General features: G+C 40.5%; 1 protein-coding gene and 1 pseudogene across 2 annotated transcripts in view; one reads left to right on the top strand and one right to left on the bottom strand.

Moving 5' to 3' along the window:
- Positions 1 to 553: 553 nt before the first annotated feature.
- LOC122437797 lies at positions 554 to 7,897 on the bottom strand (annotated as a pseudogene).
- A 48,949-nt stretch (positions 7,898 to 56,846) lies between these two features.
- The window catches only part of ELAPOR2 (endosome-lysosome associated apoptosis and autophagy regulator family member 2), a 209,982-nt gene continuing 194,739 nt past the window's right edge, over positions 56,847 to 72,089 (top strand). Inside the window, exon 1 of one of the 2 annotated variants that reach the window (XM_043462884.1) lies at positions 56,847 to 57,145. In XM_043462884.1, the coding sequence (XP_043318819.1) occupies positions 56,957 to 57,145 (189 nt within the window). In that variant the 5' untranslated portion in view covers positions 56,847 to 56,956. The remainder of the gene's footprint in view (positions 57,146 to 72,089) is intronic. The other variant, XM_043462885.1, reaches the window with a different exon arrangement.

A 72,089-nucleotide genomic window follows, 5' to 3' on the forward strand; every position in this document is an offset into this window, starting at 1 on the left:
CTGAGAACAGTCACTTTCTTCAGAGCTCATAGTATGATAGAAAAAACAGTAGTAAATGTTAAAAATCTCCCTTTTTAAAAACTTAAAAATTAAAAAAAAACTTAAAAATTAAGAGCTTTTTAAGAAAAAGATTTTAGTATGAAATATTTTATACGGGATTTCCCTGGTGTCTCAGATGGGAAAGAATCTGCCTGCAATGCAGGAGACCTAGGTTCGAGCCCTGGGTTGGGAAGATTCCTTGGAGAAGTGAATGGCTACCCACTCTAGTATTCTTTCCTGAAGAATTCCATAAACTCTTGTCCAAAAAACTTTCACCACCCTCTAGCTGATGTAGAAAATATTTTTTTTTTTCATGTTCAATGAAATTGTTCTTCCCTGACTATAGGGCTTCAGAATCCAGCCTCTCCCAGCCTGAGAGACAATGCCTACTAACTGCACAGATCTGGTATACTCACACACTATATAAGGCTCCTGTGTTGTCTCACACAATGAGAGGGCAGGAGCAAAGGGAGTGGATACTCTCGGGGGATTTGCTTTTTGTCTGGAATCCAACCTACTCGGCAACACTCTTAGTTCCAGTCTCTGGGAGAGGTTCTGTGGGCATGAAATGGTGGAGGACCTCACGGTCCCAGCCCGCTGTGGTAAGAAGGGAGTGATTCAGTGAGGACCAAGTAGCATTGCTCACAAAGTTTCTGTGGGCTTGGCTTCTAAACCTCCGGAGGGTCTAAGTCCAGTACAGCAAGTGAGTAGTTTGTCACTGACAGAGGCCAGGAGGGGAGCACTGTGTGGAGAGAACACTGGCCCAGTGACACACGAGGACTGCACCCCCGAGCTGAGGGCACAGCTTGCACTCTTGGTGTCCGCGGTGGGACAGTCCCATTCTCATCCCCAAAGACAAAGACTTTAGTCTGCTGAGGACGCAACGCCAGGGATGCAAGAAGGTAGCCAGAGGCACTGTGTCCCATCTGTGAGGCTGGCTTGGGACAGCAGATATCCTCCAGTAAGACTGTATTGTCCTCACCACATGAAAGAAACACAGGATCCTTGTGGAGAAAGGCAGCGACACAGGTGGCCTGCCCAGAATGAGCTCGGTGGGAATTTTGAACCATCTGCTGAGCAAGGTCTCAAACCTTGATCCAGAAGTCTTTGCTACCAGCTCACAGTTTGTGTGCCAGAGCTCAGGACGCTGACTGTAGACACAATGTCATCGTGCTTATACTTGCAGAGCTTGTTGTCAGCGAGCGCCTCATTCTCATCCAGCTCCCACAATTCAACAGCACCTGGATCAGAAGCCACTAGGATACCTCTGTCTCCTATCCAAGTGAGGTTAGCCACTCTGGCCTCTGTCTGGACTCCAGTGAAGCAGAAACCTTCGTTGGGGGTGGCACAAAGTGGCCTTGAAAAGCCTGAGGGGGCCAGTCCAGCAGTGGCCACTCAGGTTAGAAGCCTGGAGCAGGAACATCCCATCAAACAGGTACAGCACAGCCTCCAATACCTGCTCCATAGGCAGGCACGTTAGGGGGAAGGTTCCACTTTTGGCCACAGGGTATGGCCACTAGGAAGGACAGGGTTTCCTTCTGCACCTCTACAATTCTAACTCCAGCCTAGACACAAACTGGATGCCCCCCTGAGATTCAACTCAGCAAGCCCCCATGTGGTTCCTCTCTGGACCTCTGCTCTTTTAAACAGCCTCTATATCTCCTGAAGAAAAAAATATTGAATGTTAATGGTTTAACTATGTAGCAGCCCTTTAAAATCCTCTCCCCAAAGAAGGACATTGAGCAGTCATTTTAATTCTTTCTAAGCATTATCCACAAATCTTAGCGCTCTTAAGCTATTACTTCTAGATCAAAGACCTTTGGTATTTCCTCTTTGTTTACAGGGTGTACTCCAAACTTTTAAATTCAAAGTATGACGCCTTGTGGGGCTTCCCTGGTGGCTTAGATGGTAAAGAATCTGCCTGTGATGTGAGTGACCCAGGCTCAATCCCTGAGTCGAGAAGATCCCCTGGAGAAGGGAATAGCTATCCACTCCAGTATTCTTGCCTGGAAAATTCCTTAGAGGAGCCTGATGGGCTACTGTCCATGGGTTCACAAAGAATTGTGACTGAGCGACTAACACTTTCACTTTTCATGAAAACTTGTGGTCCCAGAAGACTTTCCTAGCCCCACCACTCATTACTTTATGACACTCCAGCTTTGACTTTAATGATGAATGGTTTTGACAACTGTATTTTAACCAAACCATTCTCATGCTTTGTGTTGTCTCCTTGCCTTTCCAACTGCTGTTCCTTTCACCTGGCTCTTTATCTGGTTCTTAACCACGTGTGACATTGCTCTTTCCCTCCTCTTATTGCCAGGGATATTTGGCAGTATTGAGACTTTCTGGTTGGCCCAACTCGAGGATGCCACTGGTGTCTAGTGGATAGAGGCTAGGGATGCTGCTAAACATTCTACAATGCAGACACCATGACAAAGAATGATCTCTTCCAAAACATCCCTAGTGCCAAGGTTGAGAATCTCAAGCTAGAGAGTCCTGTACTTTGCTCTTTGTTCAAATTCTAACTGTTCTTTATAGCTTCTTTAAATGATTACCTCCCCCATGAAAGCTGGTCTTGGTCTTTTCATCTGCATAATCACTCTTTTGACCCAGGCAAAGTACTTTTTTCTATTTAGTATTTTATTTTTTATTTATTTAAGGCAATTTTTAAAAGAGCAGTTTTAGATCCACAGCAAAATTGAGAGGAAGGTGTGGGGATTTCCCATGCTTTCTGCTCCCATATGTGCATAATTTCTACCATGTCAACATCCCTCACCAGAGTGAGACATTTGTTACAATTGCTAAACCTCCATTGGCACATCGTAACCATCCAAAGCCCATAGTTTACACTAGGGTTCACTATTGATGTTGTATGTTACATGAGTTTGGAAAATGCCTAATGACATGTATCCACCATTATATTATCATACAAAGTATTTTCACTGCCCTAAAAATCTCTCTGCTCCATCTCTCAGAGTCCCCATTCCCTGGCACCCACTGATCTTTTTACTGCCTCCAGGATCTTGTGTTTTCCAGAATGTCATATAGTTGGAGTCATCTACTACAAGTAAGCAGACTTTTCAAATTGGTTCATTTTGCCTATTAATATGCATCTAAATTTCCTCTACTGTACAACTGAATGTTCAAACTACTGTACAATTGTACTCATTTCACGTGCTAGCAAGGTTATTCTCAACATCCCTCAAGCTAGGCTTCAGCAGCACGTGAGCTGAGAACTTCCGCATGTACAAACTGGGTTTCAAAGTGTCAGAGGAACAGAGATCAAATTGCCAGCATTCACTGGATCATGGAGAAAGCAAGGGAGTTCCAGAAAAGCTTTTATTTCTGCTTCATTGACTCTGCTGAAGTCTTTGACTGTGTGGATCACAACAAACTGTGGAAAATTCTTCAAGAGATGGGAGCACCAAACCACCTTACCTGTCTCCTGAGAGACCTGTATGTGGGTCAAGAAGCAACAGAACTGGACATGGAACAATTCACTGGTTTAAAATTGGGAAAGAAGTGCTATAAGGCTGTTTATTGTTACCCTATTTATTTAACTTACATGCAGAGTATGTCATGTGAAATGCTAGACTGGATGGAATCAGCTAATCACAGGCTGGAATCAAGATTGCAGAGAGAAATATCAACAACCTCAGATATGCAGAAGATACCACTCTAATGACAGAAAGTGAAGAGGAACTAAAGAGCCTCTTGATGAGAGTGAGAGAGGAGAGTGAAAAAAAAAAAAAAAAAACCAGCTTGGAATTCAGCATTAAAAAAACTATGGTCATGGCATCTGGTCCCATCACTTCATGGCAAAAAGAAGGGTAAAAAGTGGAAGCAGTGACAGACTTTGCTTTGTGGGGCTCCAAAATCACTGCAGATGGTGACTGCAGCCACAAAATTAAAAGACACTTGCTCCTTGGAAGGAAAGCCGTGACAAACCTAGACAGCTTATTAAAAAGCAGAGACATCACTTTGCTGACAAAGGTTCATATAGTTAAAGCTATGATTTTTCCCGTAGTCATGTATGGATATGAGAGTTGAACCATAAAGAAGGCTGAGCATTGAAGAATTGATGTCTTTGAATTGTAGTGCTGGAGAAGACTCTTGAGAGTCCCTTGGACTGCAAGGAGATCCAACCAGTCCATCCTAAAGGAAATCAGTCCTGACTATTCATTGGAAGTACTGATGCTGAAGCTGAAATTCTAAGACCTGATGCAAAGAGCGGATTGTTGTAAAAAACCTTGATGCTGGGAAATATTGAAGGCAAAAAGAGAAGGGAGAGAAGAGGATAAGATGGTTAGATGGCATCACTGACTCAATGGACATGAATTTGAGCAAACTCTGGGAGATAGTGGAGGACAGAGGAACATGGCATGCTGCAGTCCGTGGGGTCACAAAGAGTTGCATGTGACTTAGCGACTGAACAAGAACAGCAGATTTCCTCTATTTTTTTTATGACTTAGTAGCTCATTTCTTTTTTGCACTGAATAACATTCCACTGTGTAGATATACCACAGTTTATTTATCCATTCATCTACTACAGGACATCTTGGTTTCTTCCAATATTTTGCAATTCTGGATAAACCTGCTGTAAATATCCATGTGCTACATTTTGTGTGCACATAAGTTTTCAACTGCTTTGGGTAAATAACGAAGGATGCAATTACTGGGTCATTTGGTTGAAAGTGAAACTGTTAGTTACTCAGTTGTGTCCGACTCTTTGTGATCCCATGAACTGTAGCCTACCAGGCTCCTCTGTCCATGGGATTTTACAGGCAAGAGTACTGGAGTGGGTTGCCATTTCCTTCTCCAGGGTATCTTCCTGACCCAGGAATAGAACCCAGGTCTCCTGCATTGCAGGCAGACGCTTTACCATCTGAGCCACCAGGGAAGTCCATTTGATTAGAGTATGTTTAATTTTTGCCATCTCCTTTTTATACCCACTTTCATTCTCTCCATCCTCTAAAGCTCAGCTTATGGTCTTTAGGAAGACTTTCAGATCATTTCTGTTCACAGAATTTATTCCTGCCTTTAAAACTATTTTGAAGAGGTAGTATGGTCTAGGGCAGTGGTTCTGAAACTAAAGCAGGCATCAAAATCCTGGTGAGGAGAGCTTGTTAAAATGTGGACTTTTTGTCCGTTTCTCAGAGTTTCTGATTCTGTCGGTCGGGTGGGACCCAAGAATTTCTAAGAAGTTCCCGGGTGGTGCTGATGTGCTAATCTGAGGACCACACTTTCAGAACCATTGCTATAGACTATCCTGGGAGCCAGACAGGTCTGATTTTGTATCCCAGTTCTACTTCCATGCTATGTGACAATGAACTGGTTATCTTACTAGTTATTTTACTTCTCTAAACCTCAGTTTCCTCACCTGTACAAAGAAAATAATAATACTAACTACCTCACAGATTATTAGGATTTAACAAAATGACATATATATGTTAAATATAGGGTATTTTTGGTATTATTTTGTTGCTTGGTAAATACTAAAATATACCAGCTATTATTTTGTTGTTGGAAAATAAAAGATTAGAAAGTACAGATTTGTTGACATTCATAGGCTAAACCCAAGAGAATAGCCAACACTTCCAAAACTGGCATGGAAGCAAACTATGTGGAGTAGTGGAGCAATTGTTTATGACACAATGGCTATACCGACCCTTTTCCGTGTACATAGTACTTCATCCTTAGCAAGAGGAATGAAGTTTGTTGATTTGTTACCATTTGATACAGGGTATCCCTATTGGGCAGAGTTTTATTCTAAGCTTCAAAGGATTAGCTCTCCCTAATGTTCAGGTAACCATATGTGCTTTTAGCATAGAAAAGAATCCAGTCTTCTGTGGTCAAAATGGCAGTCTTGGTTGTATTCGATGTACATAGTGTAAGTCACAGCAGAGATAGCAAGAGCGCAGTGGGAATGATAAACAGGATCTTGGCATGGACCACCCTGACAGGTATTTTCACCCATATTTCTTGTCTGAACTTGGCTGAGTGGCTTTGCTTTAAAGTCTATCTCTAGGTTGAAGGGGCAGTGGCTATAGAGAAAAAGTTATAGAGAAAGCTCTTTTCATGGCTGTGGGAAAGGTGCAAGAGAACAAGCAGGAATATGCAAGGCTTATTGAGACCTAGGCTTGAAACTAGCACTCTGTCACTTCTGCCCCCTTCTTTAGGCCAAAGCAAGTTACATGAGGTACGGAAAGGTAGTTGGCTCTACAATGTCACTGATGGCATCAATTTATGCTCCAAATTAACAAAACAGATGAAGGCTCTACATGAAAGAAACTATCACATTGTCAGTATAAAATCAAGGTCTGAACAAACTGAAAAGCATAGTATATTCTTAGATAAGAAGATGTAATTGTAAAGAGCTAATTATTCCCAAATCAATTTATAAATATCATACAATTCCAATTAGAATACCAACTTGGATTTGTTTTGTGGAACTGGACAAAATAACATGAAAGTTCAGTTGCAAGAAAAAAAGCTTAAAAATGTCAAGAAATATATCTAAAAGAATAGTAAGGGGGACTGCCTAGATATTAGAACATAGCATAAAGCCATTACAACCCAAGTAATATGAAACTGGCAGAGGAGTAGACAAATTGTTCATTCAGACATACAGGAAACATCAAAATTTAACACATGAAGAGCATATTTTAATTCATGGAGAAACAATTTATTTAACAATTGGTGCTGGTACAACTTGTTGTTCATCTATAAGAAAATAAAATTGGATTCCTATGTTTCACATATATGAAAGTAAATTTCAGTTCAAAGACTTAATTATAAAAATTAAAATGTTAAGAATTTTAGAAAAAAATCTAAGAGACAAGGCATACAGTCTATGGGGAAAGAAAGACCTTAATGGTGATGATAATAAAATAATAATAAGCCTAGCATCTATTTATTTAAAACTTTTACAATAAGTTTTTTCTAGCATCAATTTAAAAATTGATATATCTGAGCACAAAATACTAAAATTTTTATGCAAAATAAAGTATAAGCAATGCTTGTAGACAGTCATTAAGTTTGGAACAAATATTTGCAAAGCAGATGATGGATTTAGCAAGGGTTAATAACTATAATACACAGAGAGCTCTTACAATTTGACAAAGAAGACAAACAACTCAACAGAAAAACAAACATGGGATATGATTATGCAATTCACAAGAGCAAATCCAAACAACCAATAAATATATTACAAGATGCTCTAATGTGCTAGTAGTCATAAAAATGTAAGCTAAATTAACATTAACGTACCACTTTATACCTCTCAGACTAGAAAATGCTGACGGGAAAAAAAAGAAAAGATATAAAAAGCAATAATAGCTATTGAAAGCAGTGATGCAGAAGCCAAGGGTATACTCATCATGCTAGTAGAAGTGAATTTTCAGAGTCCAGCTGTTTGGTACTCAATATCACATTTTTCTTTCCACTTATATAACCCTCTTTATAGTTATATAAAGTCTTCTTTAAAGTCTATGGTCTCTCAGTGATGTTCATTCCTTTCCATCTGGTCTCCTTGTGTTTCCCCTGTGTCAAATGATGTAAAAACTTAAATACAAGTTATTGGTTTTCAACACAAACATATGCAGTAATTAAACTTTAGCAGGAAAAATTGCAAAAGAAATTTCCATTTGGAAAGGGACAGTAAAAATATCTGGCTGTCATTGGTGCACAGCATGCATTCAGACTCTGGTGGGTGGGAGCGGCAAGGACTCTGTGGTGTCATGAAAGTTCCGTCAATCTAGTGGACAATGTTTCTGTTTTCTGGGAAATTCCTCTGTCCTCCCATTCATACCTCTGGTTCTTCCTGAGGTGGGAGTAGGGGGTCCTCCTTGTCTATCATATTTTATGAAGAGGAGTGAAGTCAGCTGCCTAGTTTTAACATCTCACTTTTAGTTGCTATGTGTTTGGGGCCCTGACGTTGGCCTTAGGGACTGATTCATGGAAGTATCAATTTGATATGGGGATAGAGCTCGGGAAGGGGTATAACATGGATAGGGAGTAGGGAGAGAATCCAGAAGAGCAGGTCTCCTTTATCTGCTGGCTCCTTTTTCTGTCTCATCTCTCAGAAGACATAACCTCCTCCATACTCTTGAATTGTGTTTCTCTGGCCCCTCCACTGGGAGAACCCAGAGTTCATGCAGCTCTTCTGAGGGAGCTTGTGGGAAGAGTCAGAGTCTCAAGGAGCACCTCCAGGACTTCAGTGGCTCCATTACGGTGGGCACAGCCGCAGCCTTGTCAGTGCCTGACCTTTACTTCCTGGGAGGCTGAGTCAGACGCTGGTGTCTGGAGATATCACCAACAGTGTGGATGAGTCTGGATGCAAATGAATCACTCTCCCATGTTGGGGAGGCTCAGGGGGCTGGAGCAAATCATTACCATCAACTGTCACTCATTGAGAGGGGCAGGTCCCACACTATTCCCACCCATCTCATGCATATGCAAATTCTCTAAAGTGGCCAAAAAAGTGTCTGTGATTGCAGGGCACATAAACCTTAACATCTGCACCCAGACTTTTATTGTTTGTGCAGAACAGACAAAATCACTGCAGACCGTGGCTGCAGCCGTGAAATTAAAAGATGCTTGCTCCTTGGAAGGAACGCTATGACCAACCTGGACAGCATATTAAAAAGCGGATGTTACTTTGTCAACAAAGGTCCTTATAGTCAAATCTATGAATTTTCCAGTAGTCATGTACAGATGTGAGATTTGGACCATAAAGAAGGCTAAGAACTGAATAATTGATGCTTTCAAATTGTGCTGGAGAAGATTCATGAGAGTCCCTTGGACTGCAAGAAGATCAAACTAGTCAACCCTAAAGGAAATCAGTCCTGAATAGTCATTGGAAAGACTGATGCTGAAGCTGAAGCTCCAGTACTTTGGTCACCTGATGCGAAGAGCCGACTCACTGGAAAAGACCCTAATGCTGGGAAAGACTGAAGTCAAAAGGAGAAGGGGGAGCAGAGGATGAGATGGTTAGATAGCATACTGATTCAATGGACATGAATCTGAGCAAACTCTGGGAGATAGTGAAAGACAGGGGAGCTTGGCATGCTGCAGTCCATGGGTCGCAAAGAGTCAGACACGACTTAGCAACTGAACAACAAGGGTCATACATTTTATCTCTCTTAGTTTTCGTTTTGTTAGTTTCACTGAAGAGTTGGTGAGACAGATAACAGAAGGGAAACCAGCTACTCTGCAGTTCAGGCAGAAGAAGGAAGAGTGAGGAGCACACTTTTTTTATTAGGGTTTGCTATGCCAGGAATTGCACTAGATTAGGCGCATATGTTAACTTGCTGGTTCTCAAGCTTGGGTGCGTATCAGTCACCTGGAAACTTTGGATAAAATGCAGATATTTAGATCTTATCCTATGGCAGTGATCCTCTGTAATCTGTACTAACATTCTGGGTAGTTCCAATATGCACCTAACTTTAAGTTCTTCCTGCATTAACTCATTAAATCTGAGTTAGACACCATTTCTCTCTTTAAAGAAGCCCAAGCTAGGTCTAAAGAGGTTAAATAATTGGTTTGAATTGGCTAGAAAGAGGATGAACTTAAAAAGTAATTTTTTTTCGTTAATCGGTGGGACGTTCAGAAGTTTGGAGGTCTTAGTTAATGCAAGTATGACATTGTCCTTGCTCACAGTTTGATGAAGACTGATGCTTAGAAAAAAGTATTGCACATTAAACCAGAAAACCAGAAAACATTCTCAGTGTTGGTTTGCCACCTTACATTATTAGCCCATTTTTTCATTAAACATTTCAAATATTATTTGCACATAGTTAAAAAAACAGTGGAGAAAAAGTTTCTGCCTCAATTTTGGGTGCCTCTAATGCATCCTAAGGACTGGCATGGGGAGTGCTTATGCAATTTTTAAGGTTTGGAATTCATCCTGGGTCATCTCCCTCATCACTCAATCCCAGCTTCCTTAGTTTCCTACTGCATATAGAATAAAATGTAAACTGCTTTAAATAAGCTAGAAGATTCTTCTTGATCTGGCTTTGCCTGCTTCTTCAATTATTTCTTCCATCTTCTTTAGCCCTGTTTCACCTCACTGGCTTTGTTCTGTCTGATGGTCTTGCATCAGAAGGTTTTTCTGCCTGAAAGACTCCCCTGATCTATTCTGGCTTTCAGGTGTTACCTCAGCCTATCTTATGCAGTTTGTCGTTGGTCAGTTTTATTTCTTCATAGTGTTGGTCACGATCTAAAAGTACCTTATTTATTTATTTACTTGCTTACTGTTTTTCTCCTCCATTCACAAATAAGCTTCTTAAGAATGAGGACTTTGTCTTGTTCCTCTTTGTTTCCGTAATATCTTAAAAAAAAAAATCCCAGTGCCTGGTCCATAGCAGGGCATAATACATATTTTAGTGAATGAATGACCCTACATTTCGTACAGAGGAACAGACACAGACACAGTCACACACATGCACACACTGTAAGAAAGTTACACCAATGGGATCATGCTATCATTTAAAAAGATTATATGTCTCAGAGATTTTCCCAGGAAAACACACACAAATTTACCTAGTTCCTTTTTATGGCTGAAAGACCTCCAGATATAAAATTTCATTAAAAATAAAAAAGTAAATGGCAGAATGTACTACTATTTTGTGGATGTACTGTGATTCATTTATTTAGACCTCCATCAATAGGTATTTTTGTCCATTCCAGGAGTTTGCCATTTCAAAAATTCAACAATGAATATAATTATACTAGTATCTTGATGTACTTTTGTTTATTGCTCACTTTTAAAATTTTAATACTTCAGATTCATACATACTTAACTGGTATTTTATCAGAATCACATGTGACATTGCTGTTGGGAGGGAAATATTAAAACAGTTAATACCTAAATATTTTCAAAGATTGATAGGATGATTAGGGAGAAAAGTTCTTTTTACTTTAGCTCCAGACTTATTGTAAGTGATATTATTATGTGTGAGATGCCAATTTTAAAATGAATTTCTTGGAAATGAAAGAAGTATTTTCCCTATTACTCTGACCTTTGAAATAAAATCAAGAATTGGTTAATTTCTCAAGTGTAAAATTCAGCAGGGCCCATGCCTGCTGACCCAAGAGGAATTTCAAAAGACTGGCTAATGCATTATTGATTGTACTTTTTCTAATTAGTTCTAGGAAGTGGGCAGTCCTTGGGGTGGAGTGAAGGGTGCAAGACCTGGGGTGGATGAGTCAGTGTGTCCCCTTTTCTGCTCCATCTGTTTTGTTAATCAGGTGCTACCAAGTCACGAGGAGCACAGAGAGCCTTGGTAGGGAAAGTGAAAGTGTTAGTCACTCAGTTGTGTCCGACTCTTTGTGACCCCATGGACTGTGGCCTGCCAGGCTCCTCTGTTCATGGGATTCTCCAGGCAAGAGTACTGTAGTGGGTTGCCATTTCCTCCTGCAGAGGATCTTCCTGACCCATGGAGATGGAACCCACACCGCCTGTGTCTCCTGCATTGCAGATAGATTCTTAACCCGCTGAGCCATTGCGGGATGGGGGGTAGGAAAAGAGTTTTTAAAATGGCTGTGGCCTGCAAGTAAGTGAGGAGAGGAGCTCCTCCTGCTGAGCTTTGTGGGTGCAAATAAGATGCATTTTTATAGGCTGAATGTTCATATCAGATTAGCCATCAGAACCAATGCCTGCCTCACTTGTGGCTGCTTCCTTGACTTGCAGTTCATCTTTCAACAAGAGGAGAGGATAAGGTGAAGGACAGGTTGTCCAGGGTCATTTATTAATACCTGATACACATAGCTTAGGTCAGTGTTTCCCAAAGGGTTGCCTTTGTACCTCTGGACACATTCCAATTTATCAGTGTTTATTTTAAAAGCATTCATGGAAGCCTAAACAGTGCCTCCCACCTGTTGCTCCCAAACCCAATCTATTACCTTGGCATGTCACCGCTCTCTGGGAAGCCACAAATTACCACAGTAAGAAGCAATAACCAGTTCCTTAAGAGCTGAAAGGACCTGCTTTTCCTTGTTGGCAATTCTAGGCCTGGTTACACACTTAACCCCAAGAATAAAGAAGGCAAATAGGTCACCTGTGTGTACCCTTTGCATTTAAATGCATGGTGAATGCTTACATTTTATGTGTGGCCAGATGAGTATTTTGAGCCTTATCAGTCTGGTTAAGCAATTCCTGCTTCCTTGGGGAGAACGTAGAGGTTGGCAGAAGGTGGTCAGAGTGGCAGATGTGTTTTAAGTTTTAAAAGGAATTTTTTCCAAGTAGAAATGCTAGAACTCAGTTTAAGGAACAGAAGTCTGAAGATAGGGAATATTTTGAGCTCACCGTGGTCTATGTTTCTCCCTCTTTTATCTTTCTGTATTGCTTTTAGTTACTGTTAGTCACTCATTTGTGTCCAACTCTTTGCAACCCCTTGGACTGTAGCCTCTGTCCATGGAATTCTCCAGGCAAGAATACTGGAGAGGATAGCCATTCCCTGCTCCAGGGGATCTTCCTGCCTCAGGAATCAAGCCCAAGTCTCTCACTTTGTGGGTAGATTCTTTATCATCTGAGCCACCAGGGAAGCCCCATTGCTTTTTTGTAATTATATAAATTATATATAAAATATGTACATATGTTTATAATATAAATATATGCAATATATGATATAAATATGCAAATAGATGGGAGAAAAGTGGAAACAGTGACAGATTTTATTTTCTTGGACTCCAAAATCACTGTGGGTAGTGACTGCAGCCACAAAATCAAGACTCTTGCTCCTTGGAAGAAAAGCCATGACAAACCTAGACAGCTTATTAAAAAGCAGAGACATCACTTTGCCAACCAAGGTCTGTATTGTCAAAGCTATGGTTTTTCCGCTAGTCATGTATGGATGTGACAGTTGGACCATAAAGAAGGCTGAGCACTGAAGGATTGATGCTTTTGAATTGTGGTGCTGGAGAAGACTCTTGGAGAGTCCCTTGGATAGCAAGGGCATCAAACCAGTCAATCCTAAAGGAAATCAACCCTGAATATTCATTGGAAGGATTGATGCTGAAGCTGAAGCTCCAATACTTGGGCCACCTGATGTGAAGAGCCTGTTCACTGGAAAAAATCCTGATTCTGGGAAAGATTGAGGGCAGGGGGAGAAGGCGGTGACAGAGGATGAGATGTTTGAATGGCATCATCGAGTGAATGGACATGAATTTAGGCAAACTCCGGGCGACAGTGAGGGTCAGGGGACCTTGCTTTCTGTAGATCATGGGGGTCACAAAGAGTAGGACATGACTTAGCAACTGAACAATAACAGCAGTGTATATATATATATATTATTCTTTAACTAGATTTTGGGAAGTCCACATATAGATCTAAGTGACATCCTCCATAATGTCAGGAATATTCTGATCTATCTTGGGGTGTTTTTACTCATTAAATGATAATGAAGTGTTTTCAAAATAGGAAGAATGAATATAATTTTTTCTAAAGAACTTACTATTAATATTAATGATTTGTAGGTCACTTATTGGGCCTCCCAGGTGGCGCTAGTGGTAAAGAACCTGCCTGCCAATGCAGGAGCCGTAAGAGACATGGGTTTGATCCCTGGGTTAGGAAGATTCCCAGGAGGAGGGCATGGCAACGCACTCCAGTATTCTTGTCCGGAGAATCCCATAAACAGAGGTGGCTGGCGAGCTACAGTCCATAAGGTCGCAGGGAATCAGACACAACTGAGATAACTTAGCATGCAAGTAGACATAGAACTAATAGTCAGATAGGAAGTCAGAGGCTATAAGTCAACCCTGCTCATCACTGAATGCAGAACAGAAACTCTGAGCTTAACTGTGTTAAGACTTCTAAAGAATATTAGCCTAAGCAGATAGAAAATTTACTAAACATGGTGTTACAGGTTGAATTGTGTCCCCCCTCCCAAATTCATTTACTGAAGTCCTAAATCTCCAGTACTGCAGAATGTGACTTTACATGGCAATAGGGTGATTGTAGATGTAACTACTTAAAATAAGATGTCATATTGGAGTGGAGTGGGCCCCTAATCCTATATGACCAGTGTCTTCACAAAAGGGAAAATTTCAAGGCAGACACAGGCACAGAGAGAACACAATGAAAACAAGTATTGGAGTCAAGCATCTGTGGATCAAAGATCACCAACGATTTCCTGAAACCACCAGAGACTAGGAGAAAGGCTTGGAACAGGTTCTGGAGCACAGCCCTCACAGGAACCAAACCTACCAATACCTTGATCTTGGATTTACAACTTCCAGAATTGTGATACAATAAACTTCATTTAAGCCAGCCAGTTTGTAGTACTTTGTTATGACAGCCCTAGTAAACTAATACACATAGGTAAAATTTTCTCTGTTTTTCTTAAACAGGTCTGGGACTAGGGCAAAGAAAACAAAGCGCTTGCCTCAGGCCCAACATTTAAGGGGCATTAAAAATACCCTTCAGTAATGAATATAGATAATATCCTCATTTAATATTTAAGGAATGGAAATTAATGCAAAAAAAATCGGTGCCAAACAAAATATAAAAAGTTTAAATAAGGATAGGATAAGTGGTAGCTTTGTGCTGAGCATATTGGAGCCTGGAGCAAAAGGAATAAAAAATTAGTAATATTGATCTTGTCTTTATTTTGTTCATTGTGGATATTTTCTTTGCATTTGATGTTCTAAAATACTGCATAAAATACTACGTATCTTGATCTGAGATTTTTGGCACCCCTTCAATTTTACATCTCACTTTGCCTCAGCTTAGTCCTTGCTTGCCTCAAAACCATCCTCTGAGGATAGATTCCTAATTTCAACACAGAGTAGGCTGAAACCTGTGTGATTCCCACATTCATCATTTTGGTTTTGGTCAGAGAAATGAAGAAAGAGTGCTTGCCAGATATTTCTGCTTCTTTCATGTCATCTCAGACACAAAGATTAACACAAAACTCAATTTCTCAACTTCAAAGTGATTCCCTTGCTGTCATCCTTTCTTCAGTTCCAGTATTATTCTTACATTAATTGTGGGTCCAAACTTCAGTGCTATTATTAATTCTCCTATCTCCCTTGTCACCCATATCCAGTTGTTAAGTCAGGCTAGTTCATTACCTATCTCCTAAGTAGAAATGACTTTATTATGCCTTTGTAAAATAAACATTAAAGAGTTCATTGAGATGTAAGATTTCATATATTTTAGCAAGTATGGAGAAAGGAGTAAAAGATTATCAGTCATCTCACCATTCAGAGATACCTTTTCTCAATATTGTAATGTACATTCTTACAGACACATATATATGCTTACAGACATATATATATGTTTTCCATATATTTTAAAATCCCACGTATTTTAAAAAATTAGATTATACTATATATATTTTTGGGTTGTCTTCTTAACTTGTTAATTGCCTAGTGAATTGTGTACATCTTTTCATGTTAATAAAGCTATGTCTACAAAACAATTTTAATGGTTTCATAGCATCCAAATAAATGGATATATCTTCATGCATTTAACTGATATCCTCTTATAAAATATTAACCTTATACCTACTCTTTACTACTACATACAACACCACAATGAATATCTCTAGTGTTGTTAGTTGCTAAGCCATGTTCAGCTCTTCTGCGACCTCATGGACTATAGCCCACCAGGCTCCATTCTGTCCATGGAATTTTCCAGGCAAGAATATTGGAGTGTGCTGCCTTTTCCTTCTCCACGGGATCTTCCCTATCCAGGGAATGAACCTGTGTCTCCTGAATTGGCAGACAGATTCTTTATGACTGAGCCACCTAGGAAGCCCAAATATGTACACATGTACACATATCTGATGATTTATTTTTTAAAATAATTTTTAAAAATCAATTTATATTATTTTTGACTGTGCTGGGTCTTTGTTGCATTGTGTGGGCTTTCTCTGGTTGTGGCGAGCAGGGGCTACTCCTTCTTGTGGTGAGAAGGCTTCTCATTGCAGGGACTTCTCTTGTTGCGGTGCACAGGCTCTAGGGTGCATAGGCTTCAGTAGTTGTGGTACACGGGTTTATTTGCTCTGCAGCACGTGGAATCTTCCCAGACCAGGGGTCAAGTCCATGTCCCCTGCCTTGGCAGGTGGATTCTTATCCACTATGCCACCAGGGAAGTCCCTACCTGATTATTTATTTAGGCTAAATTATTAGAAGTAAAGTTATTGGGACAAAAATGTACAGATTTTATTATTTTTTCTTATTGCTAAATTAACAAAATTTTGCTTTTACAGTGGTTTATCAAATTGCCACTTCATGGCAAATAGATGGGGAAACAGTGGAAACAGTGGCTGACTTTATTTTTTGGGGGCTCCAAAATCACTGCAGATGGTGATTGCAGCCATGAAATTAAAAGACGCTTACTCCTTGGAAGGAAAGTTATGACCAACCTAGACAGCATATTAAAAAACAGAGACATTACTTTGTCAAGAAAGGTCCATCTAGTCAAGGCTATGGTTTTTCCAGTGTCATGTATGGATTTGACAGTTGTACTATTAAGAAAGCTGAGCGCAGAAGAGTTGATGCTATTGAACTATGGTGTTGGAGAAGACTCTTGAGAGTCCCTTGGACTGCAAGGAGATCCAAGCAGTCCATCCTAAAAGAGATCAGTCCTGAATATTCATTGGAAGATGTTGAAGCTGAAACTCCAATACTTTGGCCACCTGATGCGAAGAGCTGGCTCATTTGAAAAGACCCTGATGCTGGGAAAGATTGAGGGCAGGGGGAGAAGGGGACGATAGGGGATGAGATGGTTGGATGGCATCACCAACTCAATGAACATGAGTTTGGGTGAACTCCAGGAGTTGGTGATGGACAGGGAGGCCTGGCGTGCTGCATGCAGTTCATGGGGTCTCAAAGAGTTGGACACAACTGAGCAACTGAACTGAACTGAACTGAACTATTGAATTGCCTCTTTCTTCTAGATTTCATTCAATGTTTTGAATATACCCCTTATTTTGTGAATTACCTATTCATGTACTTTAAATATTCTCCATTTTGGATTACTCATCTCTTTCAAAGCAGTCTTTTAATCACTTTTATTTAGGGTATTATCTGGATATTAAATCCTAGTAATGTTATATACAAATTGCTAGTATTTTTCCAGGTTATCGGTTGTTTTTTTTAACCTATGCTGTGTTTTATACTACCAGAAATGTTAAGTTTTATATAATCAAAAATGTCAATATTTTCCTTTATTTCTTACTTTGGAGTCGTGCTTAGAAAATCTTTCTTCATCTCAAGACTATAAAAGAGGTTACCTAAATTTTCTTCTAGTACAGTCATAGTTTCATTTTTACAAGTACATTTTTGACCCATTTAAAATTCATGTAAATGTTCTGATGATTCTTCTTGTCTCTTTCTTTTTAATCCTCTTGCTGCTGACCAATTTGGGCCCTGTATAATTATAGCTGTCTTCTATTTACTGTTCTCATCTTTTCAAAATATGTTTATTATTTATATGATCACTTGGAAAAAAAATTCTAAAGACTGTCCACTCTTAGGGGAAAAACAAAAAGCAAAAAATGCTTTCAGAGCTACTGGGCTTTCCTGGTGGCTCAGCAGTAAAAAATCTGCCTGCATTGCAGGAGTTGCAGGTTCTATCACTGGGTCATCAAGATCCCCTGGAGGAGGACATGGCAACCCACTCCAGTACTCTTGCCTGGAGAATCCCATGGACAGAAGAGCCTGGCAGGTTACAGTCCACAGGGTCACAAAGAGTTAGACCTGCCTGAAGAGACTGAGCGTACCTGAAACCAATTCTATTTTTCTAATCTTGTTGCTCAATCTTATCCCCTATGTGTGAACTTTCTACCCAAGATAGGCTGAAATAATTGTTGTCCCCCAAAGGCATCTTCTTTACTCTGTGCTTCTGTATGTGCTGTTCCCTCCTCTTGAAATGTCCTGCCCACACCCAAACCATTCTTTAAGGCAGGGGTGCCCAACTGGTATCTAATGCCTGATGATCTGAGGTGGAGCTGATGTAATAACAATAGAAATAAAGTGCACAATAAATGTAATGTGCTTGAATCACCCTGAAACTATCCTCCCATCCTGATCCATGGAAAAATCGTCTTCTACGAAACCAGTCCCTCATGCCAAACTGTTTGGGGACCAGTGCTTTAAGGCACCTCCAGGGGGTTGTTTCTGGGCCCACTGTTAACAGAACCCTTGCCTGTCTGTAAAACTCCTACATCATTCATATGTTTGGGTCCTAGTTGTATGCTGGCTTGCTTTGTTATTTAACTTTCTACTTGTGTGTTTAAAGTCATAGATTTAAGGATTTCAGAGCTGGGAAAGCCTCAAAATGTGTCATCTAATGTCTTATCTGATGTCGAAACCCTTCTACAATATTCTTGCTAAATAGTCACTAAGCTTCTATGTGATTACCCCCAATAATGGAGAACTCACTATATCCCATGACTGACCATGCTGTTCCCAGGAACATCCTAAGGATCGCCTTCTCCCACAGAGTCCAAAAGTCTGTTCTATACATCTGTGTCTCTTTTTCTGTTTTGCATATAGGGTTATCGTTACCATCTTTTAAAATTCCATATATATGTGTTAGTATACTGTATTGGTGTTTATCTTTCTGGCTTACTTCACTCTGTATAATGGGCTCCAGTTTCATCCATCTCATTAGAACTGATTCAAATGAATTCTTTTTAATGGCTGAGTAATATTCCATGGTGTATATGTACCACAGCTTCCTTATCCATTTCTGCTGATGGGCATCTAGGTTGCTTCCATGTCCTGGCTATTGTAAATGGTGCTGTGATGAACATTGGGGTGCATGTGTCTCTTTCAGATCTGGTTTCCTCAGTGTGTATGCCCAGGAGTGGGATTGCTGGGTCATATGGCAGTTCTATTTCCAGTTTTTTAAGGAATCTCCACACTGTTCTCCATAGTGGCTGTACTAGTTTGCATTCCCACCAACAGTGTAAGAGGGTTCCCTTTTCTCCACACCCTCTCCAGCATTTATTGCTTGTAGACTTTTGGATAGCAGCCATCCTGACTGGCGTGTAATGGTACCTCATTGTGGTTTTGATTTGCATTTCTCTGATAATGAGTGATGTTGAGCATCTTTTCATGTGTTTGTTAGCCATCTGTATGTCTTCTTTGGAGAAATGTCTGTTTAGTTCTTTGGCCCATTTTTTGATTGGGTCATTTATTTTTCTGGAATTGAGCTTCAGGAGTTGCTTGTATATTTTTGAGATGAATCCTTTGTCTGTTTCTTCATTTGCTATTATTTTCTCCCATTCTGAAGGCTATCTTTCCACCTTGCTTATAGTTTCCTTTGTTGTGCAAAAGCTTTTAAGTTTAATTAGGTGGACAGAGATTTATTATAAGGATTTGGCTCACATGGTTATGGAGGCTAGCAAGTTAAAAAGCCTGCGATGTGGGCTGGCACATGCAAGACCAGGAGAGCCAGTCATGCAGATAAAGTCCAAACTCAATCTGCTGGAGGATTCTCTCTTCCTTGGGAGGGCAGTGTTTTTATTCTATTCAGGTCTTCAGGTTACTGGATAAGATAAGAAGCAGAAGATATTAAGAAGAAGTGGCAAGCATACATAGAAGAACTATACAAAAAAGATATTCATGACCCAGATAACCACCATGGTGCCATCGCTCACCTATAGCCAGACATCTTGGAGTGTGAAGTCAAGAGGGCCTTAGGAAGCATCACTAAGAACAAAGCTAGTGGAGGTGATAAGGATATTTCAAATCCTAAAAGATGATGCTGTTGAGAGGGTAACAGGCAGGAAGGCCAGGGGTCTCCAAACGGAGGAAATAGGCTGCAAGCGCCAGACATTTTTAATCTCTCTTAAGCGGCAGAAGGAAACAAACTAGTGATATTTTTTTTCTTCTCTATATAGATTTGAAAGGCGGTTTCTCTTAAAATGCTGTGTTGCCATGACACCTGGTTTCACCTGAAGCTAACTATTCGCAAACCGTGAGTTAACCAATACATCTTTTTTCTTATGGAAATGTTTGTCTTAAGATGTGTTAATTTACCCCAGACTCTGTAAGTTCCCGCCAAATGGCCCAACCTACTTACTCAGATATTGTTCCCCTAATCTATGTAAACGAAACTGTTTGTTTGGTAATCTGCCCTTCTACAAGATTCAAGTCAATCCTTTATGGTCGGGGATGAATTAGCTGGTGCCATTCTAAATTTTAAGACATTCCTTTCTTTTCATTAACAGACTGCGAGTGACTATATAACATACAGCTGAAGACTAGAAGGGGGTTCTCTTTCTGCCCCCTTCTGATGCCTATGTCAGAAGCTTTCTCTATCTCCTTTATACTTTAATAAAACTTTATTACACAAAAGCTCTGAGCGATCTAGCCTTGTCTCTGGCCCCGGATTGAATTCGTCTCCTCCGGAGGCCAAGAATCCCAGTGTCTTATCGTTCAGCAACAACCTTTCACTGTTAGTTAAAGTGCTGCACTCAATATGCCAACAAATTTGGAAAACTCAGCAGTGGCCACAGGACTGGAAAGGTCAGTTTTCATTCCAATCCCAAAGAAAGGCAATGCCAAAGAATGTTCAAACTACCACACAATTGCACGCATCTCACATGCTAGCAAAGTAATGCTCAAAATTCTCCAAGCCAGGCTTCAACAGTACATGAACTGAGAACTTCCAGATGTTCAGAAAAGGCAGAGGAACCAGAGTTCAAATTGCCAACATCCACTAGATCACAGAAAAAGCAAGTGAATTCCAGAAAAACATCTAAACTTCTGCTTCATTAACTACACTAAATCTTTTATATGCAGAGTACATCATGCGAAATGCTGGGCTGGATGAAGCACAAGCTGGAATCCAGATTGCTGGGAGAAATATCAATATCCTCAGATGTGCAGATGACATCACCCTTATGGCAGAAAGTGAAGAGAAACTAAAGAGCCTCTTGATGAAGGTGAAAGAGGAGAGTGAAAAAGCTGGGTTAAAACTCAACATTCAAAAAACTAAGATTGTGACATCTGGTCCCATCACTTCATGGCAAATAAATGGGGAAACAATGGAAACAGTGACAGATTTTATTTCCTTGGGCTGCAAAATCACCACAAAAGCTGACTGCAGCCATGAAATTAAAAGGTGCTCGCTCCTTGGAAGAAAAGCTATGACCAACCTAGACAGCATATTAAAAAGCAGAGACATTACTTTGCCAACAAAGGTCCATATACTCAAAGCTATAGTTTTTCCAGTAGTCATGTATGGATATGAGAGTTGGATCATAAAGAAGGCTGAGTGTCAAAGAATTGATGCTTTTGAACTGTGGTGTTGGAGAAGACTCTTGGGAGTCCCTTGGACTGCAAGAAGATCAAATCAGTCAATCCTAAAGGAAATTAGTCCTGAATATTCATTGGAAGGACTTATGCTGAAGCTAAAGCTCTAATACTTTGGCCACTGTAAGGCATGGTTCCGGCGAGGCAGAAAAGGAAAGACGACCTCAACAGAAGTAGGTTACCTTTATTCAGGCAAGGAGGGGCGACAGTCAGCCTAATGACCAGGCTGAGCGCCGAAAGGGATCAGGGAGGCTTCATACTTATAGGGAGGTTTGTGGAAGCGATAAGGGAAGCGTCAATCAAGTGGGATATTTTGAGTATTCTTTTGTGGAGATGACACTTGTAGTTGGGCAGGGGGTGATAAGTCTTCTGGGTGGGTGTAGGGGGTGGTAGGTTTCCGGACAGGGGGTGATAAGTCCCAGATAGATGCAGCTGGCCTGGAGCATCAGGATGGAACTAAAGTTATGCTTTGTTTTCTCCGAAGTTAGATGATTCAGCAAGGGGCCTTTGAGACTGTTGTTCTCTTTTCTAGGCCCAAAAGACTCCTTCAGCCACCTGATGCGAAGAGCTGATTCATTAGAAAAGACCCTGATTCTGGGAAAGATGGAAGGCAGGAGGAGAAGGGGACGACAGAGAATGCGATGATTTGATGTCAGCACTGACCCAATGGACATGAGTTTGAGCAAGCTCTGGGAGATGATGAAGGACGGGGAAGCCTGGAGTGCTGCAGTCCATGGGGTCGCAAAGAGTCGGACACAATTGAATGACTGAATAACAGCAATGATACTATGGAGGGCCATCTACTTTACTCAGAGTTCACTGATTTAAATGTGAATCACATTCAAAGATACTCTTCAAGGTGATACATAAAATTAACCATCACAGATATTAATGCAAAACAACCTCCCTTATCTCAATATTTAACCTTAAGTGATTATAGTTACATTTGACTATACTTAGATTTTCTTCAGGGTCCCAAATGCATATTCTTTTATTTCATAGATTTAATTTTTCTCTAGATCTGCATATGTCTAACTTTTTTTTTAAAATTTTCTATTTCTACACATCTCTAATAAGCTCTCAGGAGATGCCAATGCTGCTGATCTGAAGACCACACTTCAAGGACCCAGGGGCACTATTTTATGCTTTTGCCTTTGGAGGGAAGTAGTGTCTAGCAGAGACAAAGAAATATTTTCCTGTTTTCTGAGTTTCAAAAACTTAGGTCTTTGGGGCGAAAGGGAAGGACTTGGGGGAAAAATGTAAAGATTGGAGAGAAGTCATGACATAATTGGCTGGATTGCAAAGAAAATCAGTGTCCCTAAGAAGACCTCTTCTTCCAACCCTCCCTCAAGCCCCACCGCTGGGAGAAGCAGAACCCCAAGAGAAATGTGGGAAATCTGTAGGAAGTTATAAGAATCATTTGTGCAAGAGAAGTGGGGATTTCAAAAGGGAATTAATCAGCCAGTGTAATGCATGTTTGTTAAGTTTTTTAACTTTACTAAATGATTTGTTCTGTGCTTACTCTGTTCCAGACAGGAGCCAGCCAAGTGCATTGTGTATTTTATTATTTCTTCATCACAACAACCCCATGAGCCTTGGGGTAGCTACTTCTATTACCCACATTTTCAGCAGAGGTTCAGTGAAGTAAAGAGTTTCCTGCTTATCCCATCATTAGTAAGTAAAGGACCCAGGATTTCTGGTGCACTTTTTGTAGGGATTAAGTGAATTGGTATTTATAATGTACTTATGACTGTACCTGGTCCATAATAAATGTTATATATGAAAGTTGCTCAGTCATGTCTGACTCTTTGCAACTCCATGGACTGTAGTCAGCCAGGCTTCTCTGTCCATGGGGGTTCTCCAGGCAAGAATACTTTAGAAAGACGGTAATGATGACCCTATATGCAAGACAGCAAAAGAGACACAGATGTAAAGAATAGACTTTTGGACTCTGTCGGAGAAGATGAGGGTGGGATGATTTGAGAGAATAGCATTGAAACATGTATATTATCTTATGTGAAATAGTCCAGGTTCGATGCATGAGACAGGGTGCTCAGGGCTGGTGCACTGGGATGACCCTGAGGGATGGGATGGGGAGGGAGGTGGGAGGGGGGTTCAAGATGGGGAACACATGTACACCCATGGCTGATTCATGTCAGTGTATGGCAAAAATCACTACCATATTATAAAGTAATTGGCCTCCAATTAAAATAAATAAATAAATTAAAAAAAAAAAAAGAAAACTGGAGTAGGTTGCCATGCCCTCCTCCAGGGGATCTTCCCAAACCAGGTCTCCCACATTGCAGGCAGATTCTTTACTATCTGAGCCACTAGGGAAGCCCAAATGTTATATAAATGTTAGCAATTATTGTTATGATTCCTTGATTTTAGATTTTTGAAGATCATATTCCAACACTTTCTCTTTTACTGATAGCAGTAGAGTTTTCACCTCTTTCTACCCCTACTTCCCACAAACCCATGTTCACTTCTTCTCTAGCAGAATCAATAGACTCTGATAGAAAAAGCTTCTATATGCAACATAATTTGTAAGAAATAAGAAGACAGGGGAAGCAACTTTTCAGAATATGGAGAGAATTGGTAGGTGGAAAGGGGACTGTAGGAATTACTGGAGAGAAGGGAGAGAGCAGGGAAAGCTGAGCCCTGTGCTTGGCTTCCTTCCTCCAGAGGCCCCAGATAGCAAAGAGGCCTCCCCCCTCCAAGTACAGCCATCCCTTGATACCCCCTGGGGATTGGTTCCAAGACCCCATGGATACCCAAATCTGCTTAGGCCCCTTGTATAAAATGGCATTGTATTTGCGTGTAACCTACACTTATCCTAGCATATATACTTTAAATCATCTCTAGATAACTTATAATGCCTAATACAATGTAAATGCAAAGTAAAAAGTTTCTGGTGCAGCAAATTCAAGTTTTGCTTTTTGGAACTTTCTGGAATGTGTTTTCCCAATTATTTTCAACCCATGTCAGGTTGAATCTGTGCTTGTGAACTCTCAGATATGGAGGGCTGACTATAGAAGAAAGGAATGAAGTGGTTGGAGGCTCAGTGGTTAATCCTATATCCTTTAGTCCCTGGTTCTCTACAATTGGCACTGTTCTGTCGAACCACTGAATAAAGAATTGCTGAAACTGTCCTTAGGGTCTAGTGGTTGCATGCAACTGGCCCTTGAACAATATGGGTTTGAACTTCGTGGGTCCTCTTATATGTAGATTTTTTTCAAGAGTAAATGCTATGGTTCTATTCCATCTGAGGTTGGTTGAATCCTCATATGTGGAACTGGGGATATGTACGAACTGTGGATAATGGAGTTATATAAGTTTTACCTGGATAATGCAGTGCGTCTAAACCTTTGTTTTTCAGGGGACAACTGTGTTTTGCTGGAGCATAGGTAAAAGAAGAGGGAACTGGAACATAGGAGGTGATAGGCCCTTTGTATAGTTGCAGACTATTAAGCAAGAAGAGCAGGCACCTACAGTCAACTCCAGGCCACACCAATGAGGAGAGCTTTTCACTCTATATCCCCCACCTGGATAACTGAACTTGGTATACCTAATAAACATATATCAACAGATTTGCATGAGTTAATGAATTCTACTTTTTGCATAAGCTACTTTGTTAGGCTTCTGTCATTTGTAGCCACAAAAAGTCCTAATTGGTTATGCTTTGAGAAGTTAATTTTTTTCTGTTAAATACAAGGGAACCTGAAGAATACAATGGCCTGAAGAACTGAAGAAGTAGTAGTTTTCATTTCCGAGTTTAGTAGGCAAAGTCTCAGGTGGTATTCTGGATGGACTAATTAAAATGAGACGATGAATCAGAATTTTGACACAGGAGTCATGGAGGGTACTGGTATTTACACATATCTAAAGCTCTAAGTGAAGAGAAACTGAAAAGCCTCTTGGTGAAAGTGAAAGAGGAGAGTGAAAAAGTTGGCTTAAAGCTCAACATTCAGAAAACTAAGATCATGGCATCTGGTCCCATCACTTCATGGGAAATAGATGGGGAAACAGTGGAAGCAGTGTCAAACTTTATTTTTTGGGGCTCCAAAATCACTGCAGATTGTGATTGCAGCCATGAAATTAAAAGACGCTTACTCCTTGGAAGGAAAGTTATGACCAACCTGGATAGCATGTTAAAAAGCAGAGACATTACTTTGCCAACAAAGGTCCGTCTAATCAAGGCTATGGTTTTTCCAGTGGTGATGTATGGATGTGAGAGTTGGACTGTGAAGAAAGCTGAGCACCGAAAAATTGATGCTTTTGAACTATGGTATTGGAGGAGACTCTTGAGAGTCCCTTGGACTGCAAGGAGATCCAACCAGTCCATCCTGAAGGAGATAAGTCCTGGGTGTTCATTACAAGGACTGATGCTGGAGCTGAAACTCCAATACTTTGGCCACTTGATGCGAAGAGTTGACCCATTGGAAAAGACCCTGATGCTGGGAGGGATTGGGGGCAGGAGGAAAAGGGGATGACAGAGGATGAGATGGCTGGATGGCATCACTGACTCGATGGACATGAGTTTGGGTGAACTCCAGGAGTTGGTGATGGACAGGGAGGCCTGGCGTGCTGCGATTCATGGGGTTGCAGAGAGTTGGACACGACTGAGCGACTGAACTGAACTGAACTGAAGTGAGAGGCTTTCCCAGGGGCTCAGTGGTAAAGAATCCACCTGCAATGCAGGTGCCACAGGAGACATGGGTTTGATCTCTGGGTCGGGAAGATCCCTGGAAGGAGGACATGGCAACCCACTCTAGTATTCTTGCCTGGAGAATCCCCGTGGACAGAGGAGCCTTGCAGGTTACAGTCCATGGGGTCGCAGAGTTGGACACAACTGAAGCGACTTAGCTCGCATGCAATGCTCTAAATGTGAAGGTTGAATTGGAACTGAAGGTCAAAGCTTCTTGTCTTTACCCTCATGGAAATCTGCCTCTAAAGACAGAGAGAATGTGCTGATCCTATTGGCTTTGCACATTCTAGTTGTATGGCAATTTAAAAAACTGTGTAATATTAAGTGGGCATTTGGTTTTTGATGCTTCAGTTTCCTGAACTGACATGAGTCTACCCTTGGGAGATGGCAATGTACCAGTTACTTAGAAAATGGCAATGTACCATTTTCATTTCACTTTACATTTAACCTATTTTAGTCTACTCTGTAATGTTGGAGCTAGGTCTTTGTAAACTATATTTCCCAGAAACCTTTGCCTGCCAGTTTCCTTGAATAGCAGGTTTTTCAAAGAAATTGGATATTAGGAGGAGGAGAGAAAAGCTTTTTTATCCTATTGGCTTGTTATTCCCATTAGTAAGGCACCTACATGAGCATTTTGTTCCAGGCTCCATCTTCTTTAGGTATTTTGCTCCTTTGTCTGCTCAGAGGTACCTGGAGCAGCCAGGTCTCCCTCCTCTGAGCTTCCAGGCTCTGATAATCTAAACTCCCCTTTGTGTTTCCCTGGCATAAGGGGTGATAGCTACACTTATTATTATTGGCTGTGCCATACGTCATGCAAGATCTTAGTTCCCTGACCAAGGTGCCCCCTGCACTGTGGTGGTGGAATCTTAACCACTGGGCTACCGGGGAGTTCCCTGGGTACTTTTCTCTGGCCCACCCCAGTGTCTCTATTTTGCCCTTTCAGCCCACCAACACCTGTATAACCAATTCCTTATATTTAATTCCCTCTTGAAATACTTACATTGGTGTCTGTTTTCCTGACTAGATTCCAATGTGTAGTAACAGAAATGGTCCCAGGAAACATATCCTAAAAGATGGATTTCTGGATTTGGTTCAGTTATGTTCTTGGCCTTGAATTACTGCTTAATGCCTTAGTAATAAAAAATGAGTTGTTAATAGTCCATGACATGCACTAGTGTCATGATTAATTAAATAATCTCTTGTGGTTGATGGTGATGAAGTATTTGCTGAAGCAAATGTCTTGGAGACCAAGTGGCTGTCATATGTATCTTTTTTTGTTTGTAGTGAAAACTGTAAAATCTAAAAGGCAGGGTAACTCCTTGATTGAACTGATGAGCTTTCTGAGAGAAAATGACCAATTCAGACCTTTTAGCTCTCAGCTGAAGACACTCCTGGAGATTCAGAGAGTTTCTATAGCAGCCCAAAAAGAATCTTTTACTTACTGTAGCCCCTGGATGGACTTTGCTGAAGAGCAGGCCACAGTTTAGTTGTGTAGACTGCAGAATTACAATACAAGTTGGATTTATACACTGTCAGTCTCTTACTTGAAAGTTAAAACCTTAATTGGGAAGGAGTGGGACTTGGAATGGAGTAACTGTGCAAATTCAGACAAAGTTGAGAGTTTGGAATCCCTGGGTTTTTTGAGCCTCCTTTGCCTCCTGCTGTCACTGAGGAAACTGGCTTTCCCTTACAACAAGGTCCTGTAATAACCTCATGCCTAGCCTTGTCAAGACCCACAAGTACCATCTGTCCTGACCTCTACAACTTGAGTCAGAACATGTACAGGTCATGGGTACGAGGAGCTCAGGTGTGGCGGCTCGCTACTTGACAATCAATACTGGTGAGAGAGGCAAGTGTTGGTAGTAAGGAAAATTCCTTTTAAGCAGAATGCCGGCAATCCGGAGAGATGGTGGACTCCTGTGTTCCCCAAAAACCATCTCTGAAGATTCTGTTCAGCCATGAAAGCTTCGAAAGGAACATTGTATCAGTTATTCATTGAGATAGAGCTTTATTGGTGGATCAGTGGCAAAGAACTTGCCTGCCAGTTCAGGGGACATGGGTTTGATCCCTGGCTCGGGAAGATTCCCTGGAGAAGGAAATGGAAACCCACTCCAGTATTCTTGCCTGGGAAGTCTCATGGACAGAGGAGCTTGGCAGGCTGCAGTCCATGGGGTTGAGAAAGAGTCAGACTTGACTTAGTGACTAAACAACAACAATCACTGGGACAGGGTGTCAGAGTCACTGGCATCCCCCACCGCGTGCATGCCTGTGTGCAGGCTTGTTGACTTCTTGTGATTCTTCTTTCAATGCTGTTTTGTTCACACAGTTTATTCACCAGATTACTGAAGAGGAAGCTAGAGAAGAGATACGGTTAGCTGTTAACTACTTATTCTTCACTTCTACGTCTTTGATCTATGGAAAGAACAAACAAGTTAGGCGAAGTAGTATGTGATCAAAAGATGTGAAAGGTGTGCAGGGGATGGAGATGAGCAGAGCATTGGGGTGCCTGGTTTAAGGTTCGTGATGAGACAATGGGGCCTCCTGCAGAGCTCTTTCCTGTAAAGGGCTCTTACCTGCCAAAAAGTGCTTACATAGCTATGTTCAAAATTTGCTATTATATGTTGGCAGAAACTTGGTGAATTTATGTGGGAATGGATTTTCTAGTTGTTAGATTAAGATAGATGGATTATAACATTGGATTAGGCTAAATTTTTTTATTGATATGCGTTCACAGAGAGTTTGGATTTAATATACTGGTTCAAGCGGCCGAAAGTGGCTGTAGCAATTTGCTTGATTAATTGAATTAAAGTTGGGCTCACTGGTTGTCTACATTCATTGAAGTTGAGATGCCAGGATTTCCAGGTGTAATGTTGAGGAAGGAATTCAAAAAGTTAGGGAGGTGGGAATTTGGAGTGGACTAATCATACGCAGTCTCACACTGCCCCACTCCCTCCACTATAAGTTGGAGAAGGCCCAGCAATCATTCCCTTCACTGAGACACTGAGAAATACATTAGTGAGAGGAGCTCCAGCATCCATAAAAATAACTGTGTGACTGTGATGGTGGTTCTCTGCAGCCTAGGGATGAGGGAGTCTGATTGCTTTGACACACTTTATGTAGGAAAACACTGAGGGCCCTCTAAATTTAAGTTTGTTGGGAGTAGATGTAGAGCAAGGAACCACATCTATTACTTTTGCTCTGAGACTCCTTTATAAAACTTCATTTAGGCCAAAATTCATCAGATTGTTTTGGCGTGTCCTTCAAGACTCAAGGCCACTTTGATTTTACACATTTATGTTCATGCATACTTGTTTTCTCCCTCACATTTGACTCATGGGTAGAAAATTGTGAGACGTCCCATAACATGCAAAAACTAAAATTGCAATCCATTATAGTAACTTTGCTGCGTGCATGTTTTTGAGCTTTTGAGCTACAAAGGCAGAGTTGCACGGTTGCAACAGAAACCTTCTGACCTGCAAAGCCTAAAACGTTTATTTTCTGGCCCTTTATGGAAAAAGTTTGTCTACCCCTGCTCCAAAAATGAAAACATTGCAGATAAAGCTTAAGTTGTTTGTGATCACCCCTTTTTGTTAGTACAAATTCAATAATATTGTGTTTTCATGTCTGTAGATTTAAAGAATTTATGGTCTCTATGTCACTAGTAAATTTCTCAGAAGACAGGGCAGAATGACTGTCTCCTAAAGAGGGTGGGCTACTTTTCACAGGCATATTTTAAGGGTATAATTACTCAGAAAACTTTTATAGATCACTGATACAATGCAAAGTTGCCTCCTGATGATTAAGAGGTGACTTTACTTTTTTAATTGTTAACATTTCACAACATTAAAAAAAACTTTCCTCATTAATTTTTAAGGCCTACTAATTAATCAAATTTAAAAGTGATACACATTTATTGTGTAAAATTGGAAGAATATTAAAAAGTAGAAAGAAAAATAGACAACTCTCTAGACTGACCGCCTACAGACAACCATTGTTAATTTGGTTTCTTTCTTAGCATTAATTTTAATTGAAAAATGCTCAATGAATAGAAAAAAATTGATACATTATTATTTTCTCACTGTTTCTAGCTTAACTTCAAATGTATTTATAGAATATTTAGTCAGTAAATAATTAATTGTCACCTGCCTCTTTTTTCATTGTGAAATGTAAGATTGCATGTATTTTCCAAAAGTCAAGAAACATATTCATATCTAAGACAGGCCATTATTTCCTAAATTACTGAGGTCACCCTAGAAATGAAGTTGTTTTGAGATGATTGATTTTTTTCATTATCCCACCAGCATGAATATGTACTGCTGTGATCCTTTTTCACCATTCACACTAAAAAAATCTCTCAGGAAAAGGGAAACGTAAAAAGCCCCTAGGATCCTTCTCCATTGCAGTATCTCTAGCTCTCGTCTAGCCTCTTGTTTCCTGTGTAAAAACCCATGGTAGCTGCTCAGTCAGACGTGTTCTCTGAAAAGACGCCATGTGGGATGTTTCCTGATGGAGAAACGAGTGACAGTGTCTGTGTCTGGAGATGTAGTTCACACACCTCTTCTCAAGTGATTAAACAAACACACTGGCTGAATAATGATTTGATTCTTGCATTAGCCTTGCTTTTCTTGCCCAAGATTATGTTTACATTTTAAAAGAAATCTTCAGTGAACACTAGATTGGTTCCCTAGTATAGCTGCTGAAACAAATTACCTCAAATCTAGTGGCATAAAAGGCATCTATTATCTTACAGTTCTGGAGGTCAGGAGTCTGAAACAGTTCTCACCAGACTAAACTCAAGATGTTGGCAGGACTGTGTTCTTTTCCAGAGGCCCTGGGGGAGAACTGATTTCTCGCATTTTCTAGTATCTAGGGATCTCTTGCATCCCTTTGGATCTTTAAAGCCAGCAAGGCCTGTCCAGTCTTTCTCACAGTGCGCCTCTCTGACACTGACACTCCTGTGTCTCCCATGTTTAAGGTCCCTCATGATTACCTTGGGGCCACCCTGGTTAATTCAGGATAGTCTCCCAGGTCAGGGTCCTTGACTTAATCGCAGTCACAGAGTCCCATTTGGCATGGAAGGCCAAGTGTTCACAGGTTCTAGGGCTTAGGACATGGACATCTTTCCAGTGGAGTACATAATCCTACCAACCACAAATACTTTAACTCAGAAGAATGGATAATGTCTGAAGTGGGGCAGGGTCATTGGGAAATACTGTTTTCCTTTTGCTGTTTCTCAGTCATACTAGTTTACTGCTTCAGCTGTTGTAGTGTAAAATACAGGAGTGTGTAGTGTAAAATTTCAGGAGTAAAATTGCTATTCTTGCAAGCTCTTTTTCAGGGCTGGCCCAAGGCAAAATGGTGATGCGATTTGTCTGACCTGTCAATTTTTTTTCCTTCCAGCTCTATTTCTCCTTTCCCAGAACTCTGCTCTCTTCTTACTCTCAGCCCTGGGTTAATCCTGATAAAATATTTTTTAACAGGAGCTAAACAAATGATCCTTCCAAGGATATTTTCACAGTATCAAAAGTTTGGAAAATCCAAAGACTGAAGGACAAAAAGTGGAGCAATAGGTTCCCAAATGATTCATAATAGGCTGATAGTAAATTATGTTGAAATGTTTATTCATTATATGCTTTGCTAGCCACTGGGGAGATTCAAAGATAAGTAAAGCTCTGTTGCCATACTCAAGGAGTTGGTAGTCTGGTCAATTTAAAATCCATATTCTTGCAGCAGAGGACTTTCAAACCACCCATGTAGGTTCTAGTCCTTTGTAATACGTTATTAATAAGCATTAGGATTTGAAAACTAGAATTTTTAAAATGATACTGCTATAGACCTATATTTACCAGTGGTTGCAACTTTTCTCATCCAGTTGGCTCTTGAACAACACAGGGGTTAGGGGAACCAACCCTTCACATTGTCAACAATCTGCTTATAGTTTGCCCTCTGTATCCACAAGTTCTGCATCTGCAGATTCAACCAACCTTGGATTCGTGTAGTACTACAGTATTCACTGCTGAAAAAAATCTACATGTAAGTGGACCTATGCATTTCAAACCTGTGTGTTTAAGGGCCAACTGAACAGTGTGCCAATAAAATGAAGGCTTCTCATGTCTAGTGATGGTGAAATGGGGGAGAAAGAGATATAAACTTTAAATTTGCCAGTTTACAATATCTTCTGGTTTAAGTATTTTCTTCTGGCTGACTCAGATTTTTAGGTTTAAAATCTATTTCCCCTCTTCCTCTACCTTTCCAAAATGGTATCTGTGTGTATTTAGGGATGAGGCTCTGTGACTACACAATCATAGTAGAGTACAGGGGTGTCTGCTGTGGAGTGACTCTTCTGGTTTTCTTCCTAGATTAGTATGCATTGAAATGTTCTTGAGCCTGGACACTCTGCTGGTTAGAACCGGACATGGAACAATGGACTGGTTCAAGATTGGGAAAGGAGTATGTCAAGGCTGTATATTGTCACCCTGCTTATGTAACTTACATACAGAGTACATCATGCAAAATGGCAGGCTGGGTGAAGCAAGCTGGAATCCAGATTGCCAGGAGAAATATCAATAACCTCAGATATGCAGATGACACCACTCTTTTGGCGGAAAGCTAAGAGGAACTAAAGAGCTTCTTGATGAAGGTGAAAGAGGAGAGTGAAAAAACTGGCTTAAAACTCAACATTTAAAAAACTAAGATCATGGCATCCAGTCCCATCACTTCATGGCAAATAGATGAGGAAACAATGGAAACAGTGACAGACTCGATTTTCTTGAGCTCCAAAATCACTGCAGGTGGTGACTGCAGCCATGAAATTTTTTTAAAAGACACTTGCTCCTTGGAAGAAAAGCTATAACCAACCTAGATAGCATATTAAAAAGCAGAGACATTATTACTTTGCTGACAAAGATCTGTATAGTCAGAACTATGGTTTTTCTAGTAGTCATCTATCAATCTCTGGGTTGTGAAGATCCCCTGGAGAAGGGAAAAGCTATTCACTCCTGTATTCTGGCCTGAAGAAGTCCATGGACTGTATAGTCCATGGGGTTGAAAAGAGTCGGACATGACTGAGTCACTTTCACTTTCACTTTCATGTATGGACCATAAAGAAGGCTGAGTGTTTAAGAATTGATGCTTTTGAACTGTGGTGTTGGAGAAGACTCTTGAGAGTCCCTTGGACTTCAAGGAGATCAAACCAGTCAATCCTAAAGGAAATCAGTCCTGAATATTCATTGAAAGGACTGATGCTGAAGCTGAAGCCCCAATACTTTGGCCACCTGATATGAAGAGCTGACTCATTTGAAAAGACTCTGGTGCTGGGAAAGTTTGAAGGCAGGAGGAACAGGGGATGACAGAGGACGAGGTGGTTGGATGGCATCACTGACTCAATGGACATGAGTTTGAGCAAACTCCAGGAGATGGGGAAGGACAGGGAAGCCTGGCTTGCTGTAGTCCATGGGGTCACAAAGAGTTGGACACACATGAGCAACTGAATGAAAAAAACCCACAAACAATAGACCCTTGTCCTAGACATGTATTTCTGGAGTCACAATCTCCATACATTGTGGCCTCACAATCCAAACTTCTGCTGGTCCCACAGCTCTCAGAATCTTATGCTTCTTAGTGCAGTGCTCTGTGCCCCTTGCATCCTTTGAGTGGGCTATAGGAGGACATGAGTGCTGCTTCAGGCTCATCTCTCCATCACTGCGTCACTGCTTCCCACCATGCCAGATGAGGCTGTATGTGGCACTCCATCTAGGGGCATAAAGTCTTTAAGCTATGCTTATGTGGTGTAGATAAGGTTACCAGGAGACACGTTGAGATAGAGATTCACTGCATGCAGAAGTTTATTGAGAAGTTTCCCGGGAAACTATTCTTGGAGGAGGGGAATGACAGCAGTGTGACTGTTGTTGTTCAGTCACTGAGTCGTATCTGACTCTTTGTGACCCCATGGACTGTAGCATGCCAGGTTTCCCTGTCCTTCACCATGGCCTGGAGTTTGCTCAAACTCATGTCCATTGAGTCAGTGATACCATCCAACTATCTCATCCTCTGTCGTTCCCTTCTCCTCCTGCCTGCAATCTTTCCCAGCATCAGGATCAGTAACATCAGGAACGTTATGATGGAATGTAGTAAAGACACAGCTCATCCTATGGAGAATCTCTGAAGCTGAAATGAACGGTAGAGTGGTCTTGAATTTAATAAGGCATGTGTAACTCTGTATTGACCAGTCCCTGGATGAGAGTTACTCTCTTGCTCCCCAGAGGGGATTCCCTTGGGCAGTGGGACTGTCTTGAGTTGAGAACAGTTCTCTGAGAAATATTTAGCTATGAACTGTCAGCATCAATACTCCCACCAGCCAGGGAAATGAGTGTCTTAGTCTTGAAGAAGGGAAGAACGGGGTGCCATACCAGAGCATCTGTTACCCTGGGTAAGCCTGCTTTAGCCTCGCCTGATTCCTAATGGATGTTCTTGGAATTCCCCCACTCTGTCTAGGCATTCCACTCTGAGAGGGCAGGGGGGCAGCACAGTCATTTGTTGTTATTGCTCTAATTCCTCATTGTTCGTATTTCTCACACTCTCCCTGGACTGTGAGAGTGGAGAGGTTTCTCCATCCTGCTTCTCTTTGGAGTGGACTTATCCTCCTACCTCATGTCATCATGAATCGTAAGGTGTCTGAGATTTTACCCTGGCTAGCAAGTTAGCCTGTCACGGTTTCATGGTTGCTGGCAGAACTCAGGAGACTCCTGGGTCAGAGACGAGGGGCTGAATTACTCATGGCACAGGAGGCAGCATGAGCTTCATGTGAGTGCCCATTCCCCAGTTCCCCTAGGTCCTGGGCAGTAAGGATGATGGCCCTAGATGGGTGCTGTACACACACAAGGTTGATGTCACAGCCGAGGAACTCAAGCTTAGGAAAGCCCAAACCCACCCAAACCCGCTCAAACTTTGAACTAAAGGGAGGCATTATTTTTGTTTTACTGGACAGCAAAAAAAAAAAACAAGCTTGTATTCCAAAAGGGCATACTATCTCTATCTTTCAAGACTACTCCCTCCGCAGCCATCCTAGAAGAGATAGTCTAGAGTAAAAGGCTATCATGGCCTCTGCTTACATGATGTGAAGAAACACAAAAGATAAACGGGGAACTGTCTCTCAACATACACATCTTCAACCAAAAGCATCAAGTTTCCCAGCTCAGCCTTAAAGGTAGAAGCGGTATTCTTTAGAAGGGGTAATATGGAAGAAACTATGCTCAGAGTCTTATAGGCTTGACTATTATCATAAAAGTTTGGGAACTACCAAAAACCAGGGATTAATATGAATAAAACAATTTGGTTTAATATCTGCCAAATATTTCCCAGATTATCTATTGATTTTACAGTTGTATATCTTTCCTATTTAACATTTAGGAAGAGCACAACTACATAAAGCTGATAACCTACAGATACAGTCTTGACTAGGACAATCAGTCTAAAGACTGCATTTCCCCAAATTGTCCAAATTTCTTTTAGGAAAGTTTACAGCTTTGTTTGGTGTTTTATTTTGACATGCACACTGTTGGGTAATAAGGTGGTTCATGCTATTAGTCAAGGTAATTAACACTAGCTGCTATAACGAACACCTTCCAAGTTTCAGTGACATAATACAAAAAAGCTTTATTTCTTAATCATGTCACAGCCCAAAGCAGGTCAGATGGCTCTCCCAGGGGTTCTCTCCTCCAGTGTTGAGTCAGGGATCCAGGCCCATTTTAGCTGGTGGCTGTAATTCTAGTAGGTGCTCCCAAGTCCTTCAGTGGGTACCCTTCATTTGGCCAGCTAATTAGCAAAGAGGGTTGAGGGCCACATGGGATGTTATAGGGGCCAGGATGTTACATGGGTGGTTATATGACCACCCATATTTCACTGGCCAAAATTACATGACCTGACCTAGATGCAAAGAGTGGGGAAATGTGACCTTCCTATAGTCTCTGTCATATTTTCTAATAAGAAATGGTCAGTCAGCAATATTTATTGTTGTTTAAGTACCATGAAAGTGGAAAGAAGGTCAAAAGTCCCATGCTTGGATATAGAGAATGGATTAAGGCAAGAAGTCTTTTTGACTTATTCTGTTTAAGCAAATCATTCAATAATAGGTTGAGTTCGAAGTTTTATTGTGAGTTAGTTGTTAGAAATAGGGGCACATTTAACCTCTAGAAATAATATACAAATTATGGTGTATATATCAGATAACATGGATTCTGGGCTCATTTTAGATGCCCCAGTTGCTGGTAGTGATTGCAAACAGTCCTCCATGTTCAGTAACTGAAGAGGGTGGGCCTAAGCAGTCAGAGGAACTTGCATATGTTAGGTTAGTTTTTTTCAGAAGCATAAACATAAGATACTGCATGTGAAGCAGTCAGTGGCGTCTTAAAGGAGGATAAGGCTGGGACTTGGAATCTGGGTCGAGAAAGCTAGATAAAAGAATAGGAAACAAGTGACAGGACATGATGATTGTCATCAAATTGGCAAGGGCTGTTATATAAAATAAGGGGGAAAAGAAACAAGCATAATGATAGATTATGTAATGACATTAATAGCTAAAGAAAACACAAGTTAGAATTACCATGACCTTCTTTTTGTCGCAACAGACATAAATTTATTTTCCAAAGACTTGGTGACCTTGTAATTATGGAATGAAACCAAATTAAGCAGCTGCTTGCATCCCGAGGAACAATTTTGCTCATTCTCCACCCCAACCCCACCTTGCCTCTATTTGTACTTAGAAGTGATTCAGGTGCTCAGGTAGCACAATGATGGTAGTAGGGAATTGACATTGGTTGAATGTCTACTATGTGTTGGTCCATTAAAAAAAAAATAAGTTTATTGTTTTAATTCTCATGAGGATGCTCTGAGGCAGGCATGATTACCCCTGTTTTAACAGAAGACAAAACTGAAGCACAGTGAAGTTGCTTGACTTGATGAAGGACACATTTCTAACTTTGGAGAACTGGAACTGGAAACTAAGTCTTTGGACTTCTTTTTTTTGCCTTGCTTTGTAATAGTGACATGAATATAACTGATTATTATAATCTCTGACCGATATTTTGTGCATTTTATTGAGCCATGTCAAGTAGAATAAAAGATTAGTCACTGGAATGCCACAGAAAAGGTAAAACAAAGAAAGAAGAAAGGTGAAAGATGGATATGTAACACCTGTACACCCATGGCTGATTCATGTCAAGGTATGGCAGAAACCACTACAATATTTTAAAGTAATTGACCTCCAATTAAAATAAATAAATAAATTTAAAAAAAGAAAAAAATATGGATATTTACTGATTTTGATCACAGAAAATATAGGTACCTCTCTACCATTCAATGCTCTCATTCTCTTTTTCTTCCTTTCTAATTTATATCTCATCAGTTTCTGGAAAAGGACTGATGGACAGGACTCTCTTTGGTTGACTCCCAAGAAAGTAATATATAGTGAAATTATTTTCACAGTTTAGCAAAATAGATTGCTTGCTTCTGATTGTGAAGAACGAGCAATATTGATAAATGAAAAAAATCCCAGTAGGTAGTACATACTTTTATACTTTATATGAATGGAATCATATTATAAGCATTTTCCATAGCTTGCTTTTTTATTTAATGTTATATCATTGCGATTCATCCATACTGTTTTGTGTAGGTGTAGTTCTTTAAGTTTTACTGTCATATGTGAAATTCCATCGTGTGTATATACCATAATTTATTTATTCTTTGTATTTTTGATGGAGTGGTTCAGACGGTAATGCATCTGCCTGTAATGCGGGAGACCCGGGTTTGATCCCTGGGTTGGGAAGATCCCCTGGAGAAGGAAATGGCAACCCACTCTAGTACTCTTGCCTGGAAAATCCCATGGACTGAGGAGCCTGGTAGGCTACAGTCCATGGGATTGCAAAGAGTCGGACATGACTGAGTGACTTCACTTTTCACTTGTAGTTTTGACAGACACTAGGGTTGTTTCTCCACTCCATTGTTCTTGCCCGGAGAATCCCAGGGACGTCAGAGCCTGGTGGGCTGCCGTCTATGGGGTCACAGAGTCGGACACGACTGAAGTGACTTAGCAGCAGCAGCAGGGTTGTTTCTGGGCTTTTGCTGTCGCAAGTAAATGCTGGTGTGAGCATTATTTTTGCAAGTATTCTGAGGCATGTGTGCATGTGTCGCTGTAGGGGAGACATATTCTTAGGAGTATATTTGCTGGGTCAACTATACAGGATCATAAAGTTGTATCAACTTTATCAGATAATGTCACACTGTTTTTCCAGAGTGAGTGTTGTATCAGAACACTGCCAAGAGTCATGTAAAAGTTTTAATTGTTCCACAGCTACCTTTTACACTTATTATTGTCACTTTTATTCAACTCCTGCTAATCTGGTAACTCAGTGTAGTTTTAATTTGTATATCTCAAGTACTAATGAGATTAAACACTGTTTCTTATGTTTTTGGTCCTTCTTGTTTCTATTTGGTCTGAAGATCTTTGCCTATTTTCCATTGGGTTGTCTTTTGATCATTGATTTGAACATGTGTTTTTTTGAAACATATCTTCTGGATACTAATCATCTGACAGTAGTTTGTGATGCAGATCTTTCAATTTATGATTTATCTTTTTCATTTTTTAAAATAATTTTTCTGGGTACACACAAGTATTAAATTCTAGTGTAGTTGTGTTTATCTTCCCTGGTGGCTCAGACGGTAAAAGCATCTGCCTACAATGCAGGAGATCCAGGTTCGATCCCTGGGTTGGAAAGATCCCCTGGAGAAGGAAATGGCAACCCGCTCCAGTACTCTTGCCTGGAAAATCCCATGGACGGAGAAGCGTGGTAGGCTACAATCCATGGGGTCGCAAAGAGTCAGACATGACTGAGCAACTGCACTTTCTTTTGTGTTTATCATTGTTTCTCGTATAATTTGTACTTATTGTGTCAGTTAAGAAACCCTTTCTAGCCTAAGGTTTTATTGATAGTCTCTTTCATCTTCTTCAAAAATGTTTTATTTTTCAATACATGATTTTCTTGATATATCTAGTGTGCTTTAGGAGTATAATTTATTTTTTCCGAATGGTTAACCACTTAGAATTCTGACATTCTCTACCAAATTGAGGTGCTAATGCTGTCATATAACAGATTTCTTGACTTGTGTAATAAAAAAGCCACTCCCTGTTTTTAGATCAGATTCAACAACATTTTGTTATATGGTTGTGATTAAATGTGTTTTCGTTGAAAAATAAAGTGTGGTTTAGGTGGATGAATCTAGATCTGTTGAGAAACAGCCAGGAAAATTGTAAAAGAGAAATTTGAGGCAGGGAGACCAGTTAGGAATTTACCACAGGTCAAGAAAATGAGGTTCTGATTCATGAAGATGAAGATGACATGGTGGTGAAAAGGACAAAAATGTGAGAAAACTTGCAGAAAAAGAACTGACTGTATTTAATAAATAATTGAATATGGAAAGCAAAGTCAAGTAAATGTTAAGTGTGACTACAAGTTTTGAACTTGGATGACTCTAGTTTTAGGAAAAACAAGATTACTTCAATATTAAATTTACCAAAATTAATATGGCTAGGGGTCACTGAGGTAGAGATTTAGGAAGTTTTTGTAGACAGGTTAAATCTGTTGGAAGGATACTTTTAATAAACTTGTTGGGTTCTGCATTCTTTTTGTTTCATAGGAATTCTTTATATATTCTAGATATAAATCCTTCTGCCAGGAATATCTTCTTCTCTTTGTGCTCCTTTGTTTTTAATCTTTTTATGGTATCTTTTGAGAAACAAAAGTTCTTTATTTTTCTGTAAATTCTATCAATCATTTCCTTTATGTTGCACATTTTAAGAAATTTTTCTGTGCTGTGAGGTCATGATTATATTTTCCTATATTGTATTTTAATTATATTTTTAACAGTCACATGTAGATATTTAATCCAAATAAAACTGAATATTTATGCTATCAGGTAAGGCTATAATATCATCTTTTCCCCTTATGGATACTCAACTATCCCAGAACTGCCTTGAAAAGTCAATTTCTCCTCCATGAACTTTTAAAACCACCTTGGTCATATATCAACTGATAAATATATGTCTATTTCTAAGCTTTTTACTCTACTTCATTTCTCTAATTGTCAATCTGTGTAAACAACATCTGATTTAAATATCTATAACTGTATTGAAAATCTTGATATTCTAGTAAGGCAAGTTTTCCAAACATTTTTTTCTCCTTCAGTTGAAACAGTAGCTTGACAATTTTTTGATCCTTAAATCTCACTACAAATTTTAGCCTCAGCATGTTAATCTGTACACACACACATCCGACGGGATTTTTAGTGGCATTGCATTGAATTTACATAACAGAGTTGTCATCTATATGATTGTTGTTTGTTGTTTAGTCACTCAGTCTGACTCTTTTGTGACCCCATGGACTGTAGCCCGCCGGGCTCCTCTGTGCATGGAATTCTCCAGGCAAGAATACTGGAGTGGCTTGCCATTTCCTTCTTCACATCTATATGATATTACTCTTTTATTTCATGGGAATGATATATCTCTTGATTTAGTCAGGTCTTTAATGTTCTTCAGCATAGCTTTATATTTTTGTCCATAATGATTTTGCATATTTTTATTAAGTCTATTTCTGAGTATTCTAGAAATTTTTATTTTGGTTTCAAAAATATTTTTCAGTTCTGTATTATTGATGTATAAAATATAATAGATTTTACCCTGCAAATTTAATAAACTCTTCTTATTCTAGAAAATATCTACAGTTCTGTTGAATTTTCATAACACTCATATCTTGTGACAGTAATGATATTTTAATTTCTTCCCCTATATTCTATTGTTTATTTCTTTTTGGTATTGGCTAGAAATTCCAGTAAAAAGCTGAAAAATTGGACATTCTAGTCATTATCCTGATCAGGAAAGGAAAGTTTTTATCATCGAGTATGACATTTAGTGGTAGTTTTTATAAATACTCTTAATTAGGTTAAGACAATTTGCAAATTAAAAAAAAAAATCAAGGTTGAATTATTGGGCTGGGGCAAGAGAAAGGGAAATAGAATGGGAAAGGAGAGTCTACTGAGTTTTTTTATTCCCCTTTAATAGCTTTAATTTCTAAATGTTCTATGTAGTTCCCACCCCTTTTCTTTCTTTCCTTTCATCCTTCTTTCCTTCCTTTTTTCCTCTTTCCTTTCCTCTATCTTTCTCTTCCTCCTTCCTTCCTTCTTTCTCTCTCTCTAAAACTAGTTTTGTCTTTTTAAAACATTCATTATTATTTTTCTTTTGTATTTTCATTTTCCTTTTAAATTTTAAAATAGAAAAGTTTAATATTTCGTCCCTGTCTTCTAAATCCGATATTTGAAATCTTCACCTATCTGACTTTGCTATCTGTTGTTTCTATTACCACTGACTCTAGGTGGCTTGTTTCCTGATACGCTGTATGAGTTTTTAAAAATTTATTGTTTTATTTATTTATTTGTTTTTGGCTGTTCTGGGTCATTGTTGCTGTATGCAAGCTTTCTCTAGTTGTAGCAGGCAGAGGCTACTCTAGCTGTGGTGCACAGGCTTCTCACTGCAGTGGCTTCTCTTGTGGAGCAGAGTCTGGGGCGCCCAGGCTTTAGTAGTTGCAGTATGTGGTCTCAGTAGTGGCAGCTTTCAGGCTCTAGAGCAGAGCCTCAGTAGTGGCAGGTGGACCTAGTTGCCCCATGGCATGTGGGATCTTCCCAGACCAGGATCGAACCTGTGTCTCCTGCATTGGTAGGTGAATTCTTCACCAGTGAGCCGCCAGGGAAGCCCTGTGTGAGTTTTTAAACTATAAGTTCATATGTTTGGGAATTTTATCTTTTGAATTTTTTAAGCCCTGTATTTGCAATTTGTATCTCCAGTGACTACTTGCTTTTGCTTCTGCCAAATTTTGGGTAACTTTACCAACATGGAAATACTTTAAATTTTTTGCCTGAGGATTTTTTGGATGTACCCAGATGGTATGAGATTCAGCTACCAGTTCAAGTGAGGGCCAGCTTGTGGGTAGGAATTCCAAGGCGGCGATTTAGTGTTTGCTTCTACCCAATGACACATTTTATAATAGGCCATTTTCCTTGCTGTCCTCTGGATTTATTTCTAGTTCACATATACCGGGAAAGTTTAGGCCTGTGAGGTACCTGATTTATTAAGGCATCTCCTATCAGATTGCTCATCTTGGTCAGGTAGCTCCCAGGATTTATCTCCTTGTAACCTATGAATACAGAAACCCAAATTCACCTCCATGGGCAAATGTTCTCAAAGTGAAAGCCAGAGTCAAAGTTCAGCTTACTTCTTTGGATTCCTGTATTTACTTAGTTTTTGGTCTCTGAGGGGCCTTATTTTCTTGCTTATATGAGATATACTTAAAAATATTTTTCATTATTTTAATTATTTTCAGTGGCATGGTGTCATGGGTCACATTACTGAAAATGGATTTTTTTCCTAGTCCTTGAAAATAATTTATTCCTATAATAAGTTTAGATTGGTATGAAAAAAAGAGAGGTTGCTTTATGAATAATAGATAGCATAAATATAAGACCAGAGACTAGACATTTATTCATTTATTCACGCTCTTATACATATTTACTGAGAACTCTGTAATGTGAGGTGCTATGTTACACTGCAGAAGCTGCCAGAAAGTATATTGAAAGGTCCTTGGATTTCAAAGATCATTTGATCATTTATAGGTGTAAATAATAAATTCAATAAAGATCATATAAACTAAATGCTGATACCCAACTGGGGAACTAAAACAAATCATTATCTAAAAAGTGATATTTTAGCTTACTTTGTAGGATAGACAGGGGGAGATACCTGGACATTCATTTCAGATAAATGACCAAAGAATGTGAACAAAGGTGTAGAGATAAAAAATCATGGAGCAGCTGAGATAATTGTATGTTATCTCATAAGTGATTGGATCATAAGCAGTTTTAAGGAAATGGTTAATGACAAGGATTGAAAGTTAGGCTGAGGCCAGAACAAGAAGGGCTATGAATTCTAAGCCCTGTCATTTGATCTTAAACTAGTGGGGGACTGAGAGTCATTAATGTATTAACTTCTCAATTTTATACAGTTTAAAATGTGTCATTTATGCGGGGCTAATAGTAGAATCAAGACTTAGCTAAATTCAGGACTTCTCTGATGGTCCAGTGGATAAGACTCCGTGCTCCCAATGCAGCGGAGCTGGGTCCGACCCCTAGGCAGGGAGCTGGATCCAATGTGCCACAACAAAGATTTCACATACTGCATAAAGATTGAAGATCCCATGTGCCACAGCTAGACCTGGCCCTGTCAAATAAATAAAGTATCTAAAAACAAAGAATTAGCTAAACTCTAGCAATTGTAAACAGGGGTTTAAACTAGAGTGAGATGAAGAATGGGGGTGTGAAACAAGTAAAAATGTTGGTGTTTATTCAGGGTGTCTGATATGAATAATCTTGATTTCTGACAATGGCTTAATGTGGTTTATATAATTACTTTCTTCCATTGCTTAGAAAAAAAAAATTTATTTTCTGAATAGGTTTGAAACCACATCTTGGTTTTTCTTCCATGAGTAACATTCGTCTGACTTGTAACACTGAGGACACGATATTTAGAAACAAATGTTCCCCCTCATTTTGAAGAGGAAGAACTGAGCTAGTTCCTGCTCACTTTTGCTTATTTTATCTTACTTTTTAGGTTATGATGTTAGTTTAACAGAGCATCTCTATCAATTTCTCAGGCCACTCCATTTTATTAATAAGGAAAAGAATCATTAACTGTCAATCAGGATTTGTAGTATCAAAATTCAAGGTCTACTTTATAAATGCTAAGGATCAGAAAATTATCAAAGGAACACTAATAGGCATACTGCAAATGGCTAATGTAATTTTAATTTCTGAACCGAGACAAAAAGTGAAAATATATCTTTCTTCACTGTAGTACCAAAACCTCATTAGGATTTGGCCAGCATGTGGGGAAGTGTCACAGCTGAGGCTTTCTCAGGCAAAATACATTAACATTACAAATGAAACTTGGTCTGAATCTATCTCAAGGAGCATTTCATCTCAGAGGTATAGTAAGAATTACATTAGCAGTGTAGTTATTAAGCTCTGTTGAATAATTCTGTGTTTTAAAAAAAGAAAGTGACCTTTTGTATCTCTCAAAGGGATAATAGCTCTACAGATACATTTAAAATAAAGCTAATTGGGACAGGACAAAAGGTTTACAAGATTATGTGAAGAAATTTGGTAATCAGTTGAAAAATGCAAAGTATCTTGAACAAAGCATTTCATAATATTAGACAGATGTCTGACCTTTATTATTTCCTAATCAAACATCTTCACCTTCTGTTATAGGTTGTAAATGGGGAATGGAGGACAGGAAAATACTGTTGAAAGTTTTCAGTTTTGCACTGCTTTGAAACATGGGCACAATTTGTACCATAGACTCAAAAACTAGCATAGCTATTGTTTTTCCTCAATTATCTGAGTTACACATTTTCCATGTTTTGACATATTGAAATCTGGGTGTTTTCTAAAAGGCAGTGTCAAAAGAAACATGCTGCAATTCCTATGCTTCTTAGTGGTCATTATCTTTGTGAATAACATTACAGTCATATGTGGTAGCATTCAGATGCCTAAATTAACTTAAGTTTTTTTTTTCTCTATGCATTTGCTTTTATTTTTTTTTCTGGGGGGGATGAACAGGATAGGTTTTATTTATTTATTTTTCCAATTATTTTTATTAGTTGGAGGCTAATTACTTTACTATATTGTAGTGGTTTTTGCTTACATTGACATGAATTGGCCATGGATTTACATGTGTTCCCCATTCCAAACCCCCCTCCCGCCTCCCTCCCCATCCCATCCCCCTGGGTCATCCCAGTGCACCAGCCCCGAGCATTTGTCTCATGCTTCCAACCTGGCCTGGTGATCTGTTTCACACTTGATAATATGCATGTTTCAATGCTATTCTCTCAGATCATCCCACCCTCGCCTTCTCCCATAGAGTCCAAAAGTCTGTTCTGTACATCTGTGTCTCTTTTTCTGTCTTGCATATAGTGTTATCGTTACCATCTTTCTAAATTCCATATATATGCATTAGTATATTGTATTGGTCTTTATCTTTCTGGCTTACTTCACTCTGTATAATGGGCTCCAGTTTTATCCATCTCATTAGAACTGATTCAAATGTATTCTTTTTAACGGCTGAGTAATATTCCATTGTAAATATGTACCACAGCTTTCTTATCCATTCGTCTGCTGATGGGCATCGAGGTTGCTTCTATGTCCTGGCTATTATAAACAGTGCTGTGATGAACATTGGGGTGCACATGTCTCTTTCAGATCTGGTTTTCTCGGTGTGTATGCCCAGGAGTAGCATTGCTGGGTCATATGGCAGTTCTATTTCCAGTTTTTTAAGGAATCTCCACACTGTTCTCCATAGTGGCTGTACTAGTTTGCATTCCCACCAACAGTGTAAGGGGGTTCCCTTTTCTCCACACCATCTCCAGCATTTATTGCTTGTAGACTTTTGGATAGCAGCCATCCTGACTGGCGTGTAATGGTACCTCATTGAGGTTTTGATTTGCATTTCTCTGATAATGAGTGATGTTGAGCATCTTTTCATGTGTTTGTTAGCCATCTGTATGTCTTCTTGGGAGAAATGTCTGTTTAGATATTTTTCCCACTTTTTGATTGGGTCATTTATTTTTCTGGAATTGAGCTGGAGGAGTTGCTTGTATATTTTTGAGATTAATCCTTTGTTTCTTCATTTGCTGTCATTTTCTCCCATTCTGAAGGCTGTCTTTTCACCTTGCTTATAGTTTCCTTTGTTTTGCAAAAGCTTTTAAGTTTAATTAGGTCCCATTTGTTTATTTTTGCTTTTATTTCCAGTATTCTGGGAGGTGGGTCATAGAGGATCCTGCTGTGATTTATGTCAGAGAGCATTTTGCCTATGTTCTCCTCTAGGATTTATAGTTTCTGGTCTTACATTTAGATCTTTAATCCATGTTGAGTTTATTTTTGTGTATGGTGTTAGAAAGTGTTCTAGTTTAATTCTTTTACAAGTAGTTGTCCAGTTTTCCCAGCACCACTTGTTAAAGAAGTTGTCTTTTTTAAATTGTATATTCTTGCCTCCTTTGTTGAAGATAAGATGTCCATAGGTTCGTGGATTTATCTCTGGGCTTTCTATTTTGTTCCATTGATCTATATTTCTGTCTTTGTGCCGGTACCATACTGTCTTGATGACTGTAGCTTTGTAATTAACTTAAGTTTAAATCTATAATATTGCTTTCAATGTTTTAAATATCATTGTAATACTGAAAAGAAATGTTATTTTTTAAATGAAAACATTTTTTTTGTTTAAAAATTTTTTATTTTGTACTGTTGCTGCTAAGTTGCTTCAGTCATGTCCAACTCTGTGCGACCCCATAGATGGCAGCCCACCAGGCTCCCCCATGCCTGGGATTCTCCAGGCAAGAACACTGGAGTGGGTTGCCATTTCCTTCTCCATATTTTGTACTGAGGTATAGGCAATTAACAATGTTGAGATGGATTCAGATAAACAATGAAGGGACTCAGCCATATATATACAAGGGAACATTATTTTATACAAAGAAGGACTATTAAATGCCAAGCAGTGAAATCAGAGGTAACAGAAAACTGCCAAATCTACTGAATATATCATGGCATTTCAAAGCCAGGAAAGGTTCTATGACAGATTTGTGGTCTTAAAGGATTATTATTCAGGTGCCAAGCCTCTATTTGTCAAAAGCTTTTCGATGACTTTCAGGAGAAGATAATTTACTTATAGTTGATGGGTAATTCAGTGATGGAAAAAGTAAAACTATCAACCTAGCAAAATAGGAAATACAAAAAAAAAGTTTAAAATTATACTGCCAATCTTAAAGATGCCCAAGAGGTCAAGATCACAAGCATGGATTATAAAAATCAAGTCACAAGAGTCAAAAATCAACTCAGAAGACTAACTGGAACTCAGATATCATTTTAATGATGGAGAAAGTGCTGCCTCTAATTACATGAATAAAAATATAGCATAATGAGCATGAAAGTGACTGCAAATACATTTAATTTACTGTTTTCTTTCTGAAAACATAGCAAACACTTAGAAACACATGTAGATCACTGAGATCCAAGATAGATTTACTATCTCTAAATTATTTCACACTAATATAAGATTCTATTTTGATAGGGTTGTTAAGTTTGAGCTGGGATGACAAATCTGTATTTCAGTAAGACCCAATAAATTGTGTTCTTATGGACAAAATGGAGAAATATGGCCTAGATTACATAGTGTATTAAAGGTTGAATGACTGGCTGATATGGTCTGGTGAGTATGTTGATAGCATCTGGAAAGACGGTTCTAGTGGTTTGTGCGTGACTCTTTCCTATGTCTCCTTTCATGCAGTGTAATTTGTTGGTAAATCGAACACATGGAAACTTTCTTGTAAAACTTGCAGTTATAAAAATGGAGCAGAGATAAAAATACTTTGGAACAAATCAGTATCTCTAAAAAAATTTGACAGAGTCATAGACTGAATCCAGCAAGATTAATTTTTTAAGGGGTAATTAAAAATCCCAAATCTGGATATATAAACTGAACTTGTTCAGATAAGCTAGCTCATTATTTCTAATCATTTTGTTATATCTAAGTTTCAGTTTCCCTATGTGTATAATGGGAATATTAATACTAAGTACTTAACTGTTTGAAGTGAGAACTTAGCACAGTGTTGGCACATACTAAGTATCAATAGGTGCTGCTGCTTTCCCAGAAATCCTGGGACAGACCAAATTCTGCCACTGATAGGGTATTTGACCTTAGGTAAGGTACTTTGGGCTTCCCTGGTGGCTCAGACGGTAAAGAATCCACCTGCAATGTGGGAGACCTGGGTTCTATCCTTGGGCTGGGAAGATCCCCTGGAGAAGGGAATGGTTACCTGCTCCAGTATTCTGGCCTGGAGAATTTCATGGACTGTATAGTCCATGGGTCGCAAAGAGTCAGACACGACTGAGCAACTTTCACTCACTCACTCACATTTAAGTCTTTCCCTGGTAGCTCAGTTGGTAAAGAATCTGCCTGTAGTGCAGGAAACCTGGGTTCAATCCCTGGGTCAGGCAGATCCCCTGGAGAAGGAAATGGCAAACCACTCCAGGATTCTTGCCTGGAAAATCCTATGGATAGAGGAGCCTGGCGGGCTACAGTCCATAGGGTCCCAAAGAGTGGCACAACTGAGTGACTAACACTTTCACTTTCTTTCCAAGGTACTTATTCTTTCTAAACCTCATTTTCCTGATTTGCAAGTGGCATAAAAATAGTGCCTTTCTCACAGGTGGTTGTCAGGAAAATTAAATGAGATGACGCATATGAGGCCGTCTTCAAGGTACTTAGCACATTGTGAGCTCCTGGTGAATATTAGCAATCAGAGTGAACATTGGTGCAACTTTCAGAAAAATCCACCTGGACATGAAGTTGAAAAAACTATAGTCTCTCTAGAATATATGGAATTATACTTCTACTATATTGTATACTAAATCTATGCTACTACTTCAGTTTAAATGTATACTTTCAAGAGGAATATTGGAAAATTGAGGTGAATGTAAAGTTAGATCATGTGAAAAATTGTGGAAGAAATTGGGCCCACTTATTTCGGAGAAAAGAAGGTTATGATAGAAGAAGCTATTGGAAGGGTTGTCACTGAAAGAGGAATGGAGCTGGCCCTGTTTGGGCCTGAGTTAGAACTGTGACTGTGACACAGATGTTTTGCTCCCTGAAGAAAGACTTCCTTACATGACTGCAAAGGTAGTGATTTCTCAGTCACTGAAATTTTTTTTAAAGTCTGAAAAGTCATTTGAGGGAGACTTGCCAAGAGGATTCAGGGATTTGAGATGGGATTTGGCTCAGTGATCTTTAAAGGCCAATCCTTTCCTGAGGTTCAGTTGTTGACTTCTTTACTGTGCTTAACATTTAAAACCTTAAAAAAAAATCTGCATCCACTCACCTAGTCTTTTCTTCCAAATTATTTGACTGAAGTCACTTACATGAAATAAAAATTGCATATCCCTGACCTTTAAGGGGCTAGGATTTATTTCCTTCCCTGCTCTTATCTGGGTAAATGGATTTGCAGAATCTGTGCATGCCAATCATACTTGTGTTTCTTTTGGAATAGGGAAGTGGATAAAATGATAAAGGAATTGTCAGGTCATAGGATTTTTGATGGCTCAGCTTTAGTTGCTAGTAATGCTCCTGTCCCACCTAATATATTAGCTAATGGGCATGCAAATATTTAGTATATGGTTCACAGACAAGCTGGTTATTGCAGAGGGCAGAGGATTCTTGGAACAATGTATGTACAGAAAAAAATTGTATTGACATTTATCTAGCTCAGCATAATATTCTGCTTCCAAGTGGTTTAACTTTTCTTTGATTTTTAGTTCATGCCTCCTGGCCTTAGAATTATGTGCTGAAAAACTCAGGGACCAATCCTCTGCTTTTACATTGATTAACAAATAAATCATGAGTGGCTCTGAAGGACAACGAAGGGAACTCCTCCAGTGGGTACAATCCTTATGGTGAACTTTACCAGGAAGGTGCCATGATGTCAGCTCTACACCAGCTCCCAGGTAATAGCTAAAAGTTTGGCGATGTAGTGAAGGAATCTGGAAAGAATAGGATTGGAGGTTTGCTGATAAGGAGTATTGGAGAAGAATTATGTGAATGTATCTCTTGAAATGGGCCTAGCCTGTGGGAATATTAATATACCATGTGAATTTTCACCACATGCTCAATGACCAGGTAAACAAGATGACTCACCATTGATGTCAGTCAGCTTCTTTCCCTAGTGACCTTGCTGTGTCAATGAGCTTATAAACTATAGTGCATCATAGCAGTGATGATGATTGGATATGCCTCCATAAAGAAATTGATTGCCTCTTTCTGAGGTTGACCTGGCCCTCCCACTATGGCTAAATGCCAATCAGCCAGCTGTAGAGACCAATAGAAAGCTCTCCATAATGTATAACAATGAGAGGGCAGCCTACCTGCTGGTTGATTATATTGAGTCCTTTCCATTATGGAGTGAACAGTATTCTGGTTCTGGTTTGTTTTCCTGGGCCATTTTGCTGAGTCTGTTGACTTAATGCCTTATTTACATCTTGCCTTATTATACCATGTGTTCTCATAGAATATTGTTTTTAATCAAGAAATTCATTTCACAGCAAAATAATTAAGGCCAGTGCTCTTGGGTTTCACTAGTAATTCCATAAAACCTTCACTCAAAAGCACTCAACTTACAGCAATAGCAGAATGATCCAAGGAACCAACTTACTGAATCAGCTGGGAAATAATGCCTTTTGACATTAGGATGGTATCCTTCAGTATAAAATATACAATATTATCTGAACTAGTAACTAATATGTGATGCTGTTTCTCCCCCAACCAGGACATGTTGGTCCAGAAATCAAGGAGTACAATGTGGGTGGTATTTCTCATTACTATACTGAATGACCAAAGCACAAAATTTTCCTTCCCAAATCCAGGTCCTGCTAGCCTGAAGGTCTTAGTATTCAGTGGATAAATATTTCACTGGGGGAGACAATGGAATGAAAATTGGGTTGTTAAGACTGCCATTTGGCTTTTTGGGCTCCTCCTGCCAATGGACCAGGAAGAAAAATGAAGTTTACTAGAGTGGTTAACTATGAGTTTCTAAGATGGAGCTCAGGAATTTCTCTGGAGTACCTCCTAGTATTGTGATATCCAGTGCCAAAAGTTAATGGCAGACCACAGCAACCCCATATAGCAAGTATCACCAAGGTTCAGACCTACTCAGGGATTAGGCTTTTGATCAGCCTATTAACCAAAGAGCCATGACCAGCTGAGGAGCTGTCTGAGCATGAATGAAACTTGGAGGAAGAAAGTGACCAATGCTGCAGATAATCTCAGAAGCAATTGCAGAAATGGAAATGATTGTCCCTGCCCACAGTTTCTTCCTTATTCTTCTATGTATATAATCATATGTTAATTTTTTCTTATATTAATATATGTCTGGTTTGGGGAGAAACAGCATCACATATTAGTCATTAGTTCAGATAATACTGTATATTTTATACTGAAGGATACCACCCTAATGTCAAAAGGCATTGTTTCCTAGCTGACTCATTAAATTGGTTCCTTGGACCATTCTGCTATGCTATAAGTCGGGTGCTTTTGAGTGAAGGTTTTGTGGAATTACTAGTGAAACCCAAGAGCACTGGCCTTAATTATTTTACTGTGAAACGAGTTTCTTCATGACCCAGATAACCATGATGGTGTGACCACTCACCTAGAACCAGATATCCTGGAATGTGAAGTCAAGTGGACCTTAAGAAGCATCACTACAAACAAGGCTAGTGGAGGTGATGGAATTCCAGTTGAGCTATTTCAAATCTTAAAAGATAATGCTGTGAAAGTGCTGCACTCAATATGCGAGCAAATTTGGAAAACTCAGCAGTGGCCATAGGATTGGAAAAGGTCAGTTTTCATTCCAATCCCTAAGAAAGGCAATGCCAAAGAATGCTCAAACAACTGCACAATCATACTCATCTCACACTCTCGTAAAGTAGTGCTCAAAATTCTCCAAGCCAGGCTTCAATAGTGCATAAACTGTGAACTTCCAGATGTTCAAGCTGGATTTAGAAAAGTCAGAGAAACCAGAGATCAAATTGCCAACATCCGTTGGATCATCAAAAAAGCAAGGAAGTTCCAGAAAAACATCTACTTCTGCTTTATTGACTATGTCAAAGCCTTGACTGTGTGGATCACAACGAACTGTGGAAAACTCTTCAAGAGATGGTAATACCAGATCACATGACCTGCCTCCTGAGAAATCTGTATGCAGGTCAAGAAAAAACAGAACTGGACATGGAACAACAGACTGGTTCCAAATTCGGAAAGGAGTATGTCAAGGCTGTATTGTCACCCTGCTTATTTAACTTTTATGCAGAGTACATCATGAGAAATGCTGGACTGGATGAAGCACAAGCTAAGAATGAAGGTTGCCGGGAGAAATATCAATAACCTCAGATAGGCAGATGATACCACCCTTAGGCAGATGACACCACCCTTATGGAAGAAAGTGAAGAAGAACGAAAGAGCCTCTTGATGAAAGTGAAAGAGAAGAGTGAAAAAGTTGGCCTAAAACTCAACATTCAGAAAACTAAGATCGTGACATCTGGTCCCATCACTTCATGGCAAATAGATGGGGGAACAGTGGAAACAGTGACAAACTTTATTTTTTTTGGGCTCCAAAATCACTGCACATGGTGACTGCAGCCATGAAATTAAAAGATGCTTGCTCCTTGGAAGACAAGTTATGACCAACCTAGACAGCATATTAAAAAGCAAAGACATTACTCTGCCAACAAAGGTCCATCTAGTGAAAGCTATGGTTTTTCTAGTAGTCATGTATGTATGTGAGAGTTGGACTGTAAAGAAATCTGAGTGCCGAAGAATTGATGCTTTTGAACTGTGGTGTTGGAGAAGACTCTTGAGAGTCCCTTGGACTGCAAGGAGGTCCAACCAATCCATCCTAAAGGAAATCAACCCAGAATATTCATTGGAAGGACGGATACTGAAGCTGAAACTCCAATAGTTTGGCCACCTTATGCGAAGAACTGATTCATTAGAAAAGACCCTGATGCTGGGAAAGATTGAAGGTGGGAGGAGTAGGGGACGACAGAGGATGAGATGGTTGGATGGCATCACCGACTCAATGGACATGAGTCTGAGTAAACTCTGGGAGTTGGTGATGGACAGGGAGGCCTGGTGTGCTGCAGTTCATGGCATTGCAACCAGTTGGATACTACTGAGTGACTGAACTGAACTGAATTGATTGATCAGATAATCAGTAATCAACTGAATAACCTGCAGTTAAATTCTAAAATAAATAAGTACAAAGGAACCACAAATTTTTCTCAGAATTTTCGTTTCTCTACCAGTCTGCCTGCTGGTCTTAACTATTTAAGGTCAACATGTTTTATCTAGGTGAAAATCCTATGAGAAAATAATTTATTGAAAGTGGTAAATTGTCCCATTTAGGAAAATTTGTAATTGTCATGTAAGCTAAGGTGACTGGGATGACTTTTATTTTTTACAAGGAAAGAAATTGTTTTCAATCCATTAACCATGTTGTTAGGTCCCACTTAGGTAACAAAAATAATAATGTAATTTGACTTAAATTCTGAATGGATTAAATATTAAAAACATATAAGGAAAGTAATAACAAAATAAGAAAATAAAGGCATCTATTTGATCTTGCAGAGGTACAGTACCTCTGAGCATAAAACAAAGGAAGAACTCACAAAAGGAAATGTGGCAATATTTGAGTACATAAAAATGACAGTCTTCTGCAGAAAAGGTCACCAGAAACAAAATTAAAAAGAAGACCACAGGTGACAGGAGGGCTAAGGTACAATATATCTCAATGAATTATGCTCGTTATGGAAACTAAGAGCATCAAGAGGGGGGAATAAAGAAGGAATTCATAGGGCCTGGACTCCATCTCAGGCCTGTCTGTGCTGATTGTACTCGGCCACCTCTCCAGTGGACTTTGAACTCTTTGCTTAGTGCCTGTTGGAACAACAATGGAAGGATAAGATCCCCTCCGGACAGGGGAACCTTGAAGATCATATCCAGGTTACTCATCACCTAAGAGAAAACAGACACTAATCACCCCTGCCTCCAGACACTATCTATCAGAATGTAAGCACAGGCTTATCGGTTATTAACTATTTGGAATGTAACTGCGGGCTTGTTGATTACTGACTGTTTGAACACATAACACGTGAATGATGGGGTTGTTGTAGTTGTATTTACCCTTCCTTTGTTCATGTAAGTCTCAAGGGAATTGGGGTAGTGGGTTTGGACACCTACACATCGTACACATGGGGTATAAAAGATTTTCACAAATGCTGGTCGGGGTCCTTGGCTAAGAGGAGACTCTGCCTTGGGCCCGCCGGTGTAATAAACTGCACTCCACTATCAAAAAAAAAAAAAAAAAAAAAGACTACAAACCGAGAGGAGCATTTGTGACATACGTGGTAAGCAAAGGTATAATATATAAAACTTACAAAGACTGCCTACAAATCAATAAAAAAGATTGAACTTAAATAGAAAAATGGTCAAAGAGTGTCAGTGAAAAATTCAGACACCAACAAGAGAAGGAACTATATAGCTAGTAAATATATATGAAAAATTATTCAGTGTTATTGAAAGAAGCTCTTTTGCCCCTTTTCTGCTTGCTCATTCCTGTTCCTCTCTAACCCTAAAAGAGTCTAATTATAGAAATGAGATTACTAGACAATTTAACTTTACTCCTGACTTATATTCTACTGAATGCACACCATGCTATGCCTAACCTGTGAATTCTTTCCCTAGATTAAAAGAAGAATGAATAATTAAATAGTTAAGCATGACCAGCTCTGTACCCCCAGCAGCCCCCTTTGCAATCCTGCAGGCAGATGACACGGGCAAGATGACATCTGAAGAAAAGATAAAGAGGAGTCAGCCGATCTGTGCACAGTGAAGAATGATGCAGAATCTAAGCTTGTACCTTGGTAATTCACTGATGTTCTTTCCCCCCTTTCCCTTCAAAAACTCTCATGGCCAAGCAGAATCTGGGGAGTTGGTTCTGGCACATGAGTCCTTCTTCTCTTCAGATTGCCAGCCTTCTGATTAAAGCAAACTTTTCTTTCTACCAACACTTGGCTCTCCATTATTGGCTTTTGAGTGGTGAGCAGCTGAACATGAGTTTGGTAACATTACTAAATAAAAAAATGCTGTACATTTAAAAAATATTAACACAGTGGCATTTTTCTCTTCTACAAAAATGGCAGATATATGAAGTATTATAATTTAGAAAGTTATGAAATAAGTACTCATAAACTGCTGATAGCAACTGATAAAAAAATTTTTAAGGAATTTGTGCACTATTCATCAAAACCTTTAAAAATGCACATGCTATGTAATCCAATGATTTCAATTTTAGAAAAGCATCATAGAAAATTAAAAGGAGATGTATATTCATTCTAAAATTACTGTTGTTGTTTAGTCACTAAGTTGTGTCTGACTCTTTGTGACACCATGGGCTGGAGCATGTCAGGCTTCCCTGTCCTTTACTATCTCCTAGCGTGTTCTCAAACTCATGTCCATTGAGTTGGTGATGTTATCCAATCATCTCATCCTCTGTCGCCCCCTTCTGCTCCTGCCCCCAATCTTTCCCAGCATCAGGGTCTTTTTCAATGAGTTGGCTCTTTGCATCAGGTGGCCAAAGTATTTGAGCTTCAGCTTTAGCATCAGTCCTACTAGTGAATATACAGGGTTGAATTATTAATAACATTGAATACTTGAGAAACAGTGCCTAATATCCAAAAGTAAATTACATATAATCCAAACAGTAGAATACATTATATATTATATGGTTACTTAAGTTGTGCTGTCAGAGACTTTAATGACATGAGAAAATATTAATACTAAGGAAAAAATAAAAGCAGGTTACAAATTATATCCCAGTTTTGCAGCACATGCACAATTATATGCCAAGAAGGCAATACCTCAACATGCTAATACCACTAATAGTGTTATCTCTGGGTGGTGGGTTCCCTAGTAATTTTATGTTCTTCCCGATAGTCTTCAATATTTTCCAAAATGTTAACAGTAAACATGCTTTATTGTTATTATCAGAACACATGAAACAGGAGAGAGAGAAGGAGAGAGAGAGAGAAAGGGACTTGCACATTTTATGTGGAAATGTTTATTAAAGGGACATTAGGATAGTGCCACAGGCAATTCAAGTCAACTTACATTAGGTCTGCCAGGTAGATTTCTCTAGGTGCTCAATTAAAAGAAATTTGGGTGCTCCTTTTGAAGAACAGGATAACTCATCCATTCATAGAATTTTAGAGGAAGGGATCCCCAACACTGAGGAAACTGTAATGTTCATCTTGCTCACCTCTTGGTGTCTACCACCCAACTCAACATGTTTTTGAATGAAAGAAAAAGACCATCCCAGTTATCGTACAGATGGAAAACCTGCTTCTTCCAGGAACTAAAGGGCTTACTTGTCCAAGGTTGCACAGTTATCCCTATTAAGTAACACCAGCAGCATCGATGATCCATCACTACCACTTTCAACGAGAACCACATCTACTCCTTGTCAGGCACTCTCGGGTGCTTTACAGTGTATCAACTGATTTAACCCTCATAACAACCTATGGGTTAGGAATTGTCATCATTCTCATCAAGTAGTGAAAATACTGAGTCACAACCTGCATCTAAATTTCACTCCCCCTTCCTTCCCCGCCATTTGATGCACATCCAAATCACCCCCAAATTCGATCTGACGCCAGCTAGTCGGATTCTTACGAAAGGATGCTCCTGGGGCTCATCTGGGTGTGTTTGTGCGTGACGCGGGAAGTAGGAAGCATTTAAAGACCGGCCGCCGGAAAACAATGTCCTGAGGTCCTGGATTTTACTCTGTCTCCCCCCGAGGGCCCCTCCTGGTGGACCAAGGGGACCGGGGACGGGAGGCACCCCGGCCTCTCTCCCCCTCTACAGTGTAACGGAGCTCCAGCCCCCGGCGACCACACTGCACGCCAGGACCGGAGGGGCTGGGCCGCAGACCCCGCCCGCCGCACCTGCTCCCGGGCTCCCGCGTCCCCGCCCCGCGTCCCGCCCCCCGCGCCGCGCCCGCGCCCCGCGGTCCCTCCCTCCGGCGTGACGGGAGCACGGGCGCCGGCCGCCGGGGCCGCGAGCGCAGCGGAGCTGTCAGCTGTGAGCTGAGCGCGCAGCCCTAGCGGCCCGGGAGCAGAGCGCGCCCCACCCCGGGAGGCTGCTTTCCAGCCGGCCGGCGGGCCGACCGCAGCGGGAAGGAGATGCTGTTCCTCCGCCCGGGGCCGGCGCGGGGGAGGGGCCGGGGGCGGCCGGCCAGGGCTCCCCGCCGCGGACTCTCGCCGCCCTGGAGCCCCGCCTGGATCTGCTGCTGGGCACTCGCCGGCTGCCAGGCGGCCTGGGCTGGGGACTTGCCCTCCACCTCCGGCCGCCCGCTTCCTCCCTGCCTGGAGGTGAGCCGCACCTGCTCTGAAACCTGGAGTTTGCGGGGGGTGGGGGTGGGGGAGAGGGGGGACGGGAAGTGAGGGATGAGGGTCGTGCCCATTTATTGCTCTCTCCTGTCACCTCTTTCCTTCCTGGGAAGACCGGGCTTTTCGTTTGTTTCCAGGGATGAAGTTGCCCGCCCCGAGAAGCTGGCCGAGAGAGGATGTGTGGCTTTGCTGGCTTTGGGGGGATGCTTTCCGCGCTCCTGTGTTTTGAGGGCTCTGAAGGACTTTGCGGCGCTTTCCTGGAGTGCCAGGCTTGAGGACCTGGGGCCGAGGGGAGTTTTCACCAAGGGCAGGGGACTGGGGAAGCCCTGCCAGTGGGGTTTGGAGAGCCGGCACTGCCGCGAGGCTTCCAGCTCCCCCTTCGCCACTCCCCAGTGTCTGCAAACCCCTTCCCTTGCACTCAGCGTCCTGATAAGGCCCCGGGGACTTGCTAAGCCAGTGTGTGGTGTCGCTTGGCATCCTTCTGGCAAAACATGGATGTGAATTAGGAAGAAAAAGAATGTGTACTTAGGGAAGAGGTGGGTTGGTGATCTAGAAAATTAGAAAAAGAGAGTTTATGTGCTCCTTTTGGGGATGTTCATCAGCTGGCTGAAGTACTACTACTGTGTATTTTGAAGTTTGAGATTATCGTTGATATACAACCGAGAAAAATAAATAGGCGTGATGAGATTTTTTTCCCCCTGCTTTTGGGAGAACTGTACTTAATAATGCCAAAAATGTACAGGGGATGTCATTGGTAGCTGTACTGGGTGTTTATCTTCTCCTTTAGTGTTCCAGAAAGTGCATCCTCTTAATGAAAATCAATGAGGGGAAGGAAGTAACATTTCTGACCTACTTTGAGTGATTATGTTGAGGAGGATGTGAGGAGTGAATACTGTTTTAGGAAGATTGCTAGGAATCAGGGTGATGGGCCATTTTACTTTAATGTAACAAAAATGGGTTAGCTAATATCCCCTCTGGGAAGCAAGACCAGACCTTGTTCCTTTGTGTCACTTTTGAATTTTACCCAGACTCGAATTATAGAATATCTGTGTTCTAGACCTCATCCATCATCCGTATATTTCACCTTCCTCTCCCACAGTCTCAGTCCTAGGACAGACTGAAATGAAAGAGATTCAGATCAAAGGCATGTATACCAGCACACAGTAGTGTTATAATTGGGGAAATCAGGGCAAGAGCTCAGCGAACAGCTGTGTTTAATTTCAGAGCTTATTAGGATAATTAGTTGTTTAATCTGTGTTCTGTCACCTGGGAATAGTCCATTCTTCCAGGCTTCCAGAGAAAGCCCACTTCTTGGTCATCTTCAGATTGAGTAGTTGCAACAGGACAAACTTAAAACCTTGCCTCCAGCCCCTAGTCCCAATTATGCAAAACCTTTTTTTTTTTTTTCCTGGAGTGAAAAGTCAGATTCTTGTAAAATTAATTCTTAGTGATGGAGGCTTTACTTGAAACAGGTGAAAGTGAGGGCTAGTGAAGGGGTGGTGGCCACTAGAGCTAGACCTATCCTTTAGGTGAGCACATGTTCTACCCATGCAGACCCAGACAGAATGGAGTTTGCACCCTGAGACAGATAGAGTGAAACCAGAGGCAGGGGGTTAACTGAAGGTTCCAGAAGGCTGTGTTCAGTTAATTATAGTGAGTTTACAAGTTTCAGTTGACTCAGTTCCTTGATGTTTCAAGTTCGAATTGATGGGAATAAATAAAATTATAGGAGGATGCTCCTGAACGTGCCTGTGGCTTGTGTTTTTAGAAGTGGTGATGCGCAGATCCAGTTATGTTATGATGACTGACGAACAGTTGGTAGATGTTTAACTGGGAGTTAGGGGTTCCTTTGGCGGGGCCAGGGGGCTGAATCTGCTCTTTAGCTGCTGGTCTAACCCACTGAGCTAATTTATAGAATTGATTATTGTTTCTCTCTAACTTTGTTTTTAAGAGGGATGTGAGAATGGAGGAGTTTTTTAGGCTCTGAGGGTAAGAGTTGGCTGGTGCTTATGTGTGGGGAGGGGCCTTCCTGTGAGATTCAGCTATGGAAATGTGGGCCAACCTCTTGTGAGTAAAGATGTAACACCAAAAGGTAACTATTTTGTGTCCACTCCTGCCTGTTGATCCCTTTCCACTCTTCATTAACAGAAAAGGAATTCCCCAAAACATAAAGGGTAGCACCACTGGTGGGGAGGACAGTAGAGCAGTAAAAGTGAGGGAGGGGTATGAGGCTGGAAACTAAAGCCAGCTCTTAATGACAAGAAGAGGATGTCGAAGGGAAAATCTGCAGGTAATTCTAAACCTCATGGCCGCCAGTACTTTCAGCTTCATCCTCATTTATCAGTATTTTTATAAAAAGTCATCATGTTTAACTAAATCACATAGATTCTCATTTTCCTTGCCTAGTTTTGGCAGAAAGCGGCAAAAGGAAAAACAGAGAAAGCTGGCCTGGGAGGAATCTTTTTATGATCCCCCGAGTTCACAAGAGAGTGGCTGGGATGTGTGGAAAGTTTCACTTAAGATTCTTCGCTGAGGATTGGACTCGGGTGAAACTCATGTAATACAGCCTCCTTTGTCAAAGTCATTGATTATGGAGCAGAGAAGGGGAGAAAAGTGACTACTTTGGAATGCTCAGCTGGGGATCCAGAGAGTAGGGTGGATGCACAAGCGCAGACAGAAAGAGAAGACAGTGATAGTACAGTCAGAGTGCCAGCAGTTGACACCAGTAGGATGTGACTTTAATAAATGGCATTTAAATTAAAAAAACAAAAACAGTGAGGACTAAACATCAGAAAGTATAGAATTAATTTTCTTCAAACTATTTATGGGGGAACTTAAAAGGATAAATATCTTCTAGGTTTCTGGGTATCTGCTTTACACTTGTAGAATGATAGTGATAGAAAGAGATCTGCCTATCTCAATTGTGAGCATGAATATGAGTTAAAAGTGAGTATGAGTTAAAGGAAACTTTATAAATATATGAAAGTTGATGACTGCTAGCTTAGTAGACCTTTATCCTGATGTTTCAGGAATGGTCTACAGAGAAACTTCAGAGGTTCAAAGAAATAGGCTTATCCAAGAATTGAATACAATGGAATTTTTGACTCATTAATGGGACTACCAGAGGAGCAAAAAGATAAAAGCCAACAGATGATTCAGAGTTGGAGCGAGGTATTAGAAGATAGAGTGCATGAGAGAGAAGTGCCTAAAAAGAACAGAACTAAGTGAATTATGTATGTATTATTTAAATTTGGAAAATTAAATCACAAACTTGCTTGACTCTTACTTCACTGTTCTATAGTCCTACATAATATGATTTTTCTGGTTTCTCTGAATCTTGATTGAATCATGACGTTTTGGCCAGTGGTTTTTATTCCACCATTACTGAGTTTAAACAGTTTGCTCAGTTTGAGTTTAAACATTACTGAGTTTAAACAGGCAAAATGTCAGCTGATGTGAAATTCCAAATTGAAAAAGTAAAATTTGATTGGGTAAGGATGAGTCAGATATGGAAACTAACAATTGCGATGAAGTGATTTGTTGCCATGAATGAAGAAAGGGGCCGTAAATCTAGTGGGAAGGATCAAAAAAGGCCCTGCAGAAGAGGTGAGTGAGTTCGGAAAGATGAGTAGGAATTTGCCAAGCAAACAAGGGTCAGATGTGAGGTTGGGCTAGTTTGGGGGAAGACATTTTTGATGTAGAGCGCAGATTGAAAATGGCAGCAGCTCAGAACAGTTCCTCTGTAATTGGATATAACTAGAGTGCTGCATGCTATGAGGAGCCTGATGAGAGATGAGCCTGAGAGGCAGGCAGAAGCTGATCATAGAGGACCTTCCATCCTGCTAAGAAGCTGCTCTTCATTTGGTAGGTGATGGGAAGTCATAGAAAGATTTAAAAATCACGGGTAATAAAATATAGTTTGGAAACAGTATGGAGGTCACATAGGAGTGGGAAATAGAAAGAGGTGAGGCCTGCCAGGAGCAGTTGTAAGTGTCCAGGTAAAGGATGACAGAACCTCAGTTGAGGAGTAGTTGTGAAGATGGAAAGAGGGAGGATGTTAGAAGGTGGAATTAACAGTGGGTAGATGTGGAGGGTGAGGGAATGGAAGGTTCTGCCTTGTCTAGAGGTCCAGCCTCCATGAGGAGGAGTATGAGAAAGAGGAGATAAGGAGCTTGGTTCTGGAGAGCTGACTTTTCAAGGGTTCATTAGGCAGTTAGGTGGCAGGCCCTTTGGCTCAGGGCCGTGGTCTAGGCTGGAGTGGAGACATTGAACTCACTTGAATGAAAGGCATGGTTGACACTGCTGGATTGGATGAGATAATTCATGGAGTGAGCACAAAAGGTGAAAGATGGAACTTGGGTTTTACTGATGTTAAAGGGGGCAGAAACTGAGAAGTACACAGAGGAGACAGATAAGGAATGGCGGGTTTCTGGGGAACACAATAGTGCAGAGTTATGGGGCAAAGGGGACGTGCCTTTGATGAAGAAGGGCGTTGGTTGTAGTGTCAGTGGTCCAGAGAAATTCAAATAATATGAGACCCGAAAAGAGAAGTTTGAATTTGACAGTTAGCTCACTGGTGCTCTTGCCCGAGTGGTTCCGGGTGGTGGTGGGATGGTACTGACTGGCAGGTGAGGTAGTAGTGATGGCATGTATGCATGCCAAGTTGCTTCTGTTCTGTCTGACTCTCTAGGGACTATACTCCACCAGGCTCCTCTGTCCATGGGATTCTCTAGGCAGGAATACTGGAGTGGGTTGCCGTGCCCTCCTCCAGAGGGTCTTCCTGACCCAGGGATCAAACCTGCATTTCTGACGATTACTTTCATTGGCAGGGGGCTTCTTTCCCACTGACACCACCTGGGAAGCCCAATAGCGATGGAGTAGAATTTTATTATTATATTATTCCAAGCTTTGCTAAGAAATTGGGTCATCCATGTCAGAAGTCAGAAGACATGTAAATGGTCCTATTTTCTGTTTGAGACTTTGATGGCAATAGTTGAGAAATAACCTTTAACCTTTATGTAGGAAGTCTCTGAAGGTCATGGGCTGTGGGTTAAGGGCTTAGGGAGTCTAAAGCCACACTGTCACTGAAGAAGTTAGAATTTGGCTTCTGTTTTCAAGCAGTTAACATAATTAATCTTGCCTGTTATGCTTGTGAAGGTGAATTTTCCATTTCAAGTTTTTATGCTCAGAACCATTTCTCATGTTTTAGGCAAATGCAAGCAAGTATTCACACCATCAATATTTACAATGTAAAACCAAGAGTTGACAGATCTGTGAAGTGTCATATTTTAGCACAAGGGATAGAAATAGCAGAGCATAGTATAGAGTGGCACATTTTCCTATCAGAGTGTATTCTTCAGCAGTGCCTTGGATCCTAGAATAATTCTTGCTTGTTGGAAAAAAAGTTAAATTTTGGTGATCGTCTCCTTCCCCCTGAAGAAAGTGTTAGTAGCTCAGTTGTGTCTGACTCTTTTCAACCCCATGAGCTGTAGCCCACCAGGCTCCTCTGTCCATGGGATTCTTCAGACAAGAATACTGGAGTGGGTTGCCATTTCCTTCTCCAGGTGATCTTCTCAACCCAGGGATCTAACCTGGGTCTTGTGTATTGCAGATTCTTTATCATCTGAGCCATTGGGGAAGCCCCCCTGAAGAAACCAAGGATAATTCTTATCCCCTTTTACCTTTCTTAATTGAAGTTATATGTAATATTTCAACATTAAACACATTTGTTATGTATTCATGTACCAGGTACTGGCAGTAAAATGTTGAATGAAATGTGTGGTCTTCTTCATGTTGAGCTTTATAATCTCATGTGGGCAGACTCAAAGTGACACCATTTATCAGGTAATTACATTTGTCATAAGTTGTGATGGGAACTGTGTGCAGTGGGTGTACATAGCCTTTTTAGTTGGTTGGGGTGGGAGGGATTCCCCACAGAAGAGATTTCTAAGCTGAGACCCACAGCGTGAGCACGAGGCTGTGGGTGGTGATGATAGAGCGTCTCATCCAGAGGAAACCTTTTACTTCTGGGTCAGTTCCTATGACCTGCTTCCCAGGTGGCCCAGGTGCTGAGGAATTCACCTGCCAAGCAGGAGACGCAGGTTGGATCCCTGGGTCACAAAGATCCCCTGGAGAAGGAAATGGCAAACGCCTCCAGTAGTCTTGCCTGGGAAATTCCAGGGATTTAGGAGTCTGGCGGACTGCAGTCCATGGGATCTCAAGAGTCAGACTTGACTTAGCAACTAAACCACCACCATGTCTAACCCTTCCTAGAGTACTAAACACAGACAGACTTTTCACTGTTCCAGCCTGTTGCTTGCTCTGGGGCATCCATACTCTGTTCTACAAAGTCTTCACACACAGACCTCTCCTGCAAGGCTGGGTGAGTTGTACCCAAACGTGGCCATGTAAGAGTGGGAGTCCATGCAGTGTTCAGGGTGCCCAGCCAGCTGCCCTGGTGCAGGTCTACATCCATCTAGAGGAAAGAGAGCCTTTGTCTGAGTCATATGCCCATAGCAGATTCCATTTTCTGAGTCACTCAGATGTGCTGTATGCCTTACCAGAGGCTCTGAACACCTGCCCCTCCAACCCACCCAACATGAGATAGACTCATTAGGGCAGGCATTTCATCCTATTCAGCAAATGGTGATTAACTGTTTTCTTGTTTAAGGCACTTTAGGGGTTTTAGAAATGAGTAAGGCACAGGTCCTCTTCTCTGGGGGCACTAATCACTGCCTTGAAAATTTCATAGAGTGAGTGACTTCCACTCTTTTCAGCTATAAAAAGGAATTGATCTTTATAACGCATTTAATCCTAATTGACACCTTCTCTTAATTGTACCAGATTTAAGACTCTGAAACAAAAGCCCAGGGATCAGAATATATTGAAGTTTATTCTCAAGTCAATTTATAGCTCTGGAATTCAGGATGTTATTTAACCTGTTTAAAGCTTCACTTTTATGAGGTTCTTTTGCTTTAGTCCCTGGCTCTCAAAATGTGATCCTAACACTAGGACTGTCAACATTGCCCAGGCACTTGTTAGAAATGCAGGTTATTGGATCTTGTACACACCCTCCTGAATCAGAAACTCCTGAGTTTGAGGCCCAGCAATCTGTCACAACCAGCCCTCTGCAGGATTATGAGGCAGGCTAAAAGGTGGAGACCACTGCCCTAGGTATAAAGTGAGGGATACAGTTTAATTGTCTGAAACTCAGGGACCTGTTTTGTTGTTAGAATTTCTTCAACTGTAACTCTTGCTAACTTCCTGCTTCTGCAGGGCATCTTTGTTATTGTTGTTTAGTTGCTAAGTTGTGCCTACTCTCTGCAACCCCATGAACTGTAGCACACCAGACTCCTCAGTCTTTGGGATTTCTCAGGCAAGAATACTGGAGTAGGTAACCACTTTGTTTTCCAGGGGATCTTCCTGATCAGGGATCAAACTTGTGTCTCCTGCATTGGCAGGCAGATTCTTTACCACCGAATCACCAGGGAGACCCACTTAGGGATATCTAGTATTAATGTTTTAGCACACTTCCTACCTATATATTTTCTTTTCCTTTTTAGCTATAAGTGAGTGCATAGTTTATGTAGATGTTGTATCTTTCTCTCTCTTATTTAAGCATTTCTCAATGATATTAATGTCTCTTTATAAGTATTTTTTGTAATATTTATAAAATATTTTAATATATGATATATTACAAAATATAGCATCATTTAAGTATCTGCCATTGTTTACTTATGAGCCTTTTACTTCAACCTTTCATTGAAAATGCTGTTTCCTAGGTCAACAATGACTTCTTCTTTGCTATAATAAGTTTGTCAGTCATTCCTCAGTTTTCCCTGCCTTATTATATCACTGGACCAAGCTGACTGCTCCATCACCTCTGAAACATCTATTTGGCTTCAGGCATCCAGCGCTCTCCTGGTTTTTTTCTTATTCCACTGCAACCCTTCTCAGTCTTTGCCAGTTCTTCCTCATGTCCCTGATTTCTTTACATTGGGACTTTCCTGCTTCACTCCTTAACCCCCTTATCTTTTCTGTCACCCTCCCTCCTCACCGTCTTGGTGATGTTATATAGTTTTTTGGTTTTAAATGCCATATGCCTGCGGACCTCTCTCAATTCCCATCTCCTGCATGGACCATCTTGTGGCTTCGTGCCAAACACAGCCTGGATGCCTCTGCTTGGGTAAGTGCCTCAAACCTGACATGTCTGAAACTGAGCCCCTGTTCTTGCCTGCTCTAGCTCCTGCGTGGTCTTCCCCAGTTTTTTGATTGGCAAGTCCTCCCTTTCAGTGACTCAGGCCTCAACGTCTGGAGTCTCCCCTGACTTCTTGTCTTACATCCAATCCGTTAGCAAACTCTCTGGTCTCTGCTTCCGAAGAACCAGAGTCAGAGCTTCTCCCCGCTTGGCCTGCTGGACCATACCACCAGAGGACCTCGCCTGGATGATGGCTGTTGTTTCCCATCTTGATCTCCAGTTTGATCTCAGCAGAGCAAAGAGATCCCATTGAAACATAAGTGTTATCTTTTGCTCAGAGCTCTTCTAAGGCTTCGTCCAGAATCGGAGATCTGATGGTGGCTTGCAGGGCCCAACATGATCTGGCCTCCATTAAGCCGCTCATGTCATCTTACTATTCCCCCCATTCTTCATTCTACGTCAGCCTCCCCGTTCTCTTTGCTTTCTGCAGAACGTGTTGTGGAAACTTTTCTCAGGGCTTCTGCCCTGGTTCTTCCTTTGTTTGCAGCTCCCTTCTCAGATATCTGCTTGTCTTTCTCCCTCATGCCCTTTAGGTTTCTACTCAGTTGTCATCTTCTCAGTCAGGCCTTCCCTGGTCACCTACTTAAAATTGCAGCCATCTCTCTATCCCCATTTCATGCTTTTATTTTTCTCCGTATCACTTTTCAGCATCCATCATAATGTATATTTTAATTATTTAGTGTTTATGAGCCCACTCTCAGTAACTGTAAGTTCCATAAAGACAAGGCAATCCCTTCCTCCATCCCTTTCTTCCTACTTCTTTTCAAAGATAAGCTACTGCACTCCAGTATTCTTGCCTGGAGAATTCTGTGGATAGAGGAGCCTGGCATGCTATGGTCCATAGAGTTGCAAAGAGTTAGACACGAATTAGTAACTGGACACACACACACTGTATCCTTAGCGCCTCACACAGTGCCTGGCACTGTGTCAAACAAATAAGTAAATTTAATTTTGATTGCTTTTAATTCTTTGTAGTATAAAAATACATAAACAACAATATAAGGAACAATACAAACCCTTGAATTCCTGAATATTGAAGGTATTATAAAATTGCCTCAGAAATCTTAGGTTGAAGGATATGAACTATACTGTACTAAACAACAGTGAAAAGTGTTATTGATTTATTTATTATTTTTTAATTGAAGTATAGTTGATTTACAGTGTCATGTTAGTTTCAGGTGTATAGCACAATGATTCAGTTATATATTGATATATTCTTTTCAGATTCTTTCCCTTAGAAGTTGTTACAAAATATTGAGTATAGTTCCCTGTGCTATAAGTTGGTCTTTGTTGGTTATCTGTTTTACTATAGTAGCGTGTGGGCTTCCCTCGTGGCTCAGGTGGTAAGTAATCCGCTTGCAATGCAGGAGACTTGGGTTCGATCCCTGAGTTAGGAGGATCCCCTGGAGGTGGACATGGCAACCCACTCCAATATCCTTGCCTGGAGAATCCCCACGGACAGAGAAGCCTGGCGCGCTACTGTCCATGGGGTCACAAAGAGACGGACATGATTGAGCAGCTAAGCACACATAGTAGTGTGTATGTGTTATTCCCAACTTCCCAATTTATCCTTCCTCTCCTCTTTCACCTTCGGTAACCATAAGTTTTCTTTGTCTGTGAACAATTATTAATATTAATTTGATGGTGGAAAATGCTGTCTCACTGATGTAATTTGCTTTTCTTTAATCACTGTTGATGGTCAGTATTTTTTATGTGACTTAGCTTTTTGTATTTCACTTTTTGTGGAATTTCTGTTTAGGTGTTTTCACTTACTGTTTTTCTTACGTATATGGTGCTCTTAATATATACTAAGGATACCATATATACAGTACTTTGAAAACACATTTCCTTACATTTTTTTTCCTGTCTACATGCTTTGAGATAATATAAAATCCAGAGAAAGTAATTAATTATTCAGATAATAAGTATGTATATGGAATTACTTCCCTTAACATATAGCATAGGAATAAATTCTAATTAAAAAATCTAATGTTTGACACATAATACTGTATTAAATTCCTACACTATATGAAGTCTTTCATGTGACTGACTGAGAAAAATCCCAAAACAACTGCAGTGTGACCAAGAATTCTTGAGTTTTGATTGACAGTCTTTATTCTAAGAGTGTGCTTTTGAAATTTCAAGACCACCCTACTTCATTCCCTGTTTATTCTTTTTCCATGGCCATTCATGTGTTTATTTGTTATGTGACATTTAATGAGTGCAGATGATGTATTTCTCTCATAGGTGAACTAATAATATGGAAATCTATGATTAGAGATGGGTTAAGTGCTGTGATGAAGTTATGCAGAGTTTTATAGAAGCAGAGGTGGGGGACTAAATCACACCAAGGAGTCCTGGTCTCGGAGAAGGTGCTGTCTGAGCTGTTTTGAAAGATTTCTGCAAGTGCTTTATAGCATGCACCGAGGCCAGCTATCTTAGTCAAAGTAAACTGATTGTGTGACTACACAGAGGAGTTAAATCACACGACCACTTCACGGGCTGGAGTAAAGGCACATGAGTCACAGTGGCAAGAGGGAACTAGATTAGGAGGAAGACTGGGACTGAGGTTTTTGTGAGAAAAACTTTGGGGAATCATTGACATCAGGTTAGACAGATTATTTTGTTTGTGACTGGAGGAATATAAAAGGGGGTAATATTGGAGGCAGGAAGATCAGTTAGGAGGCTGTTGCCTTTCCCATGAGGAGGAAAAAAAAAGTCAGAGCTAAGCAAATGATCAAAGGGGGAGGCTAGGAGGTGGATTTGACAGCTGAGTGATCAATTTCAGTCTACCACAACTTCTAAGGGTTTTGCCTTGGCCTACTTGGTAGACACTCTACCTTTCATTGAGATTGAAAATGTAAGAGGTGAATAGGGCTGCTGGGAGAAAGAGGATGAGTTCATTATTGGCATCCTCATGCCCCAGGGACAGCCAAGCAGTGCTCTGCCAGAGACAGCTGAATGTTTGAGAGTGCATCCAAGAGGTGACTTGGGAGCCAGGGGGCGCATAGTAAGAGGTAATTGAAGCCAGTGGTGTTGATGAGGTCACCCGGGCTGTGAGCACCGTGTGTTGAGGAAGGTGCTCGGGGAAACACCAGCATTTAGAGGCAAGCTGAGAAAGAAGCGATTGGGAATGAGGTTGAAAAGGCACAGCTAGGAAAGAGTCATAGCACAGAAGCTGACTGAGGGTCGGAGGGTTAGGTGACCAGTCAGTCTGCAGCATGATATAGGCGCATGATTCTTGATGTTTGGTTAGACATTTGAAATATCACATCCCTGTGGACAAGATGCAGAAGTATATGCTGAATGATAGTATATCTAGGAAGAGTCTTGGATATGTGAACAAATGTATCCTGAGGTTAATAATTCAAGGACTTAATGATAAACTGGAGGAAGGTTTCCGATGCAATACCTTTGGTCTTAGTATCTAGTTTCTATCCTGTTACTGTTCTACTTTGACTGTTGAAACAGTAGTTTGGTTTTGAGAAGGCTTAACCAAAATTTGTAAAGTCAGAAAGCTGAGAAAGATGCCTAATGAGTTGTAAAACAGAATTGGGATTCAGATGATTGCAAAAGGCTAGACTAATGGGCAAGCATAATTGTTTTAAATGTGGACTGTCCTTTTTGGTTCTGAAATTTAGATATTCAAGTATAAGACGAGGAATTCTTGCTTAAAAGTACTTTTGAAGCTACAAATGTCATGTGGCTGCTAAAAGCAGTGATGGGCAGGCGGAAGGATTCTTTGGTTCTATTAATATGGGCAGAGTGCTTGGCTCATAGAAAGTGGAAATTTAACAGGTCAGTAATACAACTTAGGTTTTGCTTAATTTTTTTTTTTTTTTTGCTTGTTTGGCAGGGCGGTAGGGGGGTATATTTTTACTTTTAAGGGTGACTGAAGTCGCTCAGTCGTGTCTGACTCTTTGCAACCCCATTGACTGTAGCCTACCCCATGGACAGGCAGACGCTTTACCCTCAGAGCCATCAACTTCCCTGGTGGCTCAGACGGTAAAGCCTAGAATGCGGGAGACCCAGGTTCAGTCCCTGGTTTGGGAAGATCTCCTGGAGAAGGAAATGGCAACCCACTCCAGTATTCTGGCCTGGAAAATCCCATGGAGGAAAAGCCTGGTAGGCTACAGTCCATGGGGTCATAAAGAGTCAGACACAACTGAGCGACTTTTCACCAATACAACTTATGTGGCTTCCCTAATAGCTTAGTTGGCAAAGAATTTGCCTGCAATGCAGGAGACCTCGGTTCCATTCCTGGGTCGGGAAGATCCCCTGAAGAAGGGATAGGCTATCCACTCCAGTATTCTTGGGCTTCCCTTATGGTTCAGCTGGTAAAGAATGCATCTGCAATGTAGGAGACTTGGGTTTGATCCCTGGTTTGAGAAGATCTCCTGGAAAAAAGGGTAAGGTTACCCACTCCAGAATTTTGGCCTGGAGAATTCCGTGGACTGTATAGTCCATGGAGTTGCAAAGAGTCAGACACGACTGAATTACTTTCACTTAGGGTTTCCCTGATAGCTCAGTTGGTAAAGAATCTGCCTGAAATGTGGAAGACCTGGGTTGGATCCCTGGGTTGGGAAGATCCCCTGAAGAAGGGAAAGGCTACCCACTGCAGTGTTCTGGCCTGAAGAATTCCATGGAATTGCAAAGTTGGACATGACTGAGCAACTTTCTCTTCACTTTCAATACAACTTAGGTGCAATATTCTAAGAGGGACGTTGGAATAGGGTGATGTTAATTTAAGGTGTGAATTAGGAAGAAGAACTATTTGGAGAGTGTCTCCAAATACTTGATGATGGGTCAAAGGAGCTGAGGCTGTTTAGCTTGAAGAAGACTTAAGGGGACCATAGTAGTGAGCCTCAAGTAACAGTCAGTGCAGTCATGCATAAGAGGTATTGGTGTAATGCTCACTTAGAGGACAAGATTAGGCTCAGTGGTGATAGAATAATGCACAATTTAATTCATCCAAGAAGATGTTTGATATCTGTAAAACCATGTGCTGCTACTTTTAACTCTGAAAGTTGCAGAGATTTTGTTTTTGTTTTTTTTTTAGGACAGACTGTTGTCTTGGGTCACATCTGTGTGGAACCATGAGTTCTGGTTTACTGTACTGCATCTATGTTACTGTGGGCTTCACTGGTGGCTCAGGAGGTTAAGAATCCTCCTGCAATGCAGGAGACATGAGTTCAATCCCTGGGTTGGGAAGATCTTCTGGAGAAGGAAATGGCAACCCACTCCAGTGTTCTTGCCTGGGAAATCCCATGGACAGAAGAGCCTGGTCGGCTACAGTCCATGGTGTAGCAAGAGGTTGGACAGGCCTGAGTGACTAACACTTAGGTTCAGTTCAGTTCAGTTGCTTAGTCATATCCAACTCTTTTCGACCCCATGGACTGCAGCACACCAGGCCTCTCTGTCCATCACCAACTCCTGGAGCTGGCTCAAACTCAACGTCCATTGAGTCGGTGATGCCATGCAACCATCTCATCCTTTGTTGTCCCCTCCTCTTCCCACCTTCAATCTTTCCCAGCATCAGGGTCTTTTCTAATGAGTCCGTTCTTCACAGCAGGTGGCCAAAGTATTGGAGTTTCAGCTTCAGCATCAGTCCTTCCAATGAATACTCAGGACTGATTTCCTTTAGGATGGACTGGTTGGATCTCCTTGTAGTCCAAGGGACTCTGAAGAGTCTTCTGCAACACCAAAGTTCAAAATTATCAATTCTTCATTGCTCAGCTTTCTTTACAATCCAACTCTCACATCCATACATGACTGCTGGAAAAACCATAGCTTTGACTAGATGGACCTTTGTTGGCAAAGCAATGTCTCTGCTTTTTAATATGCTGTCTAGGTTTGTCATACCTTTTCTTCCAAGGAGCAAGCATCTTTTAATGTCATGGCTGCAGTGTGTGGTAGATTTAAGGGGCAGTTCAATGAATGTATGTGCATTGCTACTGTAACAAGTGAGAAGATAAATCTTTCTCCTTGGTGGTTTAATCTTAGGACACATTCTTTCTTAATCTTTCATCCTTAGCACTGTATTCTAAAATTGCTACATTGTAAACATAAAGCAATGCCCTTTGGTGTTTAATCTAACATCCTAAAGTCCAGAACAGAAAGAACTGGCCATTTGAAATGTAAGTTTACCCCTGACTTCTATGTGATAATTCTTGGGCATATCAATAATGCATACTAGGAGAAAATTCAAGCCAAAATAATCAGTTGATGCTTAAGTAGATCTGAACTTGGTATGCTAGAAAGTGCTTCACTATCTAAATAGCAGGTAAATGCTAACACCACTTGCTTTAACATTTTTTTTATGGTTTCACTTTTCCCATTTGACCTTTTTTAAAATTAAAAGCAGTGTATGTATAACATTTTAGAAAAGTGAAGTAATAAAACCACCCTTAATCCCACCAAATAAGCACACCACTCTGAATATATTAGCGTTTGTGATAGGAATAACACATATTTCTCTGCATATATTTCATTATGAATTTACATGTATGTTGACAAAATGGGAATATTCTGTACATACAGTTGATATTTTTTTTTGCATTTAATAATATGCTGTGAATTTACTGCCACATTTTAATTTAACTAAAAATTTTCACAAATAATATTTGAACAATCCATAATCCATCCTTTCTCCATTGATTTGTTTTCTAC

This window comes from Cervus canadensis, chromosome 3 (assembly GCF_019320065.1).
Source record: "Cervus canadensis isolate Bull #8, Minnesota chromosome 3, ASM1932006v1, whole genome shotgun sequence".
Classification (NCBI taxonomy): Eukaryota; Metazoa; Chordata; class Mammalia; order Artiodactyla; family Cervidae; genus Cervus; species Cervus canadensis.